The sequence below is a fragment of the Podarcis tiliguerta genome (assembly GCF_965153285.1).
Source record: "Podarcis tiliguerta genome assembly, chromosome: 7".
Lineage (NCBI taxonomy): Eukaryota > Metazoa > Chordata > Lepidosauria > Squamata > Lacertidae > Podarcis > Podarcis tiliguerta.
Genome location: NC_139540.1, coordinates 1040556 through 1110988, shown reverse-complemented (window position 1 = coordinate 1110988; position 70433 = coordinate 1040556). Strand labels below are relative to the sequence as shown.

The 70433-nt window shown below is 51.5% G+C and overlaps 1 protein-coding gene across 2 annotated transcripts; it reads right to left on the bottom strand.

Moving 5' to 3' along the window:
- Positions 1–20625: 20625 nt before the first annotated feature.
- On the bottom strand, positions 20626–30210 carry SCRT1 (scratch family transcriptional repressor 1). Of its 2 annotated transcripts, none has more exons than XM_083449084.1 (3): positions 28614–30210; positions 25971–27115; positions 20626–24150 (listed from the first exon to the last, which is right to left on the bottom strand). In XM_083449084.1, the coding sequence occupies exons 2-3, from the start codon at positions 26083–26085 to the stop codon at positions 23336–23338; spliced, it is 930 nt and encodes a 309-aa protein (XP_083305210.1). In that variant the 5' UTR covers positions 26086–27115; positions 28614–30210; the 3' UTR covers positions 20626–23335. The 2 variants fall into 2 exon arrangements, with proteins under 2 accessions (XP_083305210.1, XP_083305209.1); XM_083449083.1 differs by lacking the exon at positions 28614–30210 and adding an exon at positions 28490–28558.
- Positions 30211–70433: the final 40223 nt, after the last annotated feature.

Below are 70433 nucleotides of genomic sequence, written 5' to 3'. Positions count from 1 at the left end.
GGAAAACCAGAGCTTTAACTATACAGACCTTTGTTGGCAAGGTGATGTCTCTGCTTTTTAAGATGCTGTCTAGGTTTGGCCCAGGATGCTGTGGGGCATTTCACTGCCTCTTGAGAGAGCCGCGGAGGACCCCCGCCCTCCTCCTGAGAAGGGCTCTGGACCCTGAGGACGCGCCATCACCTTTGCCGCCAGCAGGGGGGCCTCTGGAGCAGGAGCTGGGCGCCCCCGCCGCTTCTGGTTCCGACGCGCTTCCAGCAGAGACTCTTGCCCGGCCGTGCCAAGCGCCCTCGTGGCTCCCTGGCGGTGCCCCTCTCGCGGGGGCGGGGCTGCCCGGGTTCTCCCCGGCTGGGCCAAGCGAGGCCAGGGAAACCTGCCTTATCTCCTCCGCTGCAGCCGCGCCAATGAGATTATGTGTGCCTGTGTCAAGGCTAAGGCAGCTAATAAGCATCTGCGGCGGAGGCGAAGAGAGACGCATAATCCTGTTTGCCGATTAGGAGGTCGGCAGCTGGGGAGGAGAGCCGGGCGGGCTGGTGGGGGCGGCTGAGTTTGCAAGCGGGGCTTCCATGGGGCATCCCTGGGGGCGGCAGTGAAGCCTCAATTCCAGAGCAGAAGGACCCCAACCCATTCCAGATGCGGGCCATGCAAACACCCACAAATACCTGTACAGGTGTGTGTGCGCTTTCGGCAGGAGGCAGCAAGTGAGACTTTTATCTGGACTTCCATAACTCGAAGCTGTAGGAAGCAAGGCTTCGTTTGAGACAGGCTCGCTCCCCCGCCCCAATTTCGGAGGCCGCAGCTCAGATCCGCGGCTTCTGAGGAGCCTGGCTGTAGCTGGATCAGGCCACTGGGGTCTCATCTAGTCCAGCATCCGGCCCTCACAGTGGCCGGCCGCGGGACCTGAGTCTAGCAGCAGCAGCAGCAGCCTTCTCCCCACTTGCGATTCCCAGAGGCTGGTAACAGGTGGAGACAGGACTGCATCTGAGCATGCACAGAGCTAGACGGAGCGGTGATGTGCCGCTGAATGTCTGAAGCGCCGCCGCCTGTTGTAAATTGGGTGGGAGCGCGCAGTCCGAGTGGCATCTGCTGGCTTCCCTTGCAGCCTTGTGGGTCTTGGTTGCAAGCATAGCTGTCAACTTTTCCTTTTTCTTGCGAGGAATCCTATTCGGAATAAGGGCATTTCCCTTTTTGAAAAAGCGAAAAGTTGACAGCTATGGAAGGCTGGACTTTGGTCCGAAGAGGGTTAATGGAGCCGGCGGGGTCTGGGAGGGGGCGCTGCTGGGCTGGCGATTATCCGGGTGGCTCTGGCGGAGCCGCCAACTGCCCTGGCTTGGTGAAGGAGATCAAAGGCGATCGTGCCTCTCAATGGACGGCTCTCCGGGACGCGAAGATTCCTGGATTCGTTCCTTCCTTCCTCCCTTGCGCGAAGCGATGGCGTCAAGGCTTTGGAAAGGAGGGGGGCACCGAGGAAAGCGCCAGAGCTGTAGGATTTCCCGGAAGCTCTGAAGGGTCAGGGGCTCCCCAGAAACTTGATGGGGGAACAGGGTCTGCTGGGAGCCTTTAGCCTGTGACCCCTTCCACAAGTGCATCCACAAGCTACATATCACAAACGCAGCCTCCCTCCTCAAGTGTGGCTCATCTAAAGGTAAAGGGACCCCTGACCATGAGGTCCAGTCGTGGCCGACTCTGGGGTTGCCCCGCTCATCTCGCTTTATTGGCCGAGGGAGCCGGCGTGCAGCTTCCGGGTCATGTGGCCAGGATGGCTAAGCCGCTTCTGGCGAACCAGAGCAGCGCACAGAAACGCCATTTACCTTCCCGCCAGAGCGGTACCTATTTATCTACTTGCACTTTGACGTGCTTTCGAACTGCTAGGTGGGCAGGAGCAGGGACCGAGCAACGGGAGCTCACCCCGTCACGGGGATTCAAACCACCAACCTTCTGATCGGCGAGTCCTAGGCTCTGTGGGTTAACCCACAGCGCCACCGCGTCCCTAGGCTCACCTAGTGGGATGTAAAATCTGGAGGTGCCCCTTGTCCCCCTTGTCTGTGCTTGGAGAAGAATTATCCTCCTGTTAAATGTTCACATGCCCTGTTTTAAATGGCTGGCAGTGGTTTCTTCTGAAAAGTTGACAGGGCGCCGAAATCTTTAAAGCACACAAATGGTGTGAGCCTCTTCTGGAACTTCTGGCGCTCCTTTCAGAAATAACATCTGAGAAGAGTATCAACTCCTACGGCATCTTTCAGACCTGCCAGCGTATTATTTCAAAAATCATGCGCCCCAAGTCTTTTTGAGATGTTGTGGAGTAAAAGTAAAGGTAAAGGTACCCCTGCCCGTATGGGCCAGTCATGTCCGACTCTAGGGTTGTGCGCCCATCTCACTTAAGAGGCCGGGGGCCAGCGCTGTCCGGAGACACTTCCGGGTCACGTGGCCAGCGTGACGAAGCTGCTCTGGCGAGCCAGCACCAGCGCAGCACACTGAAACGCTGTTTACCTTCATGCTATAAAGCGGTACCTATTTATCTACTTGCACTTAAGGGTGCTTTCGAACTGCTAGGTGAGCAGGAGCTGGGACCGAACGACGGGAGCTCACCCCGCCACAGGGATTCGAACCTCCGATCATGCTATCAGCAAGTCCTAGGCGCTGGGATAGACACTACTAAATAAACCGCAGGGGTTCGAGTGGGATTCCCGAGAGCTGAAACATGTTGCCTAATTTTAATGCTGAGGCACAGCTCCAAGATTCAGCTTCAAGGCTTTTGGCCAAATCTCATTCCCTCTTCCTTCTTTGCAAATTGGGAATACCACGCAAAGGTGTTGTGTGGATAAGTCTGATAAAGAAAGTTTTGTGTTTATCACCAACAAGCAAAAGGGGCCTTTTCTGTGGTGGCTCCCTGTTTGTGGGATGTTCTCCCCAGAGAGGCTCACCAGGCAAAAACTGTCCCAGAAAGTCCAGCGGGTGCAGAATGCTGCAGCGAGGCTCCTCACGGGGTCTCTGCCATGGGAGCATATTCACCCAGTGCTTTTCAAGCTGCACTGGCTCCTGGTGGAGTACAGGGTCAGATTTAAGGTGCTGCTTTTGACCTTTAAAGCCCTTCACGGCCTAGGACCCTCATACCTACGGGACCGCCTCTCCTGGTCTGCCCCGCAGAGTACTTTAAGGTCCATGAATAACCATAGTTTAGAGGTCCCGGGCCCTAAGGAAGCCAGATTATCCTCCACCAGGGCCAGGGCCTTCTCAGTAATGGCTCCCACCTGGTGGAATGCTCTGTCCCACGAGACCAGGCCCTGCAGGATTTAACCTCCTTCCATCGGGCCTGTAAAACAGAGCTATTCCACCTGGCCTTTAATCTGAACTCAGCCTGATCTTTTATTCCCCTTCCTTTCCTCCCTCTCCCCTTTTTATGAAGATTCCGCGCTCTGGGATCCCACAGCTAATTCTCCCCTGGTCTCCTCGCTGGCCCAAATAGGACTAATTTAGCCAGCTAGCCCTGGTGATCATCTAATGTTGATTGGATGAATTTTCCCCCTAAATTGATTTTTAAATTCTGAATTGATTGTTATTCACATTTTATACTGTATTTTATGCTGTTTTTTGTTGCATCAATTAAGTGTTTTAAATTTGTTGTTAGCCGCCCTGAGCCCGGTTTTCTGAACTGGGAAGGGCGGGGTATAAATAAATAAATAAAAACATTATTATTATTATTATTACCTCTTTACGTAGGCCTTCATCCATTAAACAATCTGTGCCCTGTTAAAGGGGGGGGGCTCTTATTATGATTTTGTTTCTATGATTGTTTTATGGTTGCTATTTATTGTGATGGTGCTGTTTATTACATTTATATACTGCCCTTGTCTGCCAAGGATCTCAAGGTGGCGTCCATGGTTCTGCTCCTCCGCATTTCATCCTCACAACAACCCTGTGAGGTAGGTTAAGCGAAGAGATGGTGACTGGCCCAAGGTGAGCCTCATGACTGAGTGGGAATTCAAACCCTGCTCTCCCAGGTCCTAATTCAACACTCTAACTATGCTCATGGCCACTGGGCCCATCACTTCCTGGCAAATAGAAGGAGAAGAAATGGAGGCAGCGAGAGATTTAACTTTCTTGGGCTCCATGATCACTGCAGATGGTGACAGCAGCCACGAAATTAAGAGACACCTGCTCCTTGGGGGAAAGGCGATGGCAAACCTAGACAGCATATTAAAAAGCAGAGACATCACCTTGCCAACAAAGGTCCGTATAGTTCAAGCTCTGGTTTTCCCAGTAGTGATGTATGGAAGTGAGAGCTGGACCATAAAGAAGGCTGATCGCCAAAGAATGGATGCTTTTGAATTCTGGTGCTGGAGGAGACTTTTGAGAGTCCCATGGACTGCAAGAAGATCAAACCTCTCCATTCTGAAGGAAATCAGCCCTGAGTGCTCACTGGAAGGACAGATCCTGAAGCTGAGGCTCCAGTACTCTGGCCACCTCATGAGAAGAGAAGACTCCCTGGAAAAGACCCTGATGTTGGGAAAGATGGAGGGCACAAGGAGAAGGGGGCGACAGAGGACGAGATGGTGGGACAGTGTTCTCAAAGCTACCAGCATGAGTTTGACCAAACTGCGGGTCTCAGTGGAAGGCAGGAGTGCCTGGCGTGCTCTGGTCCAGGGGGCCACGAAGAGTCGGACACGACTAAACGACTAAACAACAACAACAAACTATGCTATGCTATGTACTGGTAAATTATGGTTCTAATGTTGTACACCACTGAGGGATCTTGGATATTATGCTGTATATACATTGAATAAATAAATAAGCATATTGTCAGGGCTGGCTCCTGGTCCCAGCTCACAGAGGACCAACGCTGGCTGGTATTTATGTACAAAAGTCTTTATTGAAGTACAGTTTCCATTTCCACGCCTCAGCGCTCCAGCTCTACGTCTAGACTTTAGACCGGCGAAGCTCCATCTGAGTCTCCGCCCCCTGTACACCAGTTTAAGACTCTAGCTTTACTCCACCTCTTCTTTCTCCTCTGGGTCCTGCTGCCCTCTGGGGCCCCTGTCTCCCTGGATTCCTCTGAGGCTGACGATGACGACCCCCCTGACTCCTCCCGCTCTCTTCGGCGGGCTTTAGGACCTGGCTCTCTTCCCGGGCTGCCCACTGTGCCTCCCTCCTGTACATTTGAACTTGGCGCGCGCGCGCGTTTAACTTTCCTGATGACCGTTTCCTCACTCCCCGACGGAGGTGTGGTCAATCCTGCCTCATGTTCTCCCGCTGGCAGCGCGCCGCCTGATCCCGATGCCTGGGACTCCTCCCCCCTACTGCACTCTGGGGGGGACGTGGGCCCTGATTTCCAACTGCTACTCTCTGAGTCCCCTCTGCCCCCTTCTTCCCGAGGTGTCCCCCTGGGCACTCCCCTTGCCCTGACCATGGGAGCTCCTTTCTGTGAATCGTCCGATTCGCTGGAAAGACTCAGAGACCTCGGATCGCTGTCATCGCTGACATTTCCTTCGGACTCCTCCCCTTCACTTTCCATTTCCTCCTTATCCTGTGCCTCTGCTCCTGATTCCCTGACACATATAAATTGTATAAATGAATAAACAAGCAGCCTTGTGGTCCGATGATAAACTGGCAGGGAGCAGATTATTTAAAACTAATAACAGTTCATAGCCTTCAGGGGTGGGATTGTAACATTATTTTTAAAAATTGGGAAAAGATATACAATGAATTGGAAAAAAAAACGTTTAAAATAACATTTGTCAAAAATCAGAAGCTTTTTTGTTAGGTATTTTAGGACAAGAGCTGTCGAAAGAAAGAAAGAGCATTATTCATGCATCCCACAAGAGTGGCAAGAATCTTAATAGCTCAAAATTGGAAGAACAGAGAAGTCAAAAATCAAAAGTACAATGGCAAGAAAAGTTGATGAACTATGCAGAGATAGCAAAGTTAATGGGCAAACTGCGTGAAATGCTCTCGCTGGTGGGATTTAAAAAACATTTACAATTTTATTTACTGAGAACAAGAAGTACAACAACGTGACAATGTAATATTGTATATAAACAGCAGAATGTATCATCTGATGTAATAAACCAGAAATAGTAGTTGACGGAAGTCAACAGGGAGGGGGGGAATTGGGAAATGTATGTTTAGCAAAGATATTGGTTACTAGTTTTGAGAAAATAAAATCAATTAGAAAAAAATTAAAAAGAAAACAATGCATAGCCTTCAGGAATGGCCTTTGGGCAGGAAGGGCTGCTAAATTATCACACACCTTATTCTTGCAAATGACCAAAAGGTTTCTCGGGTTGACATACAGGCCATGATTATGATACCGGCTGCAGATGCTTGCGAGCTCCCAAAGAGGCTTGATGCATTTGAATCAGCCATGCAAAGAAGGTGAGGAAGAGGAGGAGGAGAAGTCTGCATCACTGGAGACTTTTGAGAGGACCTCAGGAAACTGGAACAGTTAACAGGGCCTGAGTCTGGAGTCCGTGGATATATGACCTTCCATAGTGTGGGATGTGAAACACAAGAGCAGTCAAGTACAACATTCCTAGAGTGAACATGTTTACACATGGGGAAGAATGTTTGTCCAGCCAACAGGTAAACTTCCTGTTTCCTTCTGGGCTGGGACAGAATTCCTCTGCATGTGACTAGAGGTGGGTATGGCCTCACCTGTGCAGGTAACAACAAAAGCACACGGCAGGGCAGCTATCTCTCTCTCTTTCACTACATGCATCGAAGAAGCAACATCTGCTTAGCCAAAGATGCTCTCTTGGCTCCAGCCAAGAGAGGACAAAGGGACTGTCTCCTGATGAGATAGTTTCCAGGTGTATGTTACTTTTCTAAGCTAAGTCTGCCTTCTGGGATCCTATTGTGAACAGAATGTGAGTGAGTAAACTCTTTTTATACTTTTATAGAAGACTGTGTTGTGTCTTATCTTTTATGCGGGAATAAGGGGAAAATACCAGAACAGTTATTATAGAGGCTTTAGCAAGCCTGAGCAAATGCATCCGCTGTGAGTTTAAAAAGGGGAATGTTACTCTGCTAAGTTGTGAACTTGTTCACACAAGTTGGAAAGGCTATTATCAGACAATATATCCTCTCCTGCATCCCTGAACATTCCCACACAGAGGCCAAGCGTTGCCCATGGACATAAGAATAGAACCTCGCTGGGGCCCTGCAGCTGCGTCAGATCAAAAACTTGGCTTGCAGCCCAGCATCCAGCTTCCGACGCAGGTCAGCCAGGTGCCTCTTATGGGAAGTCCACCAGCGGGTCATGGAGGCCCTGCAGCCTTTCTCCTGCTGCCGATTCCCAGTAACGGGGAGAGCAGCCACTGAGAGCCTCCTCTTCATTCATGTGGCTAATCCCCTTTTAAAATCCGTTTAAAACTAGCAGCCACTCCCACATCTTGCGATGCTCAGCTCCGTGTGCAATCCGGTGAAGGCCTTCCTGCCCATCAGTTCCATTGAAAGATCCCAGGCTGATCTGAGAACAAAATGTGCCTTGATTGTGTTGAACTGTGCAAATGGAAAAAAAAGTGTATGGACCAGCTTCGTGTGGCAGGTTACTGAACCACCATCGTTTTCTTATTCCGAAGCAAAGTTGAAAAGATGTGCCATCGTAGCACATGCAAGGCATGTGTAGGTCCTTTTGCAGAATTCTCATTGCTGCAGGAATTTATGTATAGGTTGGGGGGGGTTTGCCCCTCCAGCAGATATCATGCACATGCAGCCCACTACCAAAATCAGCACAATCACTTTTGTGACTTTTGTGATTTGTCCCCACAAAACACTTCATCACAGTTTCTTCCTATCTGTTCAAAGGGCCTTTGCTGCACGATACCAAATGTAACAATTCACTGGGAAAACTTCAGAAATTCATACAGACATGTGAGCTCAGCTCCTCAGCAGCCCCTCTGCCTGAGTGATAATCCCTGGCATTCTGATACCTGAGTGCCAGGCAGGTAGCCATCCCACAAATAACAAACCCAGATGAAGACAAAAGGGTGTGATGAACTTGGCTGGGAAACAGGGAAATGTAAAGATCTCTTTTGTTACACTTGATGGGTGTTTGGTGGAGGGCAAGGGGAACCATGGGGCAGGGTCCAGGATGCTCAGATTACGGCCACCAGACCTCCCCTTTCATGATGTCACCGTGATGTATGAGTGATGTAGTTTGGGGGGGGTGTAACATGGGGGTGAGCAGCTAAAAAAAGTTTGGGGGCTCTTTTGTTTGGGGCTTCCATCTTGTTCCACCTTGTGGCAGGTGGGAGTCCTGACGCGACAGTCTTCAAGAAAGACCAAGCCTACTGGCTGCTGTTTTGCTCTGGTATTCCTGGGCTGGGGTCCTTGTTTTTTGTCCAAGGGAGCCATCAGATTTCTCCGTTAACATCATGAAAATCCTTGCAGACTGAGGCCTGGGATGTTGCTTTGGCAGCGGCGGCTGTAGACTCTACGCAACTTGCCTAAAGGACGGCAGATTCAGCCTCCAATGAGGTCAGCACTGGCTCCAGGGGACAGCTCCTCCATCTGAGTCCTTCGTCTGCTTCCTTTGTGCCCCCCTTGGTACATTTGGGGTCAGCAGCAGCTCAGGACAGACGGAGGAGATCATTCTGCTCTGCTCTCACAGAGCATCCCCGAGTGCGAAAGGCTCACATGAAGCTCAGTTCTAGCAAGACGGAGCTGCAGTTGGGTAGCCCAGCTGTTTGTGAACATTCAGTCTCTTCCCGACAGGATTGTGCTCCTCTCTACCCTAAAGGATCAGACAGATCATGGGGGTGGTGAGGGGCTGGTAGACCCCCTTCTCTGTCACTGGGAGCTCAAGTGACTTAGCTTGCAGCAGGAAGCTTCCAGATGAGGCGACTGCAGTGCGTTCTAATCACGGCAGCCTCTGAAGGCTTCTCAAAAACGTCACTTCATGGCAGCCTAGCTCCAAACCTGGGCCAACTTTCGGCAGTGCACTTGGACAGGGCTCAAGTCAGCCTCCTCCAGCCTGATGTTTTGGACTACAACTCCCATCAGCCCCAGCTCCAAAATGTCTGGAGGGCATCAGGTTAGTGAAGGCTGCCTTAAGCAGCAACATTGGCTCCTGCCGGGACTTACCATTCATGTCAGGTTTCCTTCTGTGACTTCTGGGTCACGTGACTCACTGGGAGAAGGGGCTGCCCAGCGAAGGGACCCCCCCCCCATGCCATAATTCTCTAACTGGTGAGGCTCATGTGGAACTGCCTTGATATCTTTTTATCCCCAGGCAAGGCAAAGGGCTTTAATAAACAAACAAACAAACAAACAAACAAACCCCGGACATATTTGTTTTATTTCCTTCCCCTTGTGGTTGCATGTCTTTAACCTCTGCTGTTTTATTTTATTTATTCATTTTATTGGCTGCAATTACATTCCATTAAAAAAATACCGAAGCAATAAAATCCACAATATCAAAGAAGAAAGCAATATGACAATAAAATCAGGAAGAGCTGGAAGAGGCTGTTGCTGGCAATTTGAACGCTGTTAGAGGTGAGGGTATGTCACTATTTTTTAAAAAAAGGGTTTTAGATGTTATTGACGTTTCAAATATCTTTTTTATTTTATTTTAATTGCGTTTTTTAACAGCTTGCTTTCGGCTCTGGATTTCCTTCGGGAGGGAAGTAGAAATTTAATTAATAAATGTTGTATTTGTCTTCTCACTTGCTCAACCCGCCAGGGCTTTAATTGCCCTTCCAAGAGAGCCCTCCCTCTTCCTGCAAGACTGCGCCCCCTGGAGGCGTGGGTCGGACAGTGACTCCGACGGCGGGGTGCCCTCTACCGGACCCCCACAGCACCGACAGGGCGCCCTTCCACGCCCTGCTTCCTCGCCGCACCAGCGCCTCCTAGTGCCAAATCGTGTCACTAGGTCTGCCCGGTTGCCGGAGCCCAGGCGGCGGCTAAATCTCAGCCCGCCGGTCTGCGGAGGCGGAGGAAAGACGCCGGACCCGCTTCCAGCCCTGCACTGGCCCGGGGGGGGGGCCGACTCTTGCACCTCTCGCCGGCCCCCTTGCAAGAGAAGCGCAGCCTCCTTGCAACACCCCCCCCCGTGTCCCTCATTGAAGGGCTGGAGTGGACAGGGGGTGGGGGTCCAGGGATGCAGCTGGATGCACTGGAGGGAAATAGCGGGGGGGGGGGAGGCTGCCGAGAGAACAGGATGTGCTTCAGGGTTTGTTAAATCGATAGCAGGAGAAAGTGCTGAAATAGCGCTCCGGAGTCCCTCCTCTCCCCGCGCCAACCCCCTCCGTTGCGGGCAGAGAGGAGACTCGCGAACTTGACTGGCGGGGCTGGATGGATGCGCTCTCCTCCGACCGCCGGCGGAACATCTTTCCCATCCCAGGGCTCAGCCCCGAGGCAGATGCAATCAGCATCAAAGAGGCGGTCCGTTTTCGGGCCTCGGAGGGGAGCGGGCTCCCTCCGCTTCTCGGCTTTTTGTAAGGTGTTCGGGGCAGAGGACCTTGTCAATCGCTTATCTCGCTTCCCAGCTCCCCCCCGCCCCCCCAGCTTGTGTTCCTCCGAGTCCGTGAAGCGCCCCGTGAACATGGATAGGGCGTTCAGCTCTGCGCAGGGCGCGCTCGGCGGGAGAAGTGGGGAGCAGCGCTCAGCGCCCCCGGCCCAATTTCTGGGACATCGCTGGTCGGCGGGGGGGGGGGGGGGACAGACTGGGACAGAAGAGCGCCTCCTACCGGAACTTCTCCCCCACCTCTGCAAAATAAAAATCCCTGCGCCAGAGCGCCGTCCTCCCCGCGTCTGCGCGCTTTGCAAGGGAGGATCCGCGCAACCACGCGACTCGGGCGCAGATGACTCAGGGAGCCGCCAGCCCTCTTCAGAGCCGCAAAGCATGCTGGGGGACGTAGTCTTTGCGGGGGGACCGCTGAGCACGTGACAGACGCGCATCGCCCACCCCCACAACGTGCTCCGGTTCCTACTCTCCTCTCCGTCCCTTCCGTGCAGCTGGAATCCGCCGCGCCGGGTCTTGCGCGCAGCCTCGCCGTGCTGCACCCCAGAAGTGGCTGCCCTGCAGTGCTGGGCAGGCAACCTTCCAGCGGGGGGGGGGGGGAGAGGGGGAGGGAGGGAATCCCTCTTCGCTGATTGGCCACTTCCCTGATCCTCTCCCGCCCAGTCCCAGGGCGACCTCCCCCACTCCCCTCCCCCCCAATTTTTGCGGGCTGGCCTAAGCTGACCCCTCTGCAACCCGGAGTGTGACTCAGCAAAGCTGGAGGCCGGCTGGGGGGGGGGGCGGGTCGCGCACGGAAGACTCCTCTGCCCCCCAAACTCCGCCTTGCGCGTCCTGCAGCCCCTTCTCCTGGTTGGAAGGGGGCTGGGGACCCCCTTTTCCCAGCTGGCCCCTCGCCATCTTCCACTCGGGGAACCAGAGCCAAGGTGATCTCCTCTCACCGCAGCCCCCACCCCCCAAAAAAACCTTGCGCCGAAGATCTGCAACCATCAGCTTCTTGCCTGGACGGCGCGGGAATGTGCGGACGCTGCGCCGCTGCGGAGACGCGCCTTTGCTGCTGCTGCTGCCGACGCTGCAGAGGGGGGAAACCTTCAAGGGGGCGGCAGGCAAGGAGAACCAGGGGGGCCAGGCTCCCCGAGAAATGCACGGCTCAGGTCTTTGCCATCGGCGCATCTGCGGGCCCGACTTGGGGGTCTAGGAATGCAGCCCGTTGAGAAGGAACAAGCCCCGCAATGCACTTCGCCTTTGATCCGGTGCCAGAGCATGAGGTGGCAGGAAGGCGCTTCCTCTCTCTCTCTCTCTCTCTCTCTCTCTCTCCCTCTCCCTCTCCCCCCCCCCCCTTTGCACAACTTGTTCTCTCTCCCCTCGCACACGTAGAGTTCCTCCTCGTTTGCAGGCTTTGAGAGCAAGACTCTCACGTGAATAAGTCTTTGCGGAGTGCAAAGCAGAACCAGGAAACCTCCCTCGCTCTCGCTCTGTTTTCTAATCCGTGCTGCCCGCAGCTCCGCCAATCTTTTCTCCAAGAGGGAGCCTGCTTCGGTTTTGCGCATTTCACAGTGCTGGAGGATTTGCATTTGGCTGGCTTCTTCCCAGTCAGGCATTCTTGAGCTGCGATTCCTGCATTGCAGGGGGTTGGACAAGTCAGCCCTTGGGGTTCCAGCTCTGAAATTCAATGACCTTGGAAAGTCATGGGCTGTCCTTCACAGGAGCCTTTGGTGTGACCCGTGCAGTGCCTTCCATCTCTGTGATTCTACTGTTTTCTCACGCCCTCAGCTAATGTTTTGAACCTTTATGTCTCTTATGGTATGATAAGCATTTAAAGATGCTCAGGACCCATCACCTGCCCATCACCTTTGAGACCTTTGCAGGTGAATCCACACACACACACCCCTGATAGAGCAGCCTTTCTCTCACCTGGAGCTCATCAGATGTCTTGAACTGCCCTTCCTGTCAGCCCCTGGGGCTGATGGGAGTTGTAGTCCGAAACTTCTGGACGGCCCTGGTTTGGGGGAAACAAGCTCCTCTCAGGGCTTCTTACCCAGCCAGGCCTCTCCTCCCCAGGGAACCCTGAGGACGCCTGCTCCATACCTAGAAGAATCAGAGAGAAACCTCTTATGCAGGCCCATTTCCATGCAACAGTTCAAACACAGCTATAGCACATCTGTGGAGAGCCTCCTGCAAAAGGAAGAGGACAGAAACAGAAAACCACAGCTGGTGGCTGCAGCTGTTTGGGCAGGGAAACTAAACTGAGAGTTCATGTGCACTGCATATTTAAAGCACATTCGAAGTCCATTGTTTCCCTCAAAGAATTCTGGATACTGTAGTTTACCCCTCACAGTTATGATTCCCACCAACCCTGAATGAACTTCACTGCCCAGAATTCTTTGAGGAGGCAAATGTGCTTTAAAGGAGTGATTTGTGTACACCCTAAACTAGGTGAGCATTCCACAAGTTTCCGTTTTCTTTGCATCCTCTAGGATAGAGCCCCCTTTCTGGGTCCCCAAGTGAAAATATACCCTCTTCTGACACCCCAGTCCTCATCACAAACCTAACAGCTCCCTTCTCCAACGCAGAGAGTGTCCTTTGGTTCTCCTTCCTGCCCTCCTGAAAATTTCCACTGTCACTCAGGTTGTACCACAAACACACACACACCTCTCACTTTTGCCCCAATACACATTGCAGCAGCTCCAGCAGAGCCAAACCAGGCAGGAACATATGACATCGGCAGCTGCATTGTAGTGCGCCAGGATACTACTGGTCCATCTAGTTGGTCCCCCAGCTGTTGTAGGCCTACAACTCCCATCATCCCTAGCTAGCAGGACCAGTGCTCAGGGATGATGGGAGTTGTAGGCCAACAACAGCTGGAGGACCCAAGTTTGAGAAACACTGGTACACTGATGGGCAGCAACTCTCCACAGAGTCCCAGTGCTGGGGTCTCTTCCAGCCCTTCTTGGAGATGCCCTGGGGGTTGCATGTGGGGCCTTCTGCTTACCAAGAAGATGTCCTCTCATGGAGCTACAGCCCTTCCCCGAGGAATCTGGTTTTGTGGGAATGTTCAGGGAGGCAGGAGAGGATATGTTGTTTATTAATATCCTTCCTAACTTGCGCTAGCAAATTTCTTTACTTAGCAGAGTTACATTCCCCCTTCTTACATGCCCAGCAGATAGCTGGTTGCAGGCTCGTGTGAGCCTTTCACTATTACACAATTCAGTCTGTTTCGAATTGTATGTTCCTGGTAAGTTCCCTTGAATCCCTCTTAAAAGAATAAAGGCGCCACAATCTTATTCAAAGTCAATAAAAGAAGTTTACTCTCATCAGTTCACAGCTGGATTCTTGAAGGCAGACTTAGTTACAAATATGTACATGTGGATATACACCATATGGGGGAATAACCCCAGTGCTTCTGCTAGCTGAGAGCTAGCAGAGCAGTCCTAGCTAAAAGCTGGTCAAACAAAGAAGGAAGTCAAAAAGAGGGAAGGGTGCTGTGTGACTTGTCCTTTTGTTACCTGGACAGGTAAGGCCACACCCACCTCTAGTCACATGCAAAAGGAAGGATGCTCCAGCCAAGAGGAACAGGAAGTTTTGACTGGCTGGACCAAATACCCCCTCGCATGTCTTCTCAAGGAATGTTGTACTTGACTGCCTCTCATGGATCACATCCCACAGGTGTGGCCTTCAGGGACATACACTTTGACTGGCATTTCCAGGAAGGAACTAATGAAGCCCAAGCATAGGAAGTCAAGATTGCCTCCTTGGGTATATTAACTTTGAGGCCGTCATCCTTCTTGAAGTGCAAAGACATTGCGAGGGAAGGTTTGCCCTTCCCTCGCAATGTCCTTGCACTCCAAGAAGCATGGGGCAAGTTCCAAGGCCCAGGTCTTTTGCCTTCCCTGCTTTTAGTGCAAGCACACATTTCAGCACCGCACTTTCCACCACACGCAGCCATCCTGCAAGCAAAGTTTTGGCTGAGTGTGGTGCAACTGCAGTGCTGGCGAGGCCCCAGCAGCCCAGCCACCTCCAGCCTTTGCCCTGCAGCAAATCTCTGGTCCTCTGCTCCAAGTCTGTCCAGTGCCCAGCAGTGCCCTTGATGGCGGCTCCACATTGCCGCATCTTCTCCAGACTTTGTATGAGGCAGAAGCATTACAAATCAATTCCTCTCCCAAGTTTATGCAGAGTTTAGACTTCAGATGTTTGCAGGGCTGGCCCAGGATGTTTTGCCACGAGAGTCAAATCAAAAGATGGTCCCTCCCTCTGCAGCTGCAGCCACCTCTCTTGATCTCTTGATGTCTTTTGCTGTCTGCTGGTTCTCAGCCAGCAGCACATGGGCTCATATCCCTACATGGGATGAACCCACTCTTGTTTCTGTAACTACAAGCTAAAAGCTAGCCTTTAGGGAACCTACTGTGAACTGAATGGAAGAAAACTTCTTATCATTACTTTTAAGAGAAGACTGCTGTGTCTTTATTCTTTTTAAGAGGGAGCAAAGGGGATGTACCAGGATCAAACCCAGTCTGGACAGGCCAGATTGGATTGCTTAAGTAAAGAGATTCAAACGAATCTACCAACTAGCTTCCTTTCATATACTGTGGAATGTACTCTGCTACTGACTCACTAGCGTGAGTGAGAGAGGATAATATTTAATCAATAGATCCTCTCCTACCATCCACAACATTCCCACACAAACTCTGCTGGTTGTAATTCAGAGGTGACCGAAAAGGGCTAAACCTCAGTGGCAGAGCTCCTGCTTTGCCTGCAGACGGTCCCCTGTTCCATCTCCCGTGGCATTTCCTCAGAGGGCTGAGGGAGATGCCCTGCCTGAAATCCTGGAGAGCTTCTGCCAGTCAGTGTCCACCATATGAGCTAGATGGACCTGTGGTCTGACCAAGGAGAGGGCAGCTTCTTTCTGTGTTCCTGTGGGACCTTCCACCTTGCTTGCCCAGAGGAGGGGAACAGGATCCCTGGAGAAGTCCTGTAATGTAGTGGAATGCAGGTGAAAGGGTGGACTCTCTGGTTTTCAGGTGGGTCCCTTTCGAGCCCTTACAAACTTGACATGAGCCAACAGTGTGACGTGGCAGCTAAAAAAGCCAATGCAATTCTGGGCTGCATCAATAGGAGTATAGCATCTAGATCAAGGGAAGTAATAGTGCCACTGTATTCTGCTCTGGTCAGACCTCACCTGGAGTACTGTGTCCAGTTCTGGGCACCACAGTTCAAGAAGGACACTGACAAACTGGAACGTGTTCAGAGGAGGGCAACCAAAATGGTCAAAGGCCTGGAAATTATGCCTTATGAGGAACGGCTAAGGGAGCTGGGCATGTTTAGCCTGGAGAAGAGGAGGTTAAGGAGTGATATGATAGCCATGTTCAAATATATAAAAGGATGTCACATAGAGGAGGGAGAAAGGTTGTTTTCTGCTGCTCCAGAGAAGCGGACACGGAGCAATGGATCCAAACTACAAGAAAGAAGATTCCACCTAAACATTAGGAAGAACTTCCTGACAGTAAGAGCTGTTTGACAGTGGAATTTGCTGCCAAGGAGTGTGGTGGAGTCTCCTTCTTTGGAGGTCTTTAAGCAGAGGCTTGACAACCATATGTCAGGAGTGCTCTGATGGTGTTTCCTGCTTGGCAGGGGGTTGGACTCGATGGCCCTTGTGGTCTCTTCCAACTCTATGATTCTATGATTCTAAGCCAGAACCTATTGCAGGGCTCTTTTATAGCAACACCAGGCAGGGGGTGAAGGGACCACAATCCCCTTGTGGGTGCATAGCTGGCCCCTCTGCTTCAGACCCCTTTTCAAAAGGAAGGCACCTGGATGCACCTGGTGTATTTAGGCAGTTCTGCTTAAGAAGCCTCGAGTTTCATGAGCTGTTTTCCTCCACGGTGACGAAGGGCCTTGCTGCACCTTAATGTCAAACAGATGTCTAGGGCAGCTTCCCCCAGCCTCATGCCTTCCAGATGTTAAGAAGAAGCTGCTGGATCAGGCCAATGGCCCGTCTAGTCCAGTTCTCACAGTGACCAACCAGATGTGCCTCTATTGGGAAACCAGCTGTGGAAGCAGCGCAGAGCCAGCTTTTCAGGGAACCTGCAATAGCCTTCCCCGGAGTTTGTCCAATCCTCTTTTAAAGCTATCTAGGTGGGCGCTGTGGGTTAGACCACAGAGCCTAGGACTTGCTGATCAGAAAGTCAGTGGTTCGAATCCCTGCGACGGGGTGAGGTCCCGTTGCTCGGTCCCTGCTCCTGTCAACCTAGCAGTTCGAAAGCAAAGTGCAAGTAGATAAATAGGTACCTCTCTGGTGGGAAGGTAAACGGTGTTTCCGTGCACTGCTCTGGTTCGCCAGAAGCGGCTTAGTCATGCTGGCCACATGATCCGGAAGCTGTATGCCAGCTCCCTCGGCCAGTAAAGCGAGATGAGCACCGCAACCCCAGAGTCGGCCACGACTGGACCAAATGGTCAGGGGTCCCTTTACCTTTACCTTTAGGCTAGTGGCCATCCTTGCCTCCTGCAGGAACAAGTTTAACAATGCGCTGCGTAAAGAAGTCCTATTATTTGTCCTGAATCTTCCAGCGCTTACTTTCATTGGATGTCCATGAGATCTTGTGTTAAGAGAGAGGGAGGAAAACACTTCTCTGCCCACTTTTTCCACGCCATCTATTATTTGAAAACCTTCAACCACGTCACCTTTTTCTTGCCAAAAGTCCCAAAGTCCTTCCTTCGTAAAGGAGTTGCTCCATCTTGATAATTTTGTTTGCCCTTTTCTAACTTTACAATAGCCTTTCCGGAGGGAGGCGACCAGAACTGTACAGTATTCCAAATACGGAATGGATTCATGGATCCCTGCCTTGCCGTGGCGAAGGGGCTTGAATAACTCAGAGAAGCTATGAGCTATGCTTTGCCACCCAAGATGGACAGGTCATAATGGAGAGTTTTGACTGAACGTGATCCACCTGGAGCAAGAACCGGCAAGCCACTCCAGTATCCCTGCCAAGAAAACTCCATGGACAAAAACAGCAAGCATTATTGTGATATTGGCAGTTCCGTTCCTAGTGATCCCTAGCATGGAATTTGCCTTTTCCACAGCTGACGCACACTGGGTCAAGATCTTCACAGAGCTGTCCACTATGACCCCAAGGTCTCTTTCCTGGTCTGTCACTGCCAGGTCATACCCCATGAGCGTATACGGTTGGTGAAATTCAGATGTTTAAAGTGACATGCATCACTTTAAACTTGTTCACACTGAATTGTATTTGCCATTTTACTTTCCATTCATTCAGTTTGGAAAGGTCCTTTTGGAGTTTTCAGAATCCCTTCTTCTGTTAAGGACCCTGAACCATTTGTTATTATCGTTATTGATTATTATATTTGTATACCACCCTTCACCAGAAGACCACAGAGTGGTATGCAACATAAAAATACAGAATGAGAACTCAAAATATGTAATAAAACAAAAACGAACAAATAACTTCTACCTCCCACTAACACATTTAAAAGGCCATAGTACGTTAATCAGAGTAGGGCCTGGTCATAAAGAAACATTTTCTCCTGGTGCCTAAAGATATGTAATGAAGCTGCCAGGCAAGCCTCCCTGGGGAGATTGTTCCACAAACAGGGGAGCCACCACAGAAAAGTCCCCAACTTGTGTTACCACTCACCAGACCTCTCGTGGAGAAGGCACATGAAGAAGGGCCTCTGCGTTGGATCATAGCAGGAGAGGGCAGCCCTTGAGGTCCTGAGCCATTTAAGGATTTATAGGTCCAAAGCGGCCCTTTGGCTTCGGCCCAGAAACTATCACACCTTCAGTGAGCGCTCTTCTGCTCCTGTCCTGCTTGTGGGCTTCCCAGGAGAAACCTCTGCTTGGCCACTGTCAGAACAGAGTGCTGGCCAAGGTGGACCTCTGGCCTGGCCTAGAGGGTTCCAGATCATGCAGAAGTTTGTGGGCTGGATCCCTCCCTCCCTCAGGGCTCTCTCCCTCTGTGTGTTCAGGGAGGAAGGGGCCTAGATCTCCTTAACTGTGAATTAAGGGAGCTGGGCATGTTTAGCCTGGAGAAGAGAAGGTTAAGGGGTGATATGATAGCCGTGTTCAAATATATAAAAGGATGTCACATAGAGGAGGGAGAAAGGTTGTTTTCTGCTGCTCCAGAGAAGCGGACACGGAGCAATGGATCCAAACTACAAGAAAGAAGATTCCACCTAAACATGAGGAAGAACTTCCTGACAGTAAGAGCTGTTCGACAGTGGAATTTGCTGCCAAGGAGTGTGGTGGAGTCTCCTTCTTTGGAGGTCTTTAAGCAGAGGCTTGACAACCAGATGTCAGGAGTGCTCTGATGGTGTTTCCTGCTTGGCAGGGGGTTGGACTCGATGGCCCTTGGGGTCTCTTCCAACTCTATGATTCTATGATGCTATGATTCTATGAATGACTCATGGCTGGAGGAGCCTCGGGACAGGGATTTCAGAACACGTGGAGGCCAGATCACATGAAGGCTCCTTGACTCTGTGCACACGTGGAGGGGAAGGGGAGTCTCCCCGGGACTGTCACTGCTGCGTCTGGAAAGGGCTGAAGAGTCAAGCGGTCCAAAGATGGAAAGGCGAACAAGCAGAAGTCACTCGCAGGTGGGAAATGAACCTCGACCACCGCTTGGTGGAAGAATCCTTTCTCAACAGTTTCTCGGGTACTTGGAGAGAGGGATGTCAGGAGCAGAGGCGACCCCTCGCCGCCCCCTCCCCCGGCAGCCAAGGGGTTGCGGGCCAGCCTGAGCGCTCCCCCTCCCCCGCCCAGCTGCCGGCTGGCGTGTCTCCTCCAGGGGGCTGGAGTTGGGGGGTGGGGGGGAGCGCTGCTGCTACGTCGGGCCCGGCCTGCCTCTCCCCTCCCCCTGCCCGCCCGTCTTGGGGGAAATTGCTTCTGTGCTCCGGGTTAACTAGGATGAAAGGCGGCGGGCCCTCCCTTTGTCCCTCCTCCCCGATGCCTTTAATCAGAGGAGGGGGAGGGAGCCACGACGTGATCCGCATGCAAACCGGGGAGGCGGCTCAGATGCCCCTTCGGACGCCCGGGAAGCCGGGGCTGAGCTCGGCTGCCGGGAGCTGCTGCAATTAGCAGGGAGGGGGTGAAGACCCCCCTCTATTGGCGGGGGGCGACAAAGGAGCAACAGGCGAGAACGCGCAGCCCGTCCTCCTTCTCAGCTGCTCAGGAAGACTTCCTACTGCATGAGTCGGTCGGACTTGACCGTGGCTGGGGGATTCGGAGTGGGGTCTGTCTGTCTGTCTGTCTGTCTCTCTCTCTCTCTCTCTCTGTCTCCCCTCCGAAACTTGTACGCAAAAGAACATCGGAAGGGAGCTGCGGTTAGTATACTGAGCCAGACTGTTGGCTCATCTATCTCAGTAGTACAGAACCTTAGAATGGAAGAGTTAGCCTTGGTGAAGGCTTGACCTTTTCATCCCCCAAAAGTTTTTGATCTGAGTTTCCATTGAAATGAGGCTGCGTTTTAATGTTGTTTTTTTATCTTGTTTTTAAAGTTGTATTTCAATCCATTTGTTTTGATATCAGTTATCAGCCGCCCTGAGCCCGGTCTTGGCTGGAGAGGGCGGGGTATAAATAAAATTTATTATTATTATTAAGAGTTGGAAGGGACCCTGAGGGTCATCTAGTCCAACCCGCTGCAAGGCAAGAATCCCAACCAAAGCATTCAGATTGATGGCCATCCAGCCTTGGCTTAAAAGCCTCCGAGGCAGCAGGAGAGTAGTCCGGTCCACTGCCGAAGGGCTCTTCCTGTCCTTTGCAAGGGCCCAGTCTTCCCAAGCCCTGCCTGGATATATTGCTGGGGACGGAACCTGGGACTTTCTGAATACAGAGCAGGGCGCTCTTCCATCGGCGTGGCTGGGGAGCGCGTGGGGTAACAAAGAAGAAGGTGCCCCGAGCATGTGCAGAGAGCACCCGCTTCTTCCCTAAGCAAGCGCCCGCGGGCAGAGGCTCCCGCCTGCGCTTTCCTTTCCAGCCCAGACAGACAACAACTCTCGTCTTCGAAAGAGGAGCGGCGTGGAGATCAAAGGGTCTGAGGACCCGGGTTCGTGTGAATCAGCCTCGCGGGGCGCACGTCACCTCCAAAGGACCGGCCTCTTTCCGCGCGCGCTTTGACTGCAATTTGGAGAAAGGCGGAAAGAAATCGAGGACATACAAAGGATCTATTGCAAGATTTTCTTCTCTCTTTTATTATTATTAATAATAATATTATTATTATCGTGAAGTGCTCCAGGACACCGTTGTGCTAATTGTGCTTTACTGGTACATCATTCAAATACTGGCTCAAAATCATTATTATTCTCGTCATTATTATTTGTCTGCATTTAGTATTATTATGTCTTTTCTCCTAGGGAAAAGTTTCTCTTTTTTTCTCTCTCTCTCCCCACAAACAGGCTTAGAATTCTTTACAGCTTGTAAAAATTCATGTAAATTTCCAAACGGTATTTACAAAGCTCCTTGCAATATACAGTCGTCAGAGTCGATCCCCTTTTGAAATCGGTATTAGCGGAGGGAGCAATAGTTAGCAGTCTTAGCGTCAGAAGTCATCGTTCTAGTAGCATTATTAATTATCTTAAGTACAAAAACAGGAGGTCCTAGCTAATACAAGTTTCCTTCTACCTGAATTCTATTAAGGTTGTTTTTTTTAATTCTTTTGTGCTGTTTATTTCTCTTAAGTTATTCATAAAATGGAAAGACCTAAAAGGGGGGAGGAAGGTGCCTTATAGGTAAAGGAGGAGGACCGTCTACGTGGCTTGGTTGGCTTCCCTAAGAATCGGAGAACAGTAGAGAGGGAAGGGACCCAAAGGGTGTAGTGGTGTAGTGGTTAGAGCGGTGGACTCGTAATCTGGTGAACCGGGTTCGCATCTCCGCTCCTCCACCTGCAGCTGCTGGGTGACCTTGGGCCAGTCACACTTCTCTGAAGTCTCTCAGCCCCACTCACCTTGTGGGAGAGGAAGGGAAAGGAGATTGTGAGCCGCTTTGAGACTCCTTAGGGGTGTGATAAAGCTGGATATCAAATCCAAACTCCTCTTCTTCGTCTAGCCCAACCAGCTGCAATGCAGGAGCGAGGAAGTGATAGCGTGGATGGGACAGGATCCTTCCCGCATGAATGACGTTAGAACACTATATCTGAAGTCTAAGAGGGGATGGGATGAATGAAGCCCGGGCCTCAATGTGCAGGATGGGGGCGGGGCTCTGAGGCGCGCCATCCCACAGGTGTGAGCGCCAGATACCTCCCCGTCGAAGGACACACCTGTTGAAGGCAGGTAAATACATTGGGGCTGGCCCTGGATGGAGGGTCCGGGGTTCTCAAGGTGGGCGTGAAGCCACCCTCCCCCGGGCAGGTGTAGGTACACCAGGTGTAACTGCACCTTTGACCCCTCCCCGCAGCCCTTCCAGAAACTCAGCGCCTGGAAACGGGTCGGGGGTGTGTGTGTGTGCGGAAAGGGACTCTGAAAAGCCACCGTAAACGGTCCTCTGGAGGTTCGCTAGAAAAAAGGGAGGGAGGGGGGTTAATTGCTCGTAGGTCTCCTGGCAAGGCAAGCGCTACAAGCCTAGAGAGGTGACTAAGCTACTCGGAAGTAAGTCGAAGAAGGCAGGCAGTGTGCATTCATTAGAAGAGAAAAGAAGGAAGATTCGCCGTATTAACTCTATCTTACTACATTGGCAAAGTCCCTGATATCCGTTGCTATTAAGAATATTGGATTAAAATGTACCTGATTCCTCAGTAATACTATTGTCTTAAAAATAACATGCATTACGTTAATTATTGCTTCTATTAGTTCAGTAGGAGAATATTGCCCTCAAATAGACTATTATTATTATTATCTAAAAGTTTGGCAAAGAAAAAAGTGACGTAAAATTGTTTTACAAATGAAAATCCATAATAATAATAATAATTTAAAAAAGCATCATCAAATTGGCATAGATTTTTAAATACATTTTTTTTTGTTCTTGCATGCAAAAAATCCTGTGTTAGAAAGGATGGCAACAACACCCCGCCCCACCCTGCCCCACCCACCCCCAACAAAAAGAAAGAAAGCAAGAAGGAAAGGAAAAAAAGGCCAGTCCTTTTTCCTCGTGTTTGTTTCCTCGTTCCCTCCCCCTTCAAAAAGTGACGTAGACTTTGGCATAGTAAAGTAGTCTTGGCAACAAACGAACAGATTGGAAGTCAACAGTGGTGCAAAAGAGTTGGCTCGTCTCAACAACCAAAAATTCGAAAAAGTGCAAACGTAAAAGTCTTAAGGGAGGAGGCGCTTCCCCCCTCGAATAAATAAATGCATAAATAAACAAACAAACGCATAAATAAATAAATAAATAAATAAGAAAGTTTCCAAGTTAAATATATACTTCTGCATTTTCTTTTCTTTCAAATAAATAATTTTTAAAAAGACCCGTCAAATAAATATATAGCAAAGCAAACACTTAGGAAAATAGAAATTGACACTTTTTGGAAAAGAAAAGAGAGAAAAAAGGAAGAGGAAAAGAGAGAAAAACCGTCTCGCAAATGAAATCGTAAAAAGAGAATCGTTCGCCTGACGTAATTCATTAATGAATAATTCATAATCATCATTATTGTTATTATGCTTATTAGGCTTATTATACTTTGCGGGAAGAGCAGGAGTGTGGAGATGGCGGGGGTGCGCTTGGCTTGTTGTTGTTTGTTTGTTTTACCTTTCCAGGCGGACCCTTGCGCGGCCCTCGGCTGCGGGGGTTTCGCGAATCTGGCTTCGCTGTTTCGCAAGGCGAAGTCGACCCTTTTGGAAAGCCCGGAGGAGGAGGAGGAGGAAGAGACAGGGAGGGAGGGCAAGGGCGCGGGAGGAGGGGGCCCTCAGCGTGGCCTCTCCCCTCCCGGGGGCGCGGGGGCGGGTTCAGGCGTCGAGGGGGCTGAGCGGGGGCGGGACGGCGCCCTTGAAGCAGGCGGACTCGTAGTGCTTGTTCAGGTAGGACTTGAGGGCGAAGGTCTTGTTGCAGCGCTTGCACTTGAAGTGCTTGAAGGCGGAGTGAGTCTGCATGTGGGCGCGCAGGTTGGAGCGGTCGGCGAAGGCCTTGCCGCAGTGGGCGCAGCCGAAGGGCTTCTCGCCCGTGTGCGAGCGCATGTGGCCCTGCAGCAGCCAGGGCCGGCTGAAGGCCTTGCCGCACACGTCGCACTTGTGCTTGAGGTCGTGCGTCAGGAGGTGCATGGCCATGGCCGGCATGGACACGTACACCTTCCCGCACGTGGGACACTTCTTGGCCATCTTGCTGTCCAGGCTGCGGTGCGTCTGCTTGTGGCGGCTCAGGTTGGACGACGTGGCGTACGTCTTGCCGCACTCGCTGCACGTGTGCCGCTGCTGCTGCTGCTGCTGCTGCTGCGGAGCAAGAGGAGGGCCGGATTGCTGCGGAGCTTGGCCCAACCGGGAGCCCGCCGCCCCGCCGCCGCCCACCACCGTCGCCTTGCGGCGCGAGCGGCCGTCGGTGATGAAGAAGGCATCGACGGCGTAGCCCTCGCTCACCGCCGCGTCGCCGTTGATGTAGCCGCCGGCCAACTCCGAGTGGGGGCTGTCCGGCGGGTCCGAGTCGGGCGCGCCGTAGTCGCCGTGGCTGCCGGGGTAGATGACGCCCGTCGGCGAAGGGACCTTGAGCCCGCCGTCGCTCTCGCCCTCGTACACCGACGACGGGGAGATGTACTCGCTGATGTAGCCTCCTGAGGAGGGGTGGGGAAGGGGGGCACAGGGGGGTGGGGGAGAAGGGGACGGAGCCGGAGAGAGGAGGGGAATGAGTTGGGGAGGGGGCGGTGTGGGGGGTTTCCAGGGGGAAAGGCGCGCGTCGAGGGGAACGGGAGAGAGGAGGTTTTCCGAGGGGGGCGGAGGGAGAGGTGGAGAGCAAGAGAGAAATTAGGGGGGGGGGAATGAATTGGGGGCGAGGGAGGGGGCCACGTGCGGTTTTGAAGGGGGGAGTGTAGGGGACGAGTTGCGAGGGGGAAAGGAGTGGGGGGCCGTGGGGCGAATTGGAAAGGGCGCACATGGAGAAAGAGAGATGGGTTTGGGGGCGGGAGGGGGGGGAGAGAGTGACACGCAAAGAAGGGACAAGATGGGTACAGAAGACGGGAGGAAGAGGAAGAGGGGGCCAGGATGAAGGCCAGGGAGGGAGGGCGGAAGAGAGAGAGCGGCGTGGGTTCAGCAGCGAGTCTCCCAGGCCGGAGCAGAGCGAGCCCAGCCCGGCGACTCTGATGAGTCCATAATTGATGGGCTCGGGAGCTCGGCTCGAGAGCTCTCTAGTTAATAGATGCAACAAGCTGGAGCCCGGAGGAGCCCCCCCCTCCCTCCCCCCCTGCTCCCCCCCCCCCGCCAAGCGGCTCCTCTGTCATGCTAATCTCCGCGGCGCTTGATGAACCTCCTTCTCCTCATCTTCCTCTCCATCATTCCGGGCCATTTCCCGGCCTTTCACCTGCGGCTGCCTCGGCCAGATAACTGCCTGGCAGGAATTGAGGGGGGGGGGGGGAGAGAGAGAGATGTGCGGGGAGGAGAGGGGCATCCTCTTTATCTCCATTCCCCTCCCCCCACCCCACCCGCGATCCTCTCCTCTCTCTCTCAAGGTCAGCGCTCTGCAGGAGACCAAAGGAGAAAGGCGCGCGGGGAGGGGGGGTTGCGGAGGGGGAGGCTAATTCCCCCCTCCCCCCCCTTTCCTCTCTCTCGAACCACTTCAGCAGAATTCCGGCGATTATGCAACACGCTGCAGACGGATTGCCCGGAACAAAAGCGGGGAGGGGGGGGAAGCGGGGGTCACCAGGAAGCCCCAGCCGGAGGGGGAGAAACATCCCCGCGTTTGGAGCCACACATAGACAGGGAAGATTATGCGGAGTCCCGCTGAAGGGCCCTCCCCCGGGGAAAGACTCTTGGGATGCGTGTGCGGGGGGGAGAGGGGGTTCGGTTGCCCTTGAACTTGAGCGCGAGACAAAAGGGCCTCTCTCACAAGGAACTGCAATCCAATGGGGCTCCTCTCCTCTTCCTCCTCCTCCCCCCTCCCCTCTCTCTCCACCCGCCCCCCCCGCCCGCCCGCGCGCCCTTGCCCCATCATGGAAAAGGCTCGCCCACCCGCCTCCGTCCCTGCAAGGTCTAATTTTAGCAGGGTTTGGATTGCATCGAAATGTGCCGAGTCAGTCAACACAGCGCCGAGCGAGGCGCGAGACCCGCTCAATATGGCCCTTCGCGGATGCTGCGGCCGCCGGGGCTGCAAAAGCATTCCAGGAAAGGCGCCGCATACCGGGACTCGCTTGAGCCTCCCCCGGTGCCGTGAGAGCGCTCACCAGGGGGACAACCCCCCCCCCGTGGCTCTGCTGTTGCTGCCCAGAGTTTCTGCTGCGCATTGGCACGGTTGAAGCACCGCTGACCCCCCCCCTCCGCACCGCTACAGCCTCGAGTCCCCCTAATCCCTGTCTCGGTGGGGGCCCCGTTCCTCTTTCTCTCCCCCCCCTCCCCTCCACTGCTGGGTTAGGGTCCTCTGCCCACCCGCCCGCGTCCTTACCCTTGTCATGGATCCGGGAGCTGAAGTCTGTCCGCGACCTGCCGTAGGAGTTCTCGAGATCCGCCGAGGAGAAATCGTCAAGTTTGACCTTTTTAACCAGGAAAGATCTTGGCATGGTTTCTGAACTCTCCCGGAATGTGACGAAGCCCCCGCAGCTTCAGCCGATGGGTTCAAATGAGAGGTGGGGGAGATGCGGGAGGGGCGGAGGGGGGCAGGAAGGGGAAGGAGACAGCCGAAGAAAAAAACAACAACAAAAAAGAAAGAACGGAAAACGTACAAAAATAAAATTTGCGGGGGGAGAAAAATCAGATTTTTTTTTTATAATAATAAGAATAAAAAAAGCAAACCCCGAAACGACTCAAGAATGGCAATCGCGGCGCGCTATGGCTTCGTGGTATTTTTTGCTTGCTCGTTCCAAACCCCTGAATGGAGCGCTGCCCGCCGCGGAGGTCTCCAGCCTGGGCGGTTGCGCCGCGCGAGTCCTTGTTCCCGCAGCGGCGGCGGCGGCGGCGGCGGCTGCTGCTTTTGTGCGCGGCGAGGCTGCTGCGCCTTGGCAGGCCTCTCGCTTGCGCTCCAGCGCGGCTCAAAAGCCCACCATGAGTTCGAGAGATTACAACCAACGCCGCGCTGGTTCATAAGAGGCGGCCGGCGAGTTCGGCACCTGGACAGCTCCCTCCCGCTGGGCCGGCGCTCCCCGCCTCGCTCCCCGTTCCCTCGCTGGCTCGCCCGGGCTCTCCGCCGTTGCCGCCGCCGCCGCCGCCGCCGCCAGGCGCCCTCACCGCCTCCACGCCAGCCCGGGCTGCTGCGCTCTTGCTGGGCTCGGCTTCTCCTGCCCGTCCGCCCCCTGCGGCTCGGTCCTCTCCAGCGCTGCGGCTTCTGCCTGGGTTGCGTGTGTGCTGTAATTCGTATTGTTGTTCCGCTCCGGGGCTGCGATGGCGGTGGGGAGGGGTGGCGGCGGCGGCGGCGGCGGCGGTTATTGCTTGCTTGGCTCGCTGGCTGGCTGGCTGGCTTGCTTGCTTGCTTGCTTGCTTGCTTGTTGGGCGGTTGGGGGGGGGGTTTCCTTGTTCAGCACTGGACAGCTCCCAGGCTTCCTTGCCGCAGCCTCTTGTTGCAAGCTCCTGAATTTCTGAAGATTCGCGGATCAGCTGTTCGGATTTATAATGCAGCGATCAGGTGGTGGACGGAAATGGAAGCGCTTAATTTAATCCATCAAAAAAAAAAAAAAAGGGGGAAGAAATCTCTCCCGGGAACAGAGCTGAGACAGAATGATTTAGTGACGCTGTTGTGAGTCGCCTCCTGCCCTGCCTTTTCGTAAACCCCCTCCCACTCTTCGCTCTTTCCTTCCTTTCCTACCCTCGACCCTTGATCGTTTTTCCTTTGCAAGTTTAGACGCGGAAAGTGCGCGGAGGAGGCAGATCCAGCTCCCGCGGCAACGTCGGAGGCTCGGCGCAGCCCCGGGCGGGGAAAATATAGATATCCAGCATTCGCAGCCCGTTGGCAACTTGCAAGAGAAGCAACTTGGCTTGGCCGCAAACACAAGCCCACCCCCCACCCGGCTCTATCAGACCTAATGAGGAGGGAAGGAGGGGTGTCGCTTTCTCCCCCCGCCAGTGATTTATTGGAGGGAGCGTCCGGAAGACCTGTGGGGCCCTGTGGGCGACACCCTCACTTTTTAATGAGGGGAAGAGACGCAGGCTGGGCCTTTTGTTCCCCTTTTAGAAGGAGGTTGGTGAGAGAAAGGATCTCTTGTCTGAAGAAGGGGGGGGGGCTGAGTGTCGTGGGTGTCACGAATCGTGTGGGGAGGCATCATTTGCAAAAAGGTGAGGCGCTGAGACGCAACCCTGCCTTTCCTTTTACTGAGTCAGGAGGTCCTCTCCCAGCCCCAAATATGTAAACACTGGAAGCGGAGGAAAGACACTTTGCACGTGCTCAAGGGCACGGCATTGTGACTCGTTCCCATGTCACAGGACTGAGTTCCAAGGTGGTACACCAGGCCTTCCCCTCAATAAATAAATAAAGTACTGCTCCTTCGATCTGGGGCAGCAAAAGGGGGTAGACAGTAGTCAAGATTCTTGGGCCTATATTCTGACAGAGAGTCGAAGGGGAGTCTACTGCAAGGGGCTTCCAGTTCGCACGCAGGAGTCACATGCTATCTGAGCAGAGTCTTGAGGTACTGGATTCTGGAGAACTGGGAAAGGAGACCGCCCGCTCCCGTCTTCTGCCTACATCCCAGAATAACGAGGTAGTGGGAAGCCTGCAATAGCAAGAAGGCAACAAGTGTCTCGGCCACTGAAGGCCAGCCGTTTGGCACCCGTCCCCTTCTGGCTTCCACGCGAAAACCGGGGTTCAATAAATTGATTGGGGTTGCGGGGAGGACTCGGGAGTTTCCTACGACCCGCACGTCTGAACACAGTGTAGCCAAGCTGAGAGGCAGCAAGGTGGGGTTTGAGTATATGTAGGTTCGTCTGAACCCGATCTCCCAGGAGAGGAGTTTCAATCACTATGGGGTGTGAACCGACCTCGTTTCAGTGCCAAGGGTTGCCAACGTGGCAGAGCAGGAGAGAAAAAGTTGGTGGTTGGCTTGGCGCCACAGCCCAAACCCTGAAGGCGCCCAGACCCGTCCATCCAACCGCTCGGTCCCACCTCCCGACGCCTCCTCGGTGTCACACAATGGCCCGCGAGCGTGGCAGGAGAAGGAGGCGCTGGGTGTGTGCACGACCCACGGGGACCTTTCCCTGCGTGAGAATCAGTGGGAGGAGCGAGGCGCCTTGCTGAGCTTCCTTGGAGATGGTCTCCGCGGCTGGGCCCGCGCGGGGGCTGGCGGTGACCTCCCCGGACAGGACCGTCTTTCACCGTGAAGCCATCCACACCCTTAATTCAGAACTTTCTCCACTAATCCCCCCTCGCTCCCTCGCTCCCTGAGTCAGTCCATCTTTCTCCTCTACCCTGAATGGGCCTTTGGCGTGGGATTTTATGCCAGAGAGGTCTCGTGCTGTGCAAGCTGCAAGGAGAGAGTTTGTTTTGTGCAAAAGAAACGTGGTCGAGGCCCCCTGAAAAGGGATGGGGGGCATATCTGGAATGCAAAGTGAATGCAAAGGCCCAGGCTAACCCTCTCAGCGCCAGCTCGTCTCCCTTGCAAAGGCCCTTTCACGACCCCCTCCCGGCAAGCCAGCGGAGCTGCGGCCTCAGGTCTGGAATCCTCTCTCGAAACCTCCTTCCCAGCCCCGAGAAGCCTCTTCTCCGCCGCTCGCCGGCATCCAGACGCACCACTGGGCTGCGTTTGTTTCTGCTCGGCTCCCCTGCGGCCCTGCCTTTGATTCCTGCTGCTCTCCTTCCCTGCATCCTAATTAACAAGACTGCTGTGAACCTCAGGCCCTTCGCGAGAGAGCGAGATCAAGAGAGAGCGCTCCGAGGGCGCGCGGGAGCGCGCGCGCCGACCCGGGTTTTGTTCTGAATTTCCGCCCTCCCTCTCTACTCCGGCAGACTGATGGAATTGCAAACCAAGCTAACAATCTCCAGTCACCCAAAGTTTACAAGTCACCCTCTGACATCACGGCCCCCAAGCCAATGGGCTTCGGTTTATGCAAATGAGGGGGGCTGGCGAGCAGAAGGTCCCCCCTTTTGCACAATGATTCCTCCAGGAGACATATGTCCCTAATTAACAAATATCTAGGAACAAGCCTGTTCGCTATTGTCTTGTCCTGTGTAGATTTGTTTACTTCTGCAGGAAAGAGAAGGCCAGGTGACAAAGGCCACGCCAACGCCGCCCCCCCCCCCGCGCCCACGAGGGGCGCCCGCCTGCCTGGGCAGTCCTCCGAGGAACCTCGCCCCCACCCGCCGCCCCAGGGCTCGGGGCACGGCTGGACGAGGACATTTTGGAGCCCCGGGAGGGAAAGGGCACCGCGCATCCTCTCCCCACGCACCCCACACCCACGCAAGGAACCCATTCACGCGTGCCACCTCCAGGAATGCTCCCCGCACAACATGCAGGCCCCTTTCATTTCCCTGGGCTTCTGCAAAACGAGCTTCGTGCGGCCGGAGCTCCCCTGGGTCCCATCTGCCCGTCTCCACATTGTGGTCCTGAAGGGCAGCCCACCTGCCCTCCGAGTGGAGCTGTACTCCGGTTTGGTGTGGGGGACCTTTGGCCCTCCAGATGTCGAAGAACTACAGCTCCCATCAGCCCCAGCAAGCATGGCCGTTGACTACGGATGAAGGGAGTTGTAGTGCTGCGCGCACAAACCCCGGCAAAATGTTTTCTGCAAATGCATCAATAAACCTGTGTGTGTGTACAAAATATGCTCCCAAGCACGACAGGTGTCTTCCGTTGCAGGCTGCTCGGTTCTGGTGCGCTGCACTAGTTGCAGAATGCCAGCAGTTTCCCCATGTACTCAGGCGTGGGTGCTGGAAATGCTAAATTTAGCCAATTCATATTCTGAAGCAGGTAATTACAAATGTGGGTGACATCATGACTTGGTCGGCTTGCATTCCAGGCGGCGGAACCGCCAGCTGAACGTGGGTGCTCATTGTCTCTCGGGCCAGGCCAGAGCCTAAAAGAAGAGCCCTTCCCCTCTTGCCACGTTTTCCACGGGATGCATCCACTGCAGGCACCTCTGTCAACCCCACAGATGACAGCCCAGCCTCCGCTTCCGTAGCTGTAGCAGAGAGTCCTGCCCCTCCTGAGGCAAGTCTGTTGCCCTGTGGAACAGCTCTGAAGTTTCTCCCAGTCTTTTGCTGAAATCTTCCTCTCTCCAATTTCCTGTCCTCTGGTGAAACAGGGAAGAGGCCATTGCTTCATCTTCTGAACGAAAAGCCATGCAGCCATTTCTTGATTAATCTTCACTTCTCCAGGCTAAAGATGCATAATAATAATAATAATAATAATAATAATAATAATAATAATAATAATTTATTTATACCCCACCCATCTGGCTGGGTTTCCCCAGCCACTCTGGGCGGCTTCCAACAAAACACTAAAATACAATAACCTATTGAACATTAAAAGCTTCCCTAAACAGGGCTGCCTTCAGATGTCTTCTAAAAGTCTAGTAGTTGTTCTTCTCTTTGACATCTGGTGGGAGGGCGTTCCACAGGGCGGGTGCCACTACCGAGAAGACCCTCTGCCTGGTTCCCTGTAACTTGGCTTCTCGCAGGGAGGGAACCGCCAGAAGGCCCTCGGTGCTGGACCTCAGTGTCCGGGTAGAACGATGGGGGTGGAGACGCTCCTTCAGGTCTACTAGACCGAGGCCGTTTAGGGCTTTAAAGGTCAGCACCAACACTTTGAATTGTGCTCGGAAATGTACTGGGAGCCAATGTAGGTCTTTTAGGACCGGTGTTATGTGGTCTCGGCGGCTGCTCCCAGTCCCCAGTCTAGTTGCCACATTATGGATTAGTTGCAGTTTCCGGGTCACCTTCAAAGGTAGCCCCACGTGGAGCGCATTGCAGTAGTCCAAGCAAGAGATAACTAGTGCATGCACCACTCTGGCGAGACCGTATGTGGGCAGGGAGGGTCTCAGCCTGCGTACCAGATGGAGCTGGTAAACAGCTGCCCTGGACACAGAATTGACCTGCGCCTCCATGGACAGCTGTGAGTTCTACGTCTTTCAACCAAATCCTCACTAACCCTGATTTACGGACCCCATTTCTATTCTGCTTGGCTGATTTGTAAAGTGCCATGCATATCAGTGCATAGATTGAATCATGGAATGATAGAGTTGAAAGGCACCCAAATGCTTATCCATTCAATGCAGGAATCACAGCCTAAGAATCCCTGTCAGATGACCACCCAAACTCTGCTTAGAAACCTCCAAGGAAGGAGAGTCCACCACATTCCAAGGGAATCCATTCCACCATCATACAGCTCTTGCCACCAGAAAGTTCTTCCTAATGTTTCATTGGAATTTCCTTTCTTCTCACTTGAATAAATAGGTTTGGGTCCCACCCTCCAGAGCAGGAGGAAAGAAGCTTGCTCCATCTTCCATGCGAAAGCCCTTGAGGTATTTGAAGATGGCCTTTCATATCACCTCTCCTCTTCTCTAGGCTGAACATAACCAACTCCCTCAACTGTTCCTCATATGAGGCAGGAGACCTAGGAAACATCATCACCAAGTTAATGGTGTTAATGGATACAATCCAGTATAATGGACTTGACCTCCTAGAATTGGAAAGGGTGTGTGTGTCAAAAAACATTGTTTTTGGCAACCTTGAAATTATATTAGCCATGAGGGCATGTGGCAGCTTTTTGAATGTGTTTAGAAATACGTATGTTATTAAATGTTATTAGATTTTTAAAAAGCACCAAATTTAATTCTTAATTGTATTCTTTTCCTACATGGTTGTTTCCTTCTCTGGGCTTCTTGGCGAGGAAGGAAAAGCAGGAGAGAAATTTTAATTTTAATAATAGCAGCACCAGAAACAACTGGATTGGATCAAAAGGTCAGGCTGGTTTTTATCGAAGGAATTTCTTCTCCCAGAATCCCTTCTAGTTTTCATCTAATGTTGGAAACAGAGCCCAGAGCCATTTGGCTTACAAGACACCTGAGTTCAGCAGGGCCTGCTCCCTAGTAAATTGGTTAGGGGTTCAGCCTTCAATGTCTAAATATAGTGGGCCCAATCTGCCCAGAGTTAAGCACCTTGATTAAACACTTGCTCAGGTCTTCTGTTCCAATGAACAAGCGTGAAGCGATGTGGTTTGGCTGTGGCTTCTGAGTGTGTGAACAAACGGGAGCATATCTGTGTCCACTAGAAAAGGACATTGTGCGCACCGTGCCAAGAAAGGACCACCAATCAATTAAAATTAGAAACTGTTACAAATCCCATGGAGGCAATATACAGTTTAGCCCTATTAACACGGTAGCACTTTACAGGAGAGTAGGTGGTGTGGAGGGAGAAATAAATATTTTCCCTCCCAAATATTTGCAGCAGTTGGAGACAATTGACTGAGAGCATTTTAAGCCACAGAAGAAAGCCTTTGTTATACAGTTAACCTGTGGAATCCACTGCCACAGGACGTAACTGTGAGTGTTTGGGGTTTTTTAAAAAACAACAACACAGGGTTTTTGTAAAGCAGGATAGGGCTCAGACACACACCGCCTTTTAATATGATGTTGTTGTTGTTGTTGTTGTTGTTTAGTCATTTAGTCATGTCCGACTCTTTGTGACCCCCTGGACCAGAGCACGCCAGGCACTCCTGTCTTCCACTGCCTCCCGCAGTTTGGTCAAACTCATGCTGGTCGCTTCGAGAACACTGTCCCACCATCTCGTCCTCTGTCTTCCCCTTCTCCTTGTGCCCTCCATCTTTCCCAACATCAGGGTCTTTTCCAGGGAGTCTTCTCTTCTCATGAGGCGGCCAAAGTCTTGGCGCCTCAGCTTCAGGATCTGTCCTTCCAGTGAGCACTCAGGGCTGATTTCCTTAAGAATGGATGCGTTTGATCTTCTTGCAGTCCATGGGACTCTCAGGAGTCTCCTCCAGCACCAAAATTCAAAAGCGTCAATTCTTCAGTGATCAGCCTCTCACTTCCATACATCACTACTGGGAAAACCATAGCTTTAACCATATGGACCTTTGTTGGCAAGGTGATGTCTCTGCTTTTTAAGATGCTGTCTAGGTTTGTCATTGCTTTTCTCCCAAGAAGCAGGCATCTTTTAATTTCGCGACTGCTGTCACCATCTGCAGTGATCATGGAGCCCAAGAAAGTAGAATCCCTCACTGCCTCCATTTCTTCCCCTTCTATTTGCCAGGAGGTGATGGGACCAGTGGCCATGATCTTCGTTTTTTTGATGTTGAGCTTCAGACCATATTTTGCACTCTCCTCTTTCACCCTCATAAAGAGGTTCTTTAATTCCTCCTCACTTTCTGCCATCAAGGTTGTGTCATCTGCTGCATGGTGTTTGCAAATCCATGGGTGGAGCAGATTACAAAGGTGGGGAGAATATTGGGAATCTGGTAGGCCAGAGTAGAATGTCAATGACTCTTTTGTTGTGGCAATGATCTTGACAGGGCCGGCTCACCCGTGAGGCAAGGTGAGGTGACCGCCTCAGGCAGTAGGATCCATAGGGGCAGCACATCTGGACTGTGAGGAATGCCCTCACCCACTGCTGCCACTGCTTTGGTGGCAGTTACCGTGGGGGGGGGGCTTCTTGAAGGCCGGGTCTGTCTCCCCCTCAGCAGCCCCCCACCCCAAATGCTGCCTCTACAGATGCCTCTTGGTGAATGGAAGGTGCTGCTGGTCTCCTCCCACACTTGTGCCCAGTGTAGATCTTTATCCCCCCCCCCTTGTTCCTGATTCACTCAGCCTTCTTCCCTGGTGGGCAGGGGCACCAATGCATGGTTTGCCTCAGGTGCAAAAATGTCTCTGGCCAGCCCTGGATCTTGAGACCCACTCCAACAGGAAGCCACAGGTGGAATTACATGGACAGGTCACCCCAAAGACATTGTAAAGGTAAAGGGATCCCTGACCATTAGGTCCAGTCGTGGATGACTCTGGGGTTGCGGCGCTCATCTCACTTTATTGGCCGAGGGAGCCGGCGTTTGTCCGCAGACAGTTTTTCCGGGTCATGTGGCCAGCATGTCTAATCCGCTTCTGGCGAACCAGAGCAGCACACAGAAACGCTGTTTACCTTCCCACCAGAGTGGTACCTATTTATCTACAGTGGTACCTCAGGTTAAATACTTAATTCATTCCGGAGGTCCGTTCTTATCCTGAAACTGTTCGTAACCTGAAGCACCACTTTAGCTAATGGGGCCTCTGCTGCTGCCACACCGTTGGAGCACGATTTCTGTTCTCATCCTGAAGCAAAGTTCTTAACCTGAAGCACTATTTCTGGGTTAGTGGAGTCTGTAACCTGAAGCGTCTGTAACCCAAGGTACCACTATACTTGCACTTTGACGTGCTTTCGAACTGCTAGGTTGGCAGGAGCAGGGACCGAGCAACGGGAGCTCACCCCGTCGCGGGGATTCGAACCGCCGACCTTCTGATCGGCAAGCCCTAGGCTCTGTGGTTTAACCCACAGCGCCACCTGTGTCCCTCAAAGACATTGTACTTCCCTCTATTACAGTTTACAGGGGCTGCAAGATGAAGATTTGTTTGCACAGCAAGAGGCATTGGAGTTCTAGTTTACTTTGGAGCTGGGTGCCTGGTCACCTGTGAGCCTTTTGACTGAATCCGTAGGTGCTGACTGTCCCTGCAAGCTGGTGGGAAGGGGAAACTGCACACGCTCAGAGGCATTGCATGACAGGTTCACCCACTGCTTTTTTTTTCTTAAAAAATGTTTAGGGGTCCTCTCATTTTCCTACTCCCATTGAAACACTGCCCCTCAATGAGGCCAAACTTAGATTCACAAAATGTTTAGGGGTATGTGTACCCCTGCGTCCCCCCAGGGGGAAAAAAGCACCGGGTTCGCCTGTTCCACAGTTGAGCACTTACATTCAGAATAGGTTCCGGGGCTGAGTTCTGATGAACTGTGGACAAATAAAGTCTTGCCTGCTGCCACCTGGTGGAAACCAGCCACAATCCAAAGGGCACCGGAGGCCAGGAGGAGAACGTGCGTGTCAGCAATTTGGGAATAGGCTAAAACCAGTTGCTCTGTGTTGCCGTGTGGCAAGTTGGGGCACCTGCACGACACCAGGTCGGTGAAGGGAAAGGTTTCCAGGGACCTTGTTTATTCGTTTTGTGTATCGCTTCTAGTTCCAAGAAGCAATTTATAAGCAAGCTTTAAGTGATACAATAATAAAATGACAAAGGCATATCGAAAGCAACTTTAACAATAAAATGCAAGAAGGAATGGCACATTTAGTGCAGCATCGCATTCCCAGGATCCAAGCACAAGAGCAACACTCTCCCCTTCAGATGGGCAAGGTACAAATAAATTATTATTATTATTATTATTATTATTATTATTATTATTATTATTCCTGTGGTTTCCAGAAACTGGGGTTCAGATGCACTGCTGGCTCTGACCATTGAGGCAGAGCCCAGCCATCATGGCTATTCACCATAAACTTTCATTTCCTCCATAAATTTGTCCCATCCTCTTTTAAAGCCATCTAAATTGGCAGCTGCCTCCTGTGGCAGGGAGTTCCATAGTTTAACTGCTATGCGCAGAGCTTCTGTCCTGGAGCGTCTCACATTCATGAGATGTCCTTGAGTTCCAGTGTTATGAGAGACAAAGGATAACTTTGCACTGCCCACTTCCTCATGCTGTGCACACTTGTGGGGTGTAATCCACAGGGAGCAGTCAAATACAACATTCCTTGTTTTCCTAGAGTGGACATGCAAGGGGATGTTGGTGCAGCCAGTCGAAACTTCCTGTTCCTCCTGGGTTGGAGCATCCTTCCTCTTGCATGTGACTAGAGGTGGGCGAAACCCAGGCATAGGCAAACTCGGCCCTCCAGATGTTTTGGGACTACAACTCCCTACAACAGGACCAGTGGTCAGGGGCGATGGGAATTGTAGTCCCAAAACATCTGGAGGACCGAGTTTGCCTATGCCTGGTGTAACCTTACCTGTCGAGGTAACAAAAGGACAAGGCATGCTACCACTGTCTCTCTTTTCCATCTTCCTTTCACCCGTGTGAACTGCAGGACTGCTAGCCTGCCCTGGGATTATCCCCCCATATGGAGTAGATCCACATGTACATATCTGTAACTAAGTCTGCCTTCAGGGATCCAACTGTGAACTGATGTGAGTAAACTTCTTTTCTTGACTTTAAATAAGATTGTTGTGTCTTTATTCTTTTTATGAGGGATTGAAAGGGAACGTACCAGGAACGTACAATTCAACACTGAATTGTATAATAGTGAAAGGCTCACACGAGCCTGCAACCAGCCATCTGCTGCGCATGTAAGAAAAGGGAATGTAACTCTGCTACTTAAAAAAACTTGCTAGCATAAGTTAGGAAGGATATTAATAAACAATATATCCTCTCCTGACACCCTGAACATTCTCACAGCACTTTCCTTGTCTAGGCAGAGCAACTTGCCGCACACAAACCAACGGCGCGAACGGCCATCCTTTTCATCAGAGTTTATCATTATGAGGCTGCTGAGATTCCTTTTATACAGGCTTCCTCAACCTTGGCCCTCCAGATGTTTTTGGCCTACAACTCCCATGATCCCTAGCTAGCAGGACCAGTGGTCAGGGGTGATGGGGATTGTTGTCTCCAAAACATCTGGTGGGCCAAGTTTGAGGAAGTCTGCTTTTATAGGTCGTTTGGGGGGTGGTTTTAAAACATTTAGGTAATTTTTATTTCATCTTTCTGATCGGTACTCTCTGCCCAGAGCCTTTGGGGACGGGCTGGCTAATGAAAAGCCAGATAAATGAGGGAACGAACCAACCACAACAGAGGCATCAGGACAGAGACCCCAGAGCTTCTAGCATATCACAAGCCAGCCCCCCCCCCCATGCCAAAGTCAGGCTGGCTCAAACACTGAGACCACCCTGGACCCTGTGCAAGCTCAGGCCTCACCCTGTGCCACCGTTGCCTTGTCCCAAAGGCAAGGCTCCCCATCTCCCTGGCTGTGCAATGATCATTAAGCAGGTAAGTGCCGTAATTGAGCTTTGAATGTTGCCAAGAAGAGCTGATTTCAGCTAAATGGGGGAGAAAGATGCAGGCCCCGCTCATTTGCATAATAATAGTCTAGGAGGCAAAGCAACACGAGAGCGCCTTGTCTGCTGTTAAATCAAAGAGCTTCATTAGCATTTAATTTTCACTCTCACAGTTTATATGGGAAGCCAAGAAGCCAAGGGCTGCTGCAGACTGGGCGAATCCCCACCCCCCACCCCAATGTAGTCAACAGGAGCATGCAAGGCATTGTGGGGGGAGGAGGAAGAGGAGGAAGAGGCTTGGGGAACCAAACGTGTTGGCCAAGATGAGTTGGATGAACCATCTTGCCTCCTCTCCGTCTCTCTCCATGGATAATTGTCTTGAAGACTGAGATCCATGCAGTCTCGTGGTCTGGGATGGATACTAGGCCACTGCAATTGTAGGGTCCACTGGCTCCCACCCACCCAACCTGACACAGGCATCCTGTACCCTTTAAAGTGACCTAGTTCTGCTGGCTGTCTTCTTCCTCCAATCCCCACCCTATAAATTTTGGTGCCAAGGACAGGAAGGAAGATCTCCCTCTCTGCATTCATGGGCCACTTCCAGAACTGTTTACGGTGCACTCATCCTGATTTGTTTCCAGGGGAATGAGGCGATGCTGGCTATTTAAGAAGCATTTGTTCTATTTAAGGTCCAGTAGACATGAAGGAGCGTCTCTGCCCCCATCGTTCTGCCCAGACGCTGAGGTCCAGCTCCGAGGGCCTTCTGGCAGTTCCCTCATTGTGAGAAGCGAGGCTACAGGGAACCAGGCAGAGGGCCTTCTCGGTGGTGGTACCCACCCTGTGGAACGCCCTCCCAGCAGATGTCAAAGAGACAACAACTACCAGACTTTTAGAAGACATCTGAAGGCAGCCCTGTTTAGGGAAGCTTTTAATGTTTAATAGGTTTTGTATTTTAATATTCTGTTGGAAGCTGCCCAGAGTGGCTGGGGAAACCCAGCCAGATGGGCGGGGTATAAATGTTGTTGTTGTTGTTGTTGTTGTTGTTGTTGTTGTTGTTGTTGTTGTTTTGTGGTGAGGTATTGCATCAGAGCAAGTGCCATTCTGTGATTTCTGACATTTTTTCCTCCAACACTTCCTGTTGGAAGTTTGCATGCAACTCAGCTGGCAGGAAAGAGATTTCCATGCTGTTAAGACAGAGTAAGGGACCTCCCCATTCCCTGTGCCCTTTTTAAAAACAAAACAGAGGAATGTGAAACTTTAAATGAAGCAATAATCCCTGTATGGTCTCTCTGGACACTGGGGAAATGCACAGAGCACCTCAGTGCCAGCCAAATACACAAGAATCAACAGCTATTTTCTTCCTTTAACTGAAACAAGGGAGGAAATATCTTCTGAAGAAAGCTTGCATCTAGCCAAGCCCACTGTGGGAATATCACACCACGCTGCAGGCTCTGGCTTTTGGTCTCTGTGATGCTGCAGATCAAAGCAACAAAACCAACTGGAAATATAAGACAAAATAAATCAATCAATTTTGACCCTGTACAGCAGCCTCAGCGAACAGATCCCTGTGCCGTTAACCTGTCAGCTGACTTCTCCATCTCGTTGTTTAGACTGATAGGTCTACATTGCATCCCGTCTACAACCTCCTCCTCCTCCTCCTCCTCAAACTTCTCTCTCAGACCTCAAGATCTGAGCTCTCCTCTGAGAGAGGCACAAGAAGGGTTGCCTTTCTCTTCTCTAGACTAGCTAGAATAGAACTAGGAGCCGTTTCCTACAATAAATAATTTTATTATTTCCTTACCTACAAGCATCTCTGCGCAACAGGTGAAGACTATCAAGATTCACTAGCTAAGCACCGCTCACTTTGTATACTAAAGGGGTTTCAATAGTGAATTGATGCCATTGGCCACCCCCCACCCCACCCCATTGCAAAAAGTCTGATCTTTTTGAGAAGTGGGTTTGTTGTGCAAGGCTTCCCAGCCAACTATAGCTAGGCAAGTGGAGTGTCCTGCTATCTGAATTCCACCCCAAAATAGTGACAGTCAGAAGCACCCATGATTTGATATCTCCATTCTCCTCCATTCCACACCCCTTAGCTGTCTAAACTGAGTCATGTGGTAATGTTCAGGGATGCAGGAGAGGATATATTGTGCGATAATAGCCTTTCCAACTTGTGTAGAAAAGTTAACAATTTAGCAGAGTAACATCCCCCCTTTTTAAACTCACAGCGGATGTGTTTGCTCAGGCTTGCTAAAGCCCCTATAATAACTGTTCTGGTATTTCCCCCTTATTTCCTCATAAAAGACACAACACAGTCTTTGATAAAAGTATAAAAAGAGTTTACTCACTCACGTTCTGTTCACAATCGGATCCCAGAAGGCAGACTTAGCTTAGAAAAGTAACATACACCTGGAAACTATCTCATCAGGAGACAGTCCCTTTGTCCTCTCTTGGTTGGAGCCAAGAGAGCATCTTTGGCTTAGCAGATGTTGCTTCTTTGATGCATGTAGTCAAAGAGAGAGAGGTGGCTGCCCTGCCCTGTGCTTTTGTCGTTACCTGCACAGGTGAGGCCACGCCCACCTCTAGTCACATGCAGAGGAAGTCTGTCCCAGCCCAGAAGGAAACAGGAAGTTTACCCACTGGCTGGACAAACATTCCTCCCCATGTGTAAATACGTTCACTCTAGGAAGGTTGTACTTGACTGCTCTTGTGTTTCACATCCCACAAGTCAGACTATTGATCCACCTTCCTCAGTATTGTCTACACTAACTGGCAACAATGGTTCTCCACGAATTCAGGCACGAGTCCTTCCCAACCCAAAGACAGAACTGGGGACCTTCAGAAGCAGGGCAAGGAGTCTTCCCTTGAGGGAGGGCCCTTCACCTCTGGCAACTTTCTAAGCTCACTCTGCTGCGGGGGGCGGGGGCGCAGAAAGGTCTTGAGCGGGGCTCTTCCACACATCCTTTGGGATCTGATGAACCTTCATATTGAAAGTCAGCAAGGGCAAACTGGTCACAACCTTGGGAGGAAGGAATGAGAAGAAGCATCACAGCAGTATTTCAGGCACTGGGGCTTTTAAGACTGGATTGCTGTAATGCGCTCTATTGTGGTGCCCAGAACTGGACACAGGAGGACTCCAGGTGTGGTCTGTCCAAGGCAGAAGAGAGCAGTGCTATTGTGGGATGTAAACACAGGAGCAGTCAATGAGAACATTCCTAGAGTGTACATGAGGAGGGATGTCTGTCCAGCAAGCAGGTAAACTTCCTGGGAACGGACTTCCTCCGCATGTGACCAGAGGTGGGTGTGGCCTCACCTGTGCAGGTAAATGATAAAAGCACAGGGCAGCCAGCCATCTCTCTCTCTCTGCCATCTTCCTTCGATGAGGAAACAACTAAGCATGCCCTCTTGGCTCTCAGCCAAGAGAGGAGATAAGGACTATCTTGCTACAAGATAGATTCTAAGTGTATGTAACCTTTTTTAAGCTGTCTGCCTTCTGGGATCATACTGTGAACAGAATGTGAGTAAACTCTTTTATACTTTTATGAAGACTGTGTCGTGTCTTGTATTTTAAGAGGGAACAAAAGGGGAAATTACCAGAGTAATTATTATAGAGGTTCTAGCGAACCTGTGCAGACGTTGCCATTGCGAACTTAAAGGGGAACGTCATAAACTCTGCTGATATTTTGGGAACTTGTTAGCACAAGTTGGATAAGGATCTAATTAGTCAATATATCCTCTCCTGCACCCCTGAACATTCCCACAGCTATTACTTCCCTTGATCTGGACACTAGACTTCTGCTGATGCAGCCTAGAATAACATGAGTTTTATTTGCTGCTGCATCACACTGTTGATTCATGTTAAGGCCAGACCCCTAGATCCTTTTCACATGTGCTACTAGTAAGACAGGTGTTCTCCCATCCTATATTTGCGCATCTGGTTCTTCCTGTCTAAGCGCAGAACCTGACATTTGTCCCTACTGAAATTCATTTTGTTAGCGCCCCGTTCTCCAATCCGTTGAGGTCATTCTGAATTCTGATTCTGTCTTCTGTGGCATTAGCTACCCCTCCCAGTTTAGTGTCATCTGCAAATTTGATGGCCATCCCCTCAATTCTTTCATCCAAGTCATTTATGAAGAATTTGAACTACAACAGGCCCAGGACAGAACCCTGTCACTTTTCCCAGGATGACGAGGAACCATTAATGAGTCCTCTTTGGGTTCGGTCAGTCAACCAGCTACAAATCCACCTCACAGTGACCTCGTTCAACCCATATTTTACCAGCTAGGCATGTGGTGCTTGGAGAGATCAGCATCATTTCTGCAACTGAAGAAAGCAAGCTGGGTGCGAGACACTCTGGTGGACCCCAGTGAACCCCCAAAGGCCCAGGAGCCGCCCCCCCCCCGCTGCCTGGGCCATTTCTGTGCTGTCTGTCTCTAGCAATGCAGAGTCTGCAAAGGCAGCAATCTCTAGTAGCAAGGGGGGCTGCCTGCGTTCTTCTGCCCCTTGCGAAGGGGTCTGGAGCAACCTGTCATCTGGTGCTGCCGCCGCCACTACTGCCTCCCCCCTGCCTCCCCCAGGGAGGCCTCAGTTAACTCCCTTTCTCCTCTGATCACTTGATTTTTGCCTCATCATGTTTGGTGAGGGCACTTGTGCTTGAATAGCTTATTAACTTTATTGTCAGGTTGTGCAACGGAGGTTGATCTGCATTAGCATCCATGGCCCAAGGGCTTCTGTGAGAAGGTGCAGCTGGGACCAATTCAGCAGCCCACTCCTGCTTCCTCCCCCCCCCCCCCCAGACCCAGGGCCACAACGGGCTGCTTTCATTTCGGAAGCAGCAATGCAGAGCCGACCCCAGCGGTGCTTCGATGGAGAGACCTTGCGGTGGGCACAGATGGGTCTCGCAGAGCCCAGGTGAATCTTGGCTGCTGTGCAGAGGACCTGTCTCTGCCTGGGCCCCAAAATGAGGGACCGGACCGGACCCAGCACGGCTTCACGTCACTCTCCTGAGCACCTGCTTTGCTGTGGGGCAGAATCCTGGGTGCCGTGAACCTGTGCGTAAGAGGAAGGCCTGATCCTTCCATTCTCTAAGTAGACGAGGTGCTTTTCAAAAGACTCCTCTTGTGTACCGATAAACGTGCAAAAGTGTGCAATGAAAGCAGAGGGAGGAGATGAGGGCACTGAAATGCCATCTCTGATTTCTCCCTCCCCACTCCCAAAATTGGCAGGGTGTTTAATGACAGGAGGAGGGGGGGCTAATTTCCTAATAGAGAAAATTAACAATCAGATCCATTATTTTTTTTTACAGCTAATTAAAACCCCTTATGGGAGGGAGATAGAATGAGAGGAGATCAGCTAAGATGGAAAGAATTCGTTCAAATGGTGAGGGGCATCATTGTGAGATGTGGATGCAAGGCCCCTCTATTTGTGTCTGTGCACATGCATGTGCAAAAATTAGTGACTAGCAAAACACATAATGAGCTGACCATGGTCTCATTCCGTCTTCGGGCTTCTGACATGGCTAGTAACCCTCTCTCTCCCCCCATGGTTTTCAAGAAAGCAACATGTGCTATAAAAGTGGGGAAGGGAGTCCATGGGGTGCAGCCTTAAGGTCTGGGGGACTCGGGTTCAAAACCCCGCTCAGCCATGAAGCCTCGGAGGCTGTGACCTGGGGCCAGTCTCCATCTCTCAGCCTAACCGACCTCACACAGGTGTTGTGATGATGAACTGGGGAGCAGGAGAACCAGGGGCATCGCTCTGAGCTCCTTAGAGGAAAGGTGCAAGATAAGTAATAAAATAAATAATACAGCCCTGCATGTGCAGGCCTAGGAAGTGCCTTCCCCTGGATCAGAATGAATGAATGAATGAATGAAAGATTTGTTTGCTTGCTTGCTTGCTTGCTTGCTTGCTTGCTTGCTTGCTTTCTCTGACAGCCAGCAGCTCTCCAAGGCCTCAGGCAGAGGGAGATGCCGGCTGCATGGACTGTGTTGCCAGCAGTTTTTTCCACTTGAGGTCAGGGCTGGAGTCAGGTGCAGGTCATCAACAAAGCAATAACTCGCCTTGGGCCAGTGAAGCTGCCTCTTTATTTAAGCAAACAACCACAGCTCAGGCCTAGTGGTCTCAGAAACTCTTCCTAGGAGGTCTTGCCCTGATGAAGCAGTTGTGAGGACTGAACATCACTGCCTTCCCAATGCCCACTAGGACTCCTCTTCTACAAGACCTTTCCCACACAGTCTCAGGCTGCGTCTCTGCACAACCTCCCTCTGCTCTGCCCATTTCATTTCTCTGGGAGTCCTAGGAGACCAGGGAGGAGCTGGTCGCGGCAGGAGGGGGAGACTCTCTGGAGTCTTCTTCAACCTGTCTCATCACTGCCTGTTGACCCCCATCCTCTCCAGCCTCCGCTGCTGCCTCCGATTCTGGACTGCTCTCTGCCACAGCCTCTTCCTGCTCACTAAACCCTGTTGCCTCTTCAGCTCCCAATGCCTCCTCCTCCCTCTCCTCCCTCTGTCCACGCATCATCGTCCCACCACCAATCCCCTGGCTCTGAGCCTTCTTCCCCTGGGGGTTCCCTCGGGGGGGGGGGTTCTCCAGCCGGTGGCTCCCACCATTCCTCAGCATCCAGCCAGTCCATGACACTTTAGTGCCTAGTTTAGTAGAGTTTAAAACATGCCACCCTTTGCAGCATTAACACAGAAACTTGGGGATGTACGTCACAGAGTGCCCTCTGGGAATCTGGAGGAATGTGGGAACTGGAGCCCAAGGATTGTTATTGGGACCTATATTTTTAATTTGTCCATAAACGGTCTAGAATTAGGACTGAGCAGTGCGGTGGTCAAGTTTGTTGATGATGCTAAATTGTTCAGGGTCGTTAGCAGAAGAAGGGGTTCTGAAAAGCTCCAAAAGGTCCTCCCTAAATTGAATGAACAGGAGGTAAAACGGCAAATGCAATTCAGTGTCAGGGCAAAAAAAATCTTAATTTCACATATACACTCATGGGGTCTGAACTGGTGGTGACTGGTCATTAGCTTGACCTTGGGGTCATACTGGACAGCTCAATGAAGATGTCTACTCAGGGCACAACAGCTGTGGAGCAGGCAGATTCCACGCTAAGGATCATCAGCGAAGGAACCGAAAATAAATCCGCCGTTGGCACAATGCTGTTATACAAATCTATGGTGCAACGGCATTTGGAATACTGTGTACAGTATTCTGGCCCCCTCCCTTCAAAAAATACCTTTTAAAGCTGGAAAAGGTTCAACCAAAATGATCAAGGGGAAACGCAATGAAGATGAACGTCAGTAGATTAAGGAGAAATGATATAGTAAAATTGTGGGATGGCGACTTATGCGGAGGGCTGTAAAAGAGGACGGGGCAAATCCACGGAGCGGGGAGGAGAGGGCTGACCATGGCTGCTAACCGTGATGGCTCTGCTCTGCCTCCAGGGTCATGGGCTGTAATTGCTTGGCCTCAAGTCCCTTCCTGTTCTGGGTGTCCTGCGTCTGCTGGAGTTGAATGTACTGTATAAGAGCAAGCTTGCCAAACCAGTCCCTTTGTCTAGGACCTAGGTGGTGACGACTTGGACTGACTTCTTTAGCACCACAATTACACCTGCTAGGTAGGAGAACAATAGCCAGTGTGCGAGAATTAGGCCAGAAGCTGGAGACACAGAGATCTGCTTGCTGTGTACTGGACCCAAAGCCGTGGCCAAAGGAAAAGCACGATCTGTTGGGGTGTTAATGCTGGGAGCCTCCCCAGGCTGCATAGATGTGTATATAAAACCACGTATCCTAAAGATGGCAGGTCTCTGCTGATCTTCATTCCAAGGAAACTAAACCTGGGTTTGGGCCTGAACCCCTGGAGACCCTCAGAGACTGGGGCAGCGCGTAAGGAAGACAAGGTGAAATCCTTTACTGCGTACAGAATAAAGAAGAGGGGTGTATGGAGGGGTGTGTGCGTGAATGTAGCGGGGATGGTGACTCAAGCAGAAGAGGGAAAGCCCATGGGCACTAATCCTGACACCCCTGGGCTGGTGCAAAGTTGTGGGGGCAAACAGGGAGCTGATGGGCAGCAGTGGCAGAGACCCCACCCTAGTCCCAGCCCTCCTCCTCCTGCTGCATGCCCAAGTGCTTTGAAGGCGGCTCTGCCCCCTAACGAGAAATGTTTGGGGGAAAGGGAGAGGGAGGGAGGGAAGGAGGGGCTCCCAGGGAAGCAGCGCTGGTGGATTGAAGAAGCAGAAGCTTTTGAAGTCAGGTCTCCTGATGACAAGGCTCCTCCGAATAATCAGCCAGTTAGCGAAATGTGAACCACAGGAGGAGGAGGAGGAGGAGGAGGAGGCAAGCAGGTCGCCCCAGGCAGGAGCAAAGAGGGAGAGAGTTTAGCTCTGCCTGAAATATATTAATCACAGTGGCGCTCCAGTCAGGATCCCTCTCTGCCAGGGAATCCAAACAGGGAACCCAAGTCCCTTTTGTCTGTTGCGCCAGGAGTCAGAGCTCGATGCAAAACATCAAGGTTTTCGCCCACAGTTCTGATAAAGGCCACACTGGCACAGACGCAATTGGGGTGGTTGGTAGTGGGTGGAAGGGGGCAGGCTGGGGCGGTGTTTCTGCGCCCTCTCCCCTGCTGGCACGGGGCATTGTTGGGAGTTGTTCCCTCCCCTCCCCCATGACCCTCCGCAGCATCAACGAGGAGGGGGAAATGCTTGCAGGAACAAAGGACGGTGAAAGGTCTTTCCTCAGTCTGGTCTGGGCAACTTACGGCCCTTCCAGGCAGCCTGTTTCGTAAGCCTTCATCCTGATTCGATGACGTTGTGTCAAAGCAAGTGCTGCTGTCCTCCGCTGTCCCTTGCATGTCTCCGTCGCAAAAAGTCTGGTCTTCTGGGGATCCTTGTTGCACAAGGCCTGCCAAGCAACTATAATTGTGCAACCTGAACTGCCTGGTATGTGATGGACTCTGACCTGAGAACTCTGACCCTTCTGGCCTTGCAGAAAATGACGTGTCCCTTTCCAGGTTTTATTGCTGGTGCTCCAAAAAGCTTTGTAGTCTTCCTCCCTTTCTTTTCCACATCAGTACTGAAAAGTGGGCCCCACATATTCCTGAGCATGCTAGCAAGAAGAGAACCCACGGCTGCCATGGGAGAAGCTCTTTTTGGGAACTCAGTTGGACAGCCCCCAGAAGAAGGGACTTTGACACGTTTTGCAGAAAGGAAGCACCATTGCTTGGTTGCAAACAGGGCCATATTAACCATTGGTGCTAGGGGAGCACAGCACCTGGGAGCCGGGCTCTCAGGGGTGCCAGGGCAAGAGTCTGGGGCTGAGCACTGGAGTCTGGGGAACAGCCACTGACAGCCAAGCGGAGCCCATTGGAGCACCATGGGCGGATCTTCCCCAGACTCCAACACTTGCCCCCAAACTCACGCTAAGCTGCCCACAGCAGAAGAGCCCACGGCACTCCGAGCTCCGCTCGGCTGTTGGCTCTTGCCCCAGCTGCATGGCAGCTAACTGTTTCGGCGCCGCGCCCAGAGCACCGTGTAACATTGTGGGCACCACACAATGCATCCTGTTGCATGCGCCGAGCTGTGGGTTCCTTTGCTGGCTTTTCCACTGTCAGCGCACGCTCCCAGCGCCACCCAACGTGGGGTGCCAGCACAGAACGATGGGGAATGCAAGCAGCAGTGGAGGAAAGCTCTCCAGACAGGATCCACTGCACACCGAGAGCACCGACAACAGCAACAAAACCCAATGAATAGGAGCACATGGCTCCCACCTTCGTACGCCCCTGTGCATGGGGTGCTGGCACCCCTGTTGGTTGGTGCTATGAGTCCCTGTGTTCCGCATCCGTTCTAAAGGTAAACAACTATTTCCTTAAATAAACGACAACAACTTTGGGGGTTCTCTCCCTTAAAAAAGGTCAACTGTGGGGTCGTCCCCCCTAAGAAAAGGTTGACAACTCTGGGCAATCTAGGGGCACCGGGTGGATCTTTGCACTCCAGCGCTGCATATGCTTAAGATGGCCCTGGTTGCAAATCTCGTCCTTTGCGTGCAGGAGAGGTCTGAAGCTAACAAGTGCACGCAATAAGTTATGATGATAAGGAGAAGGAATTTTCAGGCTGTTGGCATGGCTTTTTGCCAGAGGCTCAAAATCCTTTGAAGATATCACCTGTTGTCGATACTATGACACATTGTGGAGAGGCCAGTTAGGATAAGTGATTGGATATGGGATGACCACTCTCTCTATTTCTTTGTAGCATTGCACTGTATCTTCTTGTTCTGTTTTTGCTGTTGAGACAACAAAACTGTTTCCTAAAAGGGTGGGGGGTGAACTACCTCAGACCCAGATCCTGCCTCGCAAGTAGAACCACCAGGGGGGAAAACGCTGGTTCCTCCCTATCGCATCTCTGCCTTAACACTGTTCCTGCCGTGTGAGAATCAGCCAGCCTGCGGCATGAGGACCTGTAGCAGAGGGACCAGGAAGCTGCCGCAAATGAACAAGCTGCTCATCTGTGCAGAGACACTTGTGAAAGCCCAGCCTTGCTTTGCACACCTTTGTATCCACATCCCAGGATGTGTGTGGAGCTAATGTGCACCAGTGCACAACACACACACACACACACCGTTTTGCCCAGCTGGCTCCGAGGCCTGTGGGTGCTGTAACCTGGGTTGCCTGGTGCACAGCCCTTTGTGCAGCCTGGACAAGGTGGCAGCGGCGACATTAATCTTATTTGTCATAACCACTCCCTGGAGGGGAGGGAGGAGGGGAGGGCCGGGCAGCTGAGCCACCTGATTGGCCAGGAGGGACCGGTCCCCTTTATCTCGGCTGTGCAGTGTGGGAAAGTTGTTCGGGGAGCGCCTCCGTTATGCAAATGGAGTGTCTGATCCTTGTCACCAGTCCCCAGGGGCAGCCCTTTCTTCCAGACGCGGGAACAAAGCTGTGTCCCTCCCTCCCAGCCCCACGTAGACTTGGGGGGGGGTGTCAGCACAGTGCGTGGCCAGGCTTGCAGGGATCAAGGAGCCGGGGGTCTGAGGCTGCCCCACCACCGCCCATTGCCTGCCTCTCTCCTTGTAGCCTGGTCAGTTTCCATGGCGTAGAGGGACGGGGCAGGATGTCTCTGGACACAAACCCACACACCTTCCTAAGCAGCCTTTCTGGTCCTGAGTCCCCTTCCTGCTCTGCACTGAGAGCTTCGTGAGCTTTGGCTGTTGGAACAAAAGGCAGACTGCCTTCCACTCACAAGTGTGTGCATTGCAAAAGATTCAGACCCCATCCTTTTAACTGTGCGCCCATGATGGTTTGTGGCCAGGACGACATTGGGGCAGTTATACGCGATCCCAATTTCAATACAGAAATGACAACCAGCTGAAATACTCATTGCACCTGCAAAAGTTTTGGGGAAGATGTACCACTTCAAGATATACCTTTAAAGCCCTATGCGGCCTAGGACCCACATACCTACGGGACCGCCTCTCCTGGTCTGCCCCACAGAGGACCTTAAGGTCCACAAATGACAACATTCTGGAGGTCCCAAGTAGCAAGGTGGTTAGGTTGGTCTCAACTAGGGCCAGGGCCTTTTCAGTAGTGGCCCCGACTTGGTGGAACGCTCTGTCCCAAGAGACTAGGGCTCTGCGGGACTTGATATCTTTCCGCAGGGCCTGCAAGACAGAGCTGTTCCGCCTGGCCTTTGGTTTGGACTCACTCTGACCCTTATGTTTCTCTCCCCTTATGGTCTTGATCTATCAGCTACTTTTAAAATTGAGGCTGCATTTAACCTGTATTTTAAGTAGGGTTTTTTGTGTGTCTCCCCCCCCCCCATTATGTTTTTACTGTGATTTTATCGGTGTTAGCCGCCCTGAGCCCGGCTCTGGCCAGGGAGGGCGGGGTATAAATAAAATTTATTATTATTATTATTTATTATTATTCATTTCCAACCAGTGCATGTCCGGCAAGTTCCTGCTGAAACTCTGAAACTTTTCGTACCACAAATGTTCCAGGATTGGCATTGCCTCGTCCTGCTTCTGCTGCACTATAGCTGCCCCCCCCCCCCCCATGGATGGCAATCATGCCCCAGCACTGAGGAACCATCAGAGAACAACTCATAAAGCGGAACGAGGTGTGGGCAGTCGAAAGTATCTCTACCGCTAATGCATTATTTTTGTATCAATGACATGTAGCAGAAAGTGTGCCCCCATACCAAATGCCACCAGTCTAGGTAAAGGTAAAGGTACCCCTGCCTGTACGGGCCAGTCGTGACCGACTGTCGCTCAAGAGGCCGGGAGCCAGCGCTGTCTGGAGACACTTCCGGGTCACGTGGCCAGCGTGACGAAGCTGCTCTGGCGAGCCAGCACCAGCGCAGCACATGGAATGCCGTTTACCTTCCCGCTATAAAGCAGTACCTATTTATCTACTTGCACTTAGGGGTGCTTTCAAACTGCTAGGTGGGCAGGAGCTGGGACCGAAAGACGGGAGCTCACCCCGCCACAGGTATTCGAACCGCCGACCTTACAATCAGCAAGTCCTAGGCACTGAGGTTTTACCCACAGCGCCACCCACGTCCCCCGCCACCAGTCTAGAGGGGGTCCTTAAACTGAACCATAGACTCATAGAATTGTAAAGTTGGTAGGAACCCCACAAGACAATTAGCCCAGGCACCAACCAGCTGAAATTTGTTTTGCCCTCGTTTGTAAAAAAAACAACCCAGAAGCTTTTTGACTAGGTATTGTAGGTGCAGAAATTCCAAAGGAGCAGAAATGACTATTTATGTACGCGACGACAGCCGCGCGAATACTTCTGGCCTAGAGATGGAAAGAAGATAAAGTCCTGACCAGAGACGAGGGGCTGATGAAGATGATGAACTACGCCGAAATGGCGGAATGGACCGGGAAAACCAGAAACCAGGAAGAGAAGGGTTTTAAAAAAGAATGGGGAAAATTCGTAATGTATCCAGGAGAACACTGTAAACAACTAAAACCTTTGGCAGATTTGATTAATGCTTGTAATGTGCAAAAAAAACCTATGGTGAAAATGATCTGTTTTTCTTAACAATATAGAGAAAACAAGGGAATCAGCTGAAAAAAAGATTGATAATGGTAACCATGGAAGGGGGGGAGGGGAGTTAAAGGATTAAGGAAATCCTAAATGATGATATAGATGTTTAATGTTTGAATTAAAATGTGTTATGTAAAACTATTAGGTCCAGTCACAGACGACTCTGGGGTTGCGGCGCTCATCTCACTTTACTGGCCGAGGGAGCCGGAGTGCAGCTTCTGGGTCATGTGGCCAGCATGACTAAGCCGCTTCTGGCAAACCAGAGCAACGCACGGAAACGCCATTTACCTTCCCGCCGGAGCGGTACCTATTTATCTACTTGCACTTGACTTTCTTTCGAACTGCTAGGTGGGCAGGAGCAGGGACCGAGCAACGGGAGCTCACCCTGTCACGGGGATTCGAACCGCCATATATATATATATATATATATATATATATATATATATATAATGTTTTGCCCTAATTCTCCACCCAGTTGCCAAGACTAAGAACATGAAACTTCATCTTGGGGAGATGATCACCCTTCCCACCACCAGCAGCTAGGTCCAGGTTTGGGGGGTGGGGTTCAGAGCAAGAGGAAAGCCTGGGTGCCCCAGGGACAGAAGCACAGAAGAACAGAGGATGGGGGACATGATGGGGTTAGGCTGCTGTCTGGGGGGAGGCGAGAGAGATTCTCCCACATTAGCATTTTGATGAGAGCCTCCGAGGTCCGCCAGCCTTGTTCCAGCAGGCTGCGCAGGGAGATGGCGCAGGCACCATCTGGCCTTGGTGGTGATCGTTATAGGCCCTGCAAGAGGCCTCCAGCAGGATCGCCTTTGAAATCTCTTTGCAAGTCCTGTTGTCTCGCCCAACTTACCCAGAGCCGGCTCCCACTGTCAAAGCTCAGGTCTGCAACTGGAAGACGAAGGGCAGGTGGACCAAAGCAACAACCGCAAAGACACAAGACTGGCCCAATAATTGCTATTCCACCCCCCCCCCCCCCAACCAAAAGGCTGCACTGCATGATCCTAGACATATGCCCCCTGAGCCCACCTGGCATTGAGGCAGAAGTTGGCAAGGAACAGCTGTTACGTTGGTGCGCTTACAAATACTGCATGCAGAAGCAACCCATTTGGGTCACCTGGGCAGCTGGGCTGGTCCAGAAATAGAATCATGGAATTGCAGAATTGGAAGGAACCCCAAGGACCATCTAGTCCAATGTCTTGCAGTCCGGGACTCAAGAATCCCTGACAGATGGCCATCGTAGGACCAGTCTGGATAGTTAGCCTTGGTGAAGACTTGACGTTTTCATCCCCAAAAAAGTTATTGAGTTTCTGCTGAAATGAGGCTGCATTTTAATGTTGTATTGTAATCTTGTTTTTTAAGGTTTTATTCCAATCAATTGTTTTATACCTGGTGTTAGCCACCCTGAGCCCGGTCTTGGCTGGGGAGGGCGGGTATAAATAAAATTTATTATTATTATCTGACCTCTGCTTAAAAACCTCCAATGAAGGTGAGTCCACTCTCCTTCTGTTCTGCAGTCAGAAATATCTTCCTAACACTGAGTCAGAATCTCCTTTCTTGTTGGAGCACCATTGGTTTGGAGCAGCAGAAAACAACCTTGCTCTTTGGATATTTGAAAATGGCTTCCCTATCACCTCTCTGTCTTCTCCAGGCTAAACATACGCAACCCTCTCAACCATTCCTCATAAGGCTTGGATTCCCAGCCCTTCACCATCTTTGTCACCCTCTTCTGCGCACATGCCATCTTGTCAATAGCCTTAAACAACGGAGCCCCAAACTGGGAACAGGACTCTGAGTGGGGACTGACCAAGGGAGAACAGAGAGGTACTGTTACTGGGATTGCTGGGAAGAGAGAGGGCACCCGCCACCCTGGTCCTTTCTCAAAGGGCAGAGCTGCCCACTCACCATTTCCTCCCACATGTCTTCATAATGCCAGGCACATTGGAAGAGCAGGTTGGCTTCAGAAAGGTGCCTTCACTCATCAGACACAGCACCCGATGTTAAGAGGCACACTGGCAGTGAGCCAAGCAACACACCAAGACAGAAGAAGAAAACAGTTCTTAATAGCAGCAGTCTGAAATAGTCAAGCTCTTCTTTGCAACTGGGCAAAGCTTTGCACCCCAAGGTCTTTGCCTTGGCATGGGCTGCTGTACAACGTGATTGCGGCCAAACCAACAATTGGTGCTTTGCCAGATGGGCCCATCAAGGGGCTGGCGCTCACAGGGCTTTCCTATAAAATTTGCTAGAGAGAACTCTGTGAGATCATTTCCTTCGTCTGCCTTGGCAGGAAGCTCTAGCACTGCATACTTCCTCCCTGCCTGGGCACCTCTCTCTTTCTGTCACATAGAGGAGGGAGAAGGAGGAGGATGTCACATAGAGGAGGGAGAAAGGTTGTTTTCTGCAGCTCCAGAGAAGCGGACACGGAGCAATGGATCCAAACTACAAGAAAGAAGATTCCACCTAAACATTAGGAAGAACTTCCTGACAGTAAGAGCTGTTCGACAGTGGAATTTGCTGCCAAGGAGTGTGGTGGAGTCTCCTTCTTTGGAGGTCTTTAAGCAGAGGCTTGACAACCATATGTCAGGAGTGCTCTGATGGTGTTTCCTGCTTGGCAGGGGGTTGGACTCGATGACCCTTGTGGTCTCTTCCAACTCTATGATTCTATGATTCTTCATCATGCTTCCAAGATGACCACACGTGTGTGTCTCAGCTCTGCAGCTCTGACACTGTTTCCGTACTTTTGCACCTTAAAGGTAAAGAGACCCCTGACCATTAGGTCCAGTCGTGGCCGACTCTGGGGTTGCAGCGCTCATCTCGCTTTATTGGCCGAGGGAGCCGGTGTACAGCTTCCGGGTCATGTGGCCAGCATGACTAAGCCGCTTCTGGCGAACCAGAGCAGCGCACGGAAACGCCGTTTACCTTCCCGCCAGAGCGGTACCTATTTATCTACTTGCACTTTGACGTGATTTCGAACTGCCAGGTTGGCAGGAACAGGGACCGAGCAATGGGAGCTCACCCCGTCGCACGGATTCAAACCGCCAACCTTCTGATTGGCAAGTCCTAGGCTCTGTGGTTTAACCCAAAGCGCCAGCTGCGTCCCCTTTTTTTTGTACCTTAGATAGTGGTTATAAACCTGCCTTCGTTTTGCCGCTGTAATTCCTGCTTCAAGACCTAGATTATGTAAGTAAATATTACTTTTATTTCAAAACCATGTTCATGTGATTGTTATGTTAAGAGGGAGAAAAGGGGCAATGCCTCAAAGCATCCTGGATTATTCTTTCTAGAAGGTTAAATCAACCTTCCAAGTTTAAACCTGCAAAGGATGGTACTCTGCCGATCTCATGGAAAGCAAGGAAAGATCATAACTAAATAATATATCCTCTCCTAGTGTCTATATTTCTCCTGCTGCTCTGGAGGGAGAGGTGCAGGCAGGCCTAGAGGGGACATGAGTGTGGCTGTATGAATGTGTGTGTTGAGTTGTGAAGGAAGCAAGTTGATGGGAGAAAATAAGTGTGTGGCATCCAACTAGAAGAGTTTGGATTTGATATCCCACTTTATCACTACCCAAAGGAGTCTCAAAGCAGCTCACATTCTCCTTTCCCTTCCTGCCCCACAAAAAACACTCTGTGAGGTGAGTGGGGCTGAGAGACTTCAGAGAAGGGTGACTGGCCCAAGGTCACCCAGCAGCTGCATGTGGAGGGGCGGGGACGCGAACCCGGTTCCCCAGATTACGAGTCTACCGCTCTTAACCACTACACCACAGAGTCTGGCACTTGAAGACCCTGGTAGGACAGGTGATATTTCAGAGCTGATATTCCAGGGCAGCACAGCCCCATTGGGCTATGAGAGCAGGAGCAATTCAGTTCCCTGATTCTGTGCCATTATATGAAACAGCCATATCTTGTTTCCCTGGGTCACCAGCAGCAGCCACCTCCACTTCCTTCTCTGTGATGCCCCTTGGGTGGGATTTTACACTGCAAGCTCCTTGGGGCAGGGGCCTGTCCTCTTCCCAAAGCAATGGTGCCATATACATAAACAAATAAGAATTATTATCTTAACAGTTTGTTTGTTTGTTTCTACTTATCCCACATTTCCCCTGCCTAATAGTCCTAAAGCAGAATTAGAAAGCTCAGCCTTTAACTAAGTCCTACTCTGAGTAAACCCATTAATGAACCTATGTTACCAGTATCGGCTTACTTCAACCGGTCTACTCCATTTTCTGCTTGAAAAACTGCATTGCAAAATTCAGAGAAGTGAACATTTTAACGGATGACTCTGTTTCACTTCTCATATTGTTCCGGAAAGTGCAAATATGATAAGAGGATATGGCAATACGCCTTCTGATGGGTTGGGATGTTTATGATAAATTTGGGTTTAAATGTGAACTGAATTGAATTTCTCCTACATCCCTAGTCAGTTTTATTTAAATAAGAAACCACCTTCTGAGGAGTTGGGACGTTTATTGACATTCCGCAGGACTGCGACAGCTGAGCCCAGAGCACCCAACAACTACAAATGTTTCAAAGGCTGAAACACGCACTTACTTTCTTTCTTTCCAGTTAATCTGATTCAGAGACAATGGCTTTCTGCAAATGTATATGTTCTGTGCTTTGACACCCCATCCGTCTATTTAAAACCATCCCCAAAGAACGCAAGGCTTCCTTTGACTTCTCTCAGAGATTTGCAGATAAGCTCAGTTGTGTCAATTTGCGCGCAAGATGCAGAATTGCAGATATGCAAAACGCAAGCTGCTGCAAGGCAGAATTCTTCCTCTTTCTTCTTAGCGTGGAATATGCACCCCCCAAATCCACTCCCCTGGCCCTTAACCTTGTTGCCTCTTGTCCTGCGTTCAGTGGAATAGATGTTCCCACTTCCTCTCTCCAGATTCCATAAAGTTGCTTGCCGCACATCCCTCCTTCCCTCCCTCCCTCCCTCTCTCCTTCGCGGTTCTCTTTGCGCTTGCCTAAACAGCAGAAGAGCCCTGGAGCAGGATCAGACCGAGGGTCTGTCTAGTTCAGCATCCTGTTTCCGAAGCAGCCAGCCAGGCTGCCTCTGGGAAGCCCGGAAGCATCCGAGTGCAGCAGCCCTGATATTCGGAGGTACAGGAAACCTCTGAACAAGGAAGCTCCAGTCAGCTATTAGAAGTGGGCAGCCGCCCCTCCTGGCTCCTGAACAGGGGTGGGTGAGAGATTCCACCCAGTTCATATTTAAAATGAACCCCATTAGCATCTTCTGCGACAACATGCAAAAGGAAACAGCCGTCATCTGAAAATTCACACTTGTGCAGGTATTTCGCCGCATTTCTCCAGCCAAGTAATGCATAAAAAACTGCACATGATTAGGGTTAAGTGTCCATCAAAATGCATGTATTTGTGAAGACAACATACAAAAATACAACGTGATGAGGGAAGTTGCTTTGCAGAAGTGAGCCGGTTAGGAAAATTTGCATGCAAAGATGGGCTTATCAGAAGACATTTGCAGAGGACTTTTGCTAAAAAAATATGTATTGCAGGCTGATGTGGAAGTCTGGGGAATTGAGGGAGCGAGAGAAAGGGAGATTGAACCATCTGCCCAAGTCTCCCTCATGAATTTGTTCTCTTTTAAAAGCCATCATGCTGGCCACATGACCTGGAAGCTGTACGCCAGCTCCCTCGGCCAGTAAAGCGGGTTGAGCGCCGCAGCCCCAGAGTTGGCCACGACTGGACCTAACGGTCAGGGGTCCCTTTACCTTTACCTTTTTAAGGTGGTGGCTAACACCCCAGAGGACAGGATCACACTTCAAAACGACCTTGACAGATTAGAGAACTGGGCAAAAACAAACAAGATTAATTTTAACAGGGAGAAATGTAAAGTATTGCATTTGGGCAAAAAAAATGAGAGGCACAAATACAAGATGGGTGACACCTGGCTTGAGAGCAGTACATCTGAAAAGGATCTAGGAGTCTTGGTTGCCCACAAACTTGACATGAGCCAACAGTGTGACGCGGCAGCTAAAAAAGCCAATGCAATTCTGGGCTGCATCAATAGGAGTATAGCATCTAGATCAAGGGAAGTAATAGTGCCACTGTATTCTGCTCTGGTCAGACCTCACCTGGAGTACTGTGTCCAGTTCTGGGCACCACAGTTCAAGAAGGACACTGACAAACTGGAACGTGTCCAGAGGAGGGCAACCAAAATGGTCAAAGGCCTGGAAACGATGCCTTATGAGGAACGGCTAAGGGAGCTGGGCATGTTTAGCCTGGAGAAGAGGAGGTTAAGGGGTGATATGATAGCCATGTTCAAATATATAAAAGGATGTCACATAGAGGAGGGAGAAAGGTTGTTTTCTGCTGCTCCAGAGAAGCAGACACGGAGCAATGGATCCAAACTACAAGAAAGAAGATTCCAAGATTCCACCTAAACATTAGGAAGAACTTCCTGACAGTAAGAGCTGTTCGACAGTGGAATTTGCTGCCAAGGAGTGTGGTGGAGTCTCCTTCTTTGGAGGTCTTTAAGCAGAGGCTTGACAACCATATGTCAGGAGTGCTCTGATGGTGTTTCCTGCTTGGCAGGGGGTTGGACTCGATGGCCCTTGTGGTCTCTTCCAACTCTATGATTCTATGATTCTAAATCCGAACCTCCTGATAGCCAATTACAGAAGAGAATCATTTGTAATTCTGTCTCTCCAGAATTTCCCACCACCCAGTATACGAGCCTCTTGGGTTCTAGCATCACTGAGAGATGATATGATAGCCACGTTCAAGTATCTGAAGGGCTGTCCCCTGGAAGATGCAGCAGAGGGCCTTCTTGGTAGTGGCACCCGCCCTGTGGAACGCCCTCCCTTCAGATGTCAAAGAGAACAACAACTACCAGACTTTTAGAAGGCATCTGAAGGCAGCCCTCTTTAGGGAAGCTTTTAACAGACCACTGTATTTTAATACTTTGTTGGAAACTGCCCAGAGTGGCTGGGGAAGTGTGACAACTTGAGAGGCTCAGGGGGACTCTTGTCTTCATGACAACTTTGTATGTTCCAAAGCCCTGAGATTCAAACCCAGTTCCAGGGCTCCATCCCTTTGAGCCCTTCTTTGGACAAAGCCCCAGGCTCCGTCCAAACCTTTAGAACTGTGTCACAGCTTGGGCCATCTGCTTTTTCCAGAGAAGGACTCAGAACAAACACTGTTGCTTTTGTGTGGGAGATAATAATCCCTCTGTCTACACTTTGGCCAGGCCTCCTATCTGCTATGGAGAGGCCAGACTTTGAACTGACCCTAAGACCTCTTTCCTTGGGCACGTCCTGCCCAGACCACCCCAGGCTTCTCAGTGTTGGGTCAGAGCTGCCCTCTCATCGCAGGAGCCAGAGCCCAGCTGGGTCTCTCTTGCGCTCTACAGGCAGCTGCAGATGCCAAGCCATGGCCTTGCGCGTCACATGGGTGCCAGCAGCTGGGCCAAGGAAGAGCGGGAGCGGTGGGCAGCTGGCCTTGCAAGATGCATGCAAGCTGAAGTTGCCTGGGGAAGGGCAGTGAGTCAGGGCAGAGGGCTTCACTGTGAGCTCATCTGCACCATTCCTTGCACAATTTTCATGGAGACATAGAATTCCAGAACTGGAAGGTACCCCAAGGAATCATCTGGTCCAATCCCCTGTTGTTTTCTGCTGCTCCAGAGAAGCGGACACGGAGCAATGGATCCAAACTACAAGAAAGAAGATTCCACCTAAACATGAGGAAGAACTTCCTGACAGTAAGAGCTGTTCGACAGTGGAATTTGCTGCCAAGGAGTGTGGTGGAGTCTCCTTCTTTGGAGGTCTTTAGGCAGAGGCTTGACAACCATATGTCAGGAGTGCTCTGATGGTGTTTCCTGCTTGGCAGGGGGTTGGACTCGATGGCCCTTGTGGTCTCTTCCAACTCTATGATTCTATGATCACAAGTAAAGAACCCTGTTTTTAAAAAACCTCCACTTTGTTCCACCATCAAACAGCTCTTAGGTTTCATTCAGGACCTGTTGGTGACATTTTACCATTGTACTGTGGAGAGTGCATTAACTTACGGTCTCTGTGTGTGGTTTGGGAGCTGCACGGCCAGGGGAAAAACAATGCTGTCCAGGGTTGTAAAGACGGCGGAGAGAATAATTGGGTGCACTCTTCCCACCTTGGATCAAATCTATGCTTCCAGGTGCCATAAGAAAGCTGCAGTGATAGCGCAGGATAGTGCGCACCCCGGAAATTATCTCTTTCAGCTTCTGCCTTCTGGAAGAAGGTCCCGGGTTATAAAGACTAGGACTAGCCGCCTGAGAAACAGTTTTTATCCAAATGCGATTTTGGATTTAAACGCAGCGTAAGGCAGTCTCTATGGGAGTATATTGTATTTAATTATGGGGTATCAGAGTTTTTAGGGGCTAACCAGGCTGGGATAGCTGGGATAGCAGGCTTGTTGGTTTTTGAATGTCTGGTGTAGATTTTTTCAATTTCGTTGTTCTGTATGGGACAATGACAATAAAGATATCGTATCGTATCGTATTGTATCATTTGCAGGCCGTTCCATTTACGTGCCCAGTTGTGCTTCCATACGCAGGCCCAGGGGTGCCTTCTATGCACCCACCCTCTGACCGACTGACCATTCTGTGCCCCACACCTTGACTTCACAAGCCGCAGCCAACCTATCTCTTTCTCACTCATCCACCCTGAGAGACTTCTCTCCTGGAGGCGAACCATTTCCACTTCAGTTTGGGTGACCTGCAGCCAAGAGGAGGAGGACGTTTCATGGGAGTCCAGTGAGGTCTCCCCACATGCAAGCCATCCCCGCACCTTGCACAAGGGGGGGGGGGGCTTGGGTGGCCGGCCGGCCGGGTTCCTCCAGTGTTGCATGACTGTGGAGCTGGCAGCGGGCAGCCCCTGCCTGCAGGACTAATTGGAGGATAATCAACTGAAAAGCACATGTGGCAGCTTGGTTAATGTTCTCTAAACCCGGCTCCCCTGCCAATTCCCTCTCCCTTAATGGCAAAGGATCTCCAAACACATGTGCCCCTTTGGCAGGCAAGGATGGGCGGGTGTGGGGAGCGGAGGAGGGGGCTGCTCCAGGCCAGGCTGGGTGCAGGGGAGTGGAGCGGGGGGTGGGGTGGCACTGCTGTGATTTATCGCCCTGCCCTGAGCTGGCGTGGAGCAGATGTGTGTGTTGACTCGCTATCAGGCCCCAGCGCCAGCCAGGCCTCTTCCCACATGCGCCTCCCCACCTTTAATTAGCCAAGGGCCCTCGCGGACCCATCGCCCTCATTTCCCCGGGGGGCCCTTGGCCGCTGTCAGCTGCGATACTGAGCCCTTCCTATCCCCCAACCATAATTGCCCATGCAACACAGACAGCCTGCCCTCACAGCTACCAGACCCGGGGGGCTGCCAGACTCCCAAACAGGTAGCCGGCGGCAGGCGGGTGGAAAGAGGGGGTCTCCGCCTGGATGCAGAGCATTGCTGCTGAGAAGAAGGAAAGGCACCTGAGCAATGCAGGGAGAGGGAGAAGGGAGGAGACCACCAGGGACACGGGAGGACCCCATGCAGCTCCAGTAGAGGCCTCCGTCCATCAAGGTTCTCAGATATCCTAATAGTTCATCCTTGGATATCATCCTAGTTCTAGAAGTTTATGCAAACCTGTCCTAAAAACTTCTAGAGATAAGCTGCACACTAATGGTGAACTTACCCTGCTGAAATAGGTATTTACATAAAAGAGGAAGGATTAATACAGAAGGACCATAAAGAAGGCTGATCACAAAATAATTGATGCTTTTGAATTCTGGTGCTGGAGGAGACTCTTGAGAGTCCCATCATGGACTGCAAGAATATCAAACCGATCCATTCTGAAGGAAACCAGCCCTGAGTGCTCACTGGAAGGACAGATCCTGAAGCTGAGGCTCCAAGACTTTGGCCGCCTCATGAGAAGAGAAGACTCCCTGGAAAAGACCCTGATGTTGGGGAAGATGGAGGGCACAAGGAGAAGGGGACGACAGAGATGGTTGGACAGTGTTCTCGAAGCTACCGACATGAGTTTGACCAAACTGCGGGAGGCAGTGGAAGACAGGAGGGCCTTGCGTGCTCTGGTCCAGGGGGTCATGAAGAGGCGGACACGACTAAACGACTAAACAACAACAACATCCACTCCTAATCATCTAAATCCATCCAACAAGGTCTTGGGTTCACAATGAGGCTGGCCAAGTTAGTTTGGAATCTGGGGCAGAAAACCCCACTGTGTAATAGTAAGTAACCATTTGCTGCCCTTCCATGACAGCTCAAACCACTCTGCTGCCTGAAGCAACAGCTTTGCTCTGCCCAATGACAGGGCTTGCCCCATAGGTTGTCTTGCCTCAGATCGGGGGGGGGCAGGCAGTGAATTCCTTCGAAGCAGGCCTGGGGAACTAGATCGAGTCAGCAGGCCAGATCCTTTAGCCCTGCACTCTCCATGGGCCAACTTTAACTAGTGGGCAGGACCATCCACCTTTCCATCCCCAGAGGTAATAATGACACCTGCCAGAGTTCAAAGGAGCTCCCTGTAGCTTCTGATCAGCTGATGGGCGGTCACAGAAGCTTCCTCTGAAGGCAGACTTCTGGTGTCAATCAGCTGATAGGTGGTGGAGCATGCCTTCTAAGAAGCTTGCAGAGCCACCCCCCAACTTGGTGCCCTCCTGGTGCTTTGAATTATACATCCCCAGCGGCCCCAGACAACTGAGATTCCTGCATTGCAGGGGGGTGGACTAGATTCCCCCCCCCTCCAACTCTACAATCCTATGATCCTATGATTCTAACATGGTCACATGATGCTGGTGCTGATGTGAGTGGTTGCCGTCCAAAACATCTGGAGGGGGACCAGGCCAAGGAAGGCTGCTTTCAAGGCTCCACATGTGGTGGAGCATTCAGTTCCTCTGGGCTTTCCACGTCTTCTGTCCTGAATGAGAGTCATGGGCCTGCAGGTGCCGCGCTCTGCAAAACGAGAAACCTTTGCTTTCCGCAGGAATGGCTCACTAGCCAGTCCACACCAGCATCCTGGCCACTTTCCCACTGGTCCCCCATGCCATTATGGCCCTTGCCTATGGCAATGATGGCCATGGTTTAAAAAGCGAATAAGACAAAATCAGCCTTTGATGATTACTAGCCGTGATGGCTATGCTCAGCACAGAGGGCTCTGGTGCTTGGATCCTGATTAGGGGTTTCGCACAAGGGGCATCTGGTTGGCCACTACAAGAAGAGGAGGCTGGACTGGATGGCTCTTATGTTCTCGTGAAAAGCAGAAGCATCATGCCAGCGTGCAAAAGTGGCTCTCTGGTGGGACACGTCTCTGACCTCGTGTCACTGCTTGATTGGCGGATTTGAAAGGTATGGCCTCAGCCTGCTTCAGAAGTGGCTCATTCTCATGTTCACCTTGTGGTGATGTTGTGGATAGTAGGAGAGGATATATTGATATAAACTCACACTAGTGAGTTATACGTATATGTTGCTGCTGCAGTGGTGACCAGTCAAATTGGTGGTGAGCAACAGTGCTGAGTTCTGTGAACAATATATATAATATAGCAGAGCTCATTCTCCGTTTTACACAGCAAGAAACTAGTTGCAGATTCGTTTGAATCTCTTTAGTTATGCAATGCAATCTGGCATGCCCAGATTGGAGTATATTCCTGCAAAGACCACTTTGTTCCCTCTTAAAAAGAAATAAAGACACAAGAGTCTTCCTTATAAGAAATGAAAAGTTTACACACATTCAGTTCACAGTTGGATCCCTGAAGGCAGGCTTTAGCTTGTAGTTACAGATACAGTATAGTCCATATAGTAAAAGCTGTAGTGATGTATGGAAGTGAGAGCTGGACCATAAAGAAGGCTGATTGCCGAAGAATGGATGCTTTTGAATTATGGTGCTGGAGGAGACTCTTGAGAGTCCCATGGACTGCAAGAAGATCAAACCTCTCCATTCTGAAGGAAATCGGCCCTGAGTGCTCACTGGAAGGACAGATCCTGAAGCTGAGGCTCCAAGACTTTGGCCACCTCATGAGAAGAGAAGACTCCCTGGAAAAGACCGTGATGCTGGGAAAGATGGAGGGCACAAGGAGATGGGGACGGCGGAGGACAAGATGGTTGGATAGTGTTCTCGAACCTACGAATATGAGTTTGACCAAACTGCGGGAGGCAGTGGAAGACAGGAGTGCCTGGCTTGCTCTGGCCCATGGGGTCACGAAGAGTTGGGGACGACTAAATGACTAAACAACAACAACAATACAGATTCAGTGTGGCTTACATCCTTGTAAGGATGGGCCCATGTGCTGCTGGCAGAGAGCCAGCAGACAGCATCAGGAGCAGTGGCCAACATGGAAGAGAGGAGCATCAAGAGAGGAAGAGGGCTGCGTAACTGGACCTTTTTTGGGGTCACACCAGCCTACCTGGTCACATGCAGGGGGAGGGTGCTCCAGACCAGGTGTAACAGGAAGTTCAAGTGGCTGGATCAACATCCCCCTGTCTGTGTCCACTCTAGGCAGACAAGGAATGTTGTATTTGACTGCTCCAATGGATTACACCCCACAAACCTCGGTGCCATCCTTCTCTTCCAAGAAGCTGTGCCTCCCCAGCAACACCACAGCCACTTCTCCCCTGCCTCCTGCCCCCTTGCCCTTCCCATGCTTACAGACGCAGGCAAAGCCTCTCTCGTCACAGACCCTACCTTAGAATTGCACAGGAGCCCCAAGGGGGTATCTAGTCCCACCCCCTGCAAGGCCCACAGGCAAAGGATCCCCGCCTGTGTTCGAAAACCTCCAGCAAAGGAGATCCCACCAGGTTGTCTCTTCTACAGCCAAAGAGCTCTTGCCCTCGGAAACCCCATGGAAATGAATCTGGGAAGGCTGTCAAGTTTCTAGTTCCTTGCTGCTGCTCAGTTGGACTGCAGGCTGTCCCAAAGGGGTTAATAATACAGCATTTGCAGAACCTGAAGCCCTCAAGGAGGCTGGAAAATAAGTCCTGTATCTTACATCTGGCACAACAGGGCAGTGGTTAAAGGTAAGGGATGCCTGACCATTAGGTCCAGTCGCGGACGACTCTGGGGTTGCAGCGCTCATCTCGCTTTATTGGCCGAGGGAGCCGGCGTACAGCTTCCGGGTCATGTGGCCAGCAGGACTAAGCCGCTTCTAGCGAACCAGAGCAGTGCATGGAAACGCTGTTTAGCTCCCCCCTGGAGCGGTAACTATTTATCTACTTGCACTTTGACGTGCTTTTGAACTTGCACTTTGACGTGCTTTTGAACTGCTAGGTTGGCAGGAGCAGGGGCTGAGCAACGGGATTTGAACTGCCAACCTTCTGATCAGCAAGTCCTAGGCTCTGTGGTTTAACCCACAGCGCCACCCGCGTCCCTTAGGGCAGTAGTTTGTTGTTGTTGTTTAGTTGTTTAGTCGTCCCCGACTCTTCGTGACCCCCTGGACCAGAGCACGCCAGGCCCTCCTGTCTTCCACTGCCTCCTGCACTTTGGTCAAAAGGCAGTATGTAGTTAGTCCAGATTAATTAGCATGGCATTCAGGGATGAGATCTGAGTTCTGCAGCACATCCAAGAGATTTGCACAGCTGCAAGCTCTCCAGTTCCAGCCCCTACTTACTGGAGGAGGTCTGCCCGAGCCCACCATCCCTCCCTCCCTGGTTGGAGGATGAGGGCAACTCAACAGTTCCTTTAGTCCAGCGGAGCATTGCCTGCCAAATCCTGGCCGGCAGGAGACTGGAGAACAAAGCAATGTCGAGGATGCTTCAGCAAAGCCGGGCCCCCCTCCCGCCTCCCCCCCCCCCATGGCCCACAGAATCCCTCCTTCTTCCCTCTGAAAAGCCGCTTCCCCCACCTGCTCCCTCCCGGCGTGAAAAGGCCCTCGCCATTAGCCCACAAGAGGCCTGCGGAGGAGACCATTGTCAGAGCTGGGGGCAGGGGCAAGAGGGGGGCAGGAGCGTCAGCTCCCCCCCCCCCCGTGACCCACAACTAACACCACACCACCACCCCATGCACGCTCCCTGCATAGGATGCTGGAGGCAGGATGCAAGATCGTGGAAGGAGCGCACTTGCGTGTGGGGAAGGGGGTGTCGGAATGACTCAGGCAGACCCCCCCACCGCCCACCAGCCTTCATTGACAGGGTGGGGGAAGCCCACCCCTCCTAACACCTCCCCCCCCTTTCAGCTGCTGAGTACAGAGGAGTGGATAAAGGGCTAATGAATCTTGTGTTTGCTGATCTCGAGTAGGGAGTCCTTGGAGAGCGCATGCAAAGCAAGGGTTGGGGGGCTGGGGGGGCAGAGCGGCATGGCCTTGGCTCCACTCCTCGCCTCCTGATTGCCTTTCTGGTATCAGCCTGGCCCGGCTGGCTCCCCCTGGCCTGGCTGCCCCAGATAAGGCTGCGTATGCCCTGCCTAAGCCTGATTAGTGGGGCTGGGCGGGGGGCAGAGGGAATTAGCGGGGAAGGGGCTTTGATGGGAGATTCCTGGGCAAGGAGAAGGGGGGAGGAAGGGGCTTCTGGCCCCCTGGCTGAGTCTGCGTGATAGCAGAGGCCTCTGCCTGACTCAGGAAGGAGGCACCGAGAGAAAGGGGAGGGGTCTGGGGGTGGGACTGGGGGACTGGCACCAAGAGTGGGTGGGTGGGCTTCCTTCATGACCTTGGAGAGACAAGTCTGCTATTGGTGCTATTATTGCTGTTGCGATACCTAGCACCTTGCAGAACAAAAAGAGGAGGAAAAAGTAGGTCCCTGCCCCAAGGAACTTACAGTCATTTTTTTATGGTGGAAAGGGCAGTAGAGAGAGGGAAGAGCCACGGAGGAGAAGGAAATGGTGAACCATGAAAACACAGGGAGGGCCAATGCACCCCCTCCAACATTTCTCCGGTGGAAATAGGGACATCCTATTCTACAGGGACGCAGGTGGGGCTGTGGGTTAAACCACTGAGCCTCGGGCTTGCCGATCAGAAGGTCAGCAGTTCGAATCCCTGCGACGGAGTGAGCTCCCGTTGCTTGGTCCCTGCTCCTGCCAACCTAGCAGTACAAAAGCACGTCAAAGTGCAAGTAGATAACTAGGTACCGCTATTTAAAGGTAAACGGTGTTTCCTTGCGCTGCTCTGGTTCGCCAGAAGCGGCTTAGTCCTGCTGGCCACATGACCCGGAAGCTGTCTGCAGACAAGTGCCGGCTCCCTTGGCCAATAAAGCGAGATGAGTTGGCCAAGACTAGACCTGATGGTCAGGGGTCCCTTCACCTTTATTCTACACCAAGAAGCTTCTCCTGCATTTGATCTTGCCCCCAAGTGCACATCTAAATCAGTCATCTTCAACCAATGATAACCTCTCAGCCTCCCCTAACTTGCAGGGTTGTTGTGAAGAAAAAAATGTGTGAGGGAAGGGATAGTGTACAACAGATAAATAGAATGGAATGAGATATTAGCTGTAAGCTTCCTTGAGTCCCTGTCAAGGGAAAAGGTGAGAAACTGTGAGAATGATCAGGAACATGCCAGAGACTAAATCCCATTTAGCTCAGTGGGCCTTAGGATTGCAACGTAAGGCTGCCCAGTCTTGACCCAGTTGAATACAGTGGGACTTCCTTCTGAGTAGACAGTGTAAAGCTCCATTTACAATGAAGGAACCAACACTCCTAAGAAATGCCTGGCTGCTGAAACATTGCAATGAAAGGATTTGAAGTGGATCAAATTATAGGAAGGGCTTTGCATGCCAGCCCCACGGTTTCCTTCATTTGCTGCAGGTATATTATTTTCAGCAGAAACGGGACTCAGTTTTCGCACCTAAACACAGCACTTTTAATTGTTTTCCACAAGACACGGAGGAGAAAGGAAAAGCAGGACTTTCCAGGATCAAATCAGAAACTGGAAGGGGGCGTCTGTGATTCCGGGACTGTCCCTAGAAAATCAGGATACCTGCAGGATCAGGCCAGGGGTCCCCCATTGAGTCCAGCGCCCTGCAGCCACTGGCCCAGCTCTTCTGGGCTGCCTCTGCAGAGACCCCTTTGGGGTCAGTCCTTTCCTGGAGAAGAGACCTCAGAGGGGTGAAGGCCCCAGAGGGGCATATGGGTCTGAGCAGTGCGACAGGGAGAGAGCCTGGGTTCCTGGGCATGTGCCTGGCCTTGGCATGGGCAGGGTTAACAGGCCAGTACGCCCTCTTGGCTGCTGCCTGGCATCAGCCTAGTCCAGGTGCCAATAATTAGCTGTCATTTGTTAATAGGCTCCTCAGACCGCCCCTGCTACAGAGCAGGTTAGGGGGCAGCCATGATGCTAACACCACATCCCACATTCTTGCCCCCAGAAGGTCATGGCTGCCCCCCACATCCCATAATGCTCTTTCTCTCCACAATGGGACACAGAGGCAGGGGGGCAAACAGAGAGACCTGCTGTGTTACACTTGCGTTTAGCGAAGTTTTTAATGTTTGATGTTTTATCATGTTTTTAATAATCTATTGGGACTGGCTGGGTATAAATTATTATTATTATTATTATTATTATTATTATTATTATTATTATTATTTTCACCCTTCTATAGCTAGGCCTCCCAGGGCTGAGCCCCAAATGTTTTTTCAGTCGTACCTCAAACGCATTAAAGCAGGAGGCGAGTTTCTTAAGGTATTTGCAAAACAATCTGCCTTGCTGTGTTCGTTTTCTTTTCACTTTTCTCTTTCGCCTGCTCTGGGTGTTGCTGCTGCTGCTGCTGCATCCCTTGTGCCAAAATGTGCTGCAACAGAAAGCCCCTCTGTAGAATCATGGAGTTGTGGAGTTGTGGAGTCCCACCCCCTGCAAGAACCACAGCTAAAGTTTCCCTGACTGATAACATTCCAACCTCTGCTTAAAAACCTACAGGCAATTGGTTTTTTTTACGGTGAATTGGCAGAGGCCACCCTCTGTCACTGCGCTGTCAAATAGAGGTTGCAGATATTATTTTTTAACAATACAAAACTCTCCCAAATCTGTCTCTTGGGGGCGAGAGTGGGAGAAGTATAAAGCAGAATGGGCCTCCTCAGCCTCGATTTGTGGTGGTCCCTTCTGGACAGAGTCCTGTTGTGAGTCAAGTTTCCCTTTTGCCAATCCCTAAGAGTCAGACCCGACTAAACGACTAAACAACAATAAAATGCAATTCCTCCACACCGCACAATCCAGGGGGTCCTCTGTCCCTCTCTAGCAGAAGTGGGGGGGTCAGCAAGTGAAAGCATTTGCACACACAAAAATCCCTCCCCTCCCCCCTCACTTTTGCTCAACTCCACTACACATCCATGAAGACTTTGGGGGACTCTTTGTGGGAGCAGTCAAGTACAGTCATACCTCGGGATGAATACGCTTCAGGTTAAGCATTTTCGGGTTGCATTCCGCAGCGACCCAGAAGTAACGGAGCACATTACTTCCGGTTTCGCCGCTCACGCATGCGCAGACGCTCAAAATGACATCACACGCATGCGCGGAAGTGGTGAAACGCGGCACATGCAGATGCGAAGTTGCGTCTTACGTTCGCTTCAGGATGCGAACGGGGCTCCGGAACGGATCCCGTTCGCATCCAGAGGTACCACTGGTAAACCTCCTGTTTCCTTCTGGGCTGGGACAGACTTCCTCTACATGTGACTAGAGGTGGGTGTGGCCTCACCTGTGCAGGTAACGACAAAAGCACAGGGCAGGGCAGCTCTCTCTCTCTTTTTGACTACATGCATCGAAGAGGCAACATCTGCTTAGTCAAAGATGCTTCCAGCCAAGAGAGGACAAAGGGACTGTCTCTTTATGGGATAGTTTCCATGTCTATGTTACTTTTCTAAGCTAAGTCTGCCTTCTGGGATCCAACTGTGAACAGAATGTGAGTAAACACTTTTTATACTTTTATAGAAGACTGTGCCATGTCTTATCTTTTATGAGGGAATAAGGAAAAAATACCAGAACTGTTATTAGAGAGGCTTTAGTGAGCCTGAGCAAACGCATCCACTGTGAGTTTAAAAAGGGGAATGTTACTCTGCTAAATTGTGAACTTGTTTACACAAGTTGGAAAGGCTATAATCAAGCCTCTCCTGCATCCCTGAACATTCCCACACTCTTCCTGCAAAAGAAACCAACTCTGGCAAAGATTCCCACCTGTGCAAAAGGAAGCAGGATTGCCTTCCACTTGAGAGGCTGGAGAGAGGCAGGAGCCCCCGGAAAGCACAGCTCCAGCCCCCGGGGCCTCAGCAAGCCTGTGCAGCAACCAGCTTCTTCACCCCCAGCCTACAGGTTGGCTCCTCTGGGCTCAGACACCAGCCCAGCTGTTTCCTTGCTAATGAGGGCTGCTTTGGCCCTGAGCTGTGCGCGTCAGCTGGGATGGAGGGTGTCGAGAGCACCTGAGAAGCCAGGTTGAAAGAGCCAGGGCAGAAAGAAGGAAGGACATGGTCACACAGCGCAGCGTCAAAATCTGGAACTCCCTCGCTCAAGAGGCCACCAGCAGGATTATGCTCTGCCTCCTGGTCAGAGGCAGCAACGGTTCTGATGACCAGTTGCTGGAAAAGACAGGAGGGGGGAGTGCTGTGTTCAAATTCCGCTTGGAGGTTTCACAGAGGCATCTAGTTTGGACTAGATGGGCCGCTGGCCTGATCCAGGACCTTCTGGTGTTCTTGTGTTCCAAGACCTCCCTCTGTGCCCTGACATAGCTATCTATTTTCCGACCTGCCTGGGCCCACACTGCTCCTCTCTTCCCATCCCTTTCCTCTCTGCCAGCCATGGGAGAACATCTGAGCTCCAAGCTGAGGCTCCATCGAAAGCTGGACTTAAGCATGCCTTTGCAACTGAATTACCATGCTAAGCCTGCCTGAACAAAGCTGCTTTATCTGTTACTCTTTCCGAGTGGGTAAATGTTAATTTTACTTTTTGCAAGACGGTGTGATTCTTATTTTAAGGGGGAGGAAAGGAGGAAACACTAGGAGAATCCAGTCTGCCTTAAAGCGCCCTGGATTGCTTGAGCTAAAAGACTAAGACTAGGACCCTCATACCTATGGGACCCCCTCTCCCGGTCTGCCCCACGGAGGACCTTAAGGTCCTTAAATAGCAACACCCAAGAGGTCCTGGGCCCTAAGGAAGTCAGATTAGCCTCAACCAGAGCCAGGGCCTTTTCAGCACTGGTGGAACGCTGTGTCTCATGAGACCAGGGCCCTGCGGGATCTGATTTCTTTCCGCAGGGCCTGTAAGACAGAGTTGTTCCGCCTGGCCTTTGGCCTGGAATCAACTTGATCCCCTCCTCCTCTTTTCTTTCTCCTTCTGTGATGGAACTCCTATTTGGGGACTTCCCTGGCTTTTTTCTGGCCCACGTAGGACCAGTCTGGATAGTTGGCCTTGGTGAAGACTTGAGGTTTTCATCCCCAAAAAAGTTTTTGATTTCAGTTCCTACTGAAATGAGGCTGCATTTTAATGTTGTATTTTAATCTTGTTTTTAAGTTGTATTTCAATCAATTGTTTTTATACCTGGTGTTAGCCGCCCTGAGCCCGGTCTTGGCTGGGGAGGGCAGGGCATAAATAAAAATTATTACTATTATTATTATTAGTCTATCAAAGCTTCCCCTTTAAGTTGCAAAGGGATGGCACTCTGCTGAACTCACAAATGGAAGGAAGGAAGCATCTAATAAATATATCCTCTCCTAGCATCTAGTCACATCCCAACACTGGGAACATTTGCGTTGCAGAGCAGAGAGCCGGTGTGTTGTCCTGGTTAGAGTGTTGGGCTGGGACCTGGGAGGTAAAGGTAAAGGGACCCCTGAACATTAGGTCCAGTCGTGACCGACTCTGGGGTTGCGGCGCTCATCTCGCTTTATTGGCCGAGGGAGCCGGCGTACAGCTTCCGGGTCATGTGGCCAGCAGGACTAAGCCGCTTCTGGCCAACCAGAGCAGCGCACGGAAATGCCGTTTACCTTCCCGCCGGAGTGGTACC

What these genes read in the sequence shown, in the direction of transcription:
- SCRT1 (XM_083449084.1), bottom strand. Translation starts at nt 26,085, where the DNA reads ATGCCAAGATCTTTCCTGGTTAAAAAGGTCAAACTTGACGATTTCTCC. An exon ending in CTCCCGGATCCATGACAAGG is followed by an intron (nt 24,151 to 25,970) that starts GTAAGGACGCGG and finishes ACCCCTCCTCAG; the next exon opens with GAGGCTACATCAGCGAGTAC.